Raw genomic sequence first — 55,788 nt, 5'->3', positions numbered from 1 at the left:
TCAAAATGGTGATTACAGCTGCAAATGAATATCATTATTTGATATGCATGTTAACCCATCCACATAGTCTCATATTCAGAAAGACTCTATTGCTTTTTCGTACTGTTATAGGTAGTCTATATATGGCTAAATTATACAGGAGAGAACTCTACTCCCAACAAAAGAAAATCAAGAGTAAACTGACAGGACAAGGGATATATGAGCAGCGCTCAGAAATTAACAGCTGTGTTTTGCAAATTAACTTTATATACACACAAATAGATGGTTAAGTTTCAAAAATGTAATTCACTGACTAGAGCACACCCTTGTCTGTTCTGTCACTGCCATCCCAGCTTACCAGGACCCTGTAAAAAACATTCTACTGTGTAAAGCCTTCAGAGTATGCTGAGTGAGCTACAGCAAGGCGCAGATGGGTTGTAAAATACCTGGGGGGGTCTTAAAAAGTCTTAACTGTTGTCACCAAATGTGAGCGCAGCAGGGAAAACTGCTTAATGAAATGGGGTAGCGTGAGAGAAGCTTGCATGGGCTGCTTATTGCAGATGGGATTAAACACATTCAAGTGTTAAACAAAACCAGGCATGGGAACAACTCGTGTTTTTCTTCCGAAACCTGGTGCTGAAGATCCAAAGTCACTTGTCTGTGTAATAAACCACCACCATCTACTTTTCCCTCTAGCATGACTTTAATAGTTAAAAACCAAATCTGTGCAGAGTGTACTTTATTTGTTCACATTACCTATTTGTGGTTAAAAACCACTTAATCCGACAGTTTAAAAGCATTCTTTTAAAACAAAAGAATTAAACATAGCTTCTGCTAAAAAATCTGCAAGTTACATGGATGCAATACACAGGAGTATAAAAAAATCAACAGTATTCTACAGAAAATATTCTCAAAAGAGCAAATAAAGATTAGGCATGTAGGCATGATCCCGAACTGAACAAATATGAATTAAAAAACAGCTAACAAAATTTAAAAACAAAATCCCAAATATCTGTATAAAAGAAGCAAGGATTCAAAGTGCAGGTGCTCCAGTTTTCATTTTAACATATTATTCAGTAAGTTGATACAGGATACTATTCATTTTATATAAAGTGACAGTGTTCTCAGTAAGACTTAAACATTCAGTTACATTATCTTGCAGATTTTTTTCATTACTGCTACTTTACACTGTTGTAAATGAAGACTTATGCAATACATGTTTTTATTTTCTTAATCTAACAAGGATATAATAGGTTGGTGGTAAAGGTTAGTTTTAAGAGCTAAGCTATATATGCCGTAGATCCAGACTTAGAAGTATATTTATATATATATTTAACTTTTAAAAAAGGCTTTCAATTTTTACAAAGAGACTCTACCAATCTGTTCTGGGACCTGTGGACCCTGTCTTTGGAGCATACCAGCAAAGCTTCCAAGTCCACTGGTTAGGAACACAGCTCCAGGCAGGGTCACGCTGGAGATCATTCCATGGTGGCCGTGGCTGGGAAAGGGTGTGGTGCAGCCGGAGGCCGCTGAACCCAGGGAAAGGCAAACGGCCTCTGCCTTCTGGTGGAGCAGATATCATCACATTTCACCCCGTTTGCCTGATGTACCAGCTAGGCTTGGGATGGACTTCTCGCTTTTATTCGAGCATACCAGTCTCAAGCAGAAGAAGTTAGAAGCCAGGCAGGGGTCACTGAAGTCATCTTTCATGTATTCAAATAAATAACATTGAAGCAGACGTTAAAATCCATGATTCTCTTTGGAAAAAAAAATACTAAAATTAAATCAAATTATCCTTCAGGGATGTTGCCTGGAACTTAATTTCACCTGAGGTCCTAATTCAGGTTGACAGTGCCCCTTTAAATTTTAGGTTACTTCTTGTTTTGTTCATTTTTTCCTCCCAAGAATCAGATCTCTATGTAATGCCTATTTTAAAAATGCACGTAAATATCGGCATTAAGTTTACATTTAGAAATTAAGAACTAATCTTTACCATTGTATATTGACAGCAAGGTTAATAATACACACACTTCACTGACAACTCTTAATTTTTTTTCTGCATTTTGAATAAAATTTGCATTTGTGTAACATTTCCCACAGAAAGAGTGATTATACTTCAAGATAGTTAAGTTCGCACCCCAACATTTTCACATTAGTGAAAACAATCATGTTTTGAAAATACCAGGGCCTGTGCCGGGTACTAATAAATACAGAATAAAAAAAATAAATAAAAAACCCGACTGCCTTTTATCCCGACATAGTCGAGATTTCATAGTCACTGGCCGAGGTTATTGGTTTACCCATCATCCTTACGTTTTTAGCATTGGTAATCCTAGCCATCATGGACACAGGCTTGTCAAAGTACCTAACCAGCGCTGGCTCAGTCAAAAGGGAGGCTAAAAATTGTTCAAAGGTAATGGCCCAGTCTCTGTCAATGCTCGTGCTTCTACGAAGAGAAGTGGCGTGGTTGCTCCGTACCAAAACGGTGTCTTCACCGATGTCCTCACAGTGCAGCTTTTCTTCTTCGTGCGAACCTGCACTCAGTACCGAGTAGGAGGACATGGAACTATCATCTTTTGTATCATCATCAGAAATGAGCATGGAAGAACAGGCTCCGTTGTCCCTGGGAGAAGAGTCTTCGAGCTTAATGTCTTCCATCTGCATGCCCAGGGTGCTGTCGGTGCAAACGGCCTCCTCGTCGTTGGCGACAAGGCTGCTTTGGAACGGCTTGTGCTGTTCGAGGGGGTACTGCTGGTGCTCTTTCTTCGGAAACAGCTCGCTCTGAATAGTTTTGCTGCAGTTGTTACTGCTGCTGTCTGTCTCTTTGGTGGGCTGCACGCTGAAGAGCTTACCCACCTCACCTATCTCCAAAAGCAAGCTTGTCACAGCAGCTGTGGCGTGGTACAGATCTTGTTCGTTGGGGTCCTCACTGAACATGTTGTACATTGTCTTGCACAGCTCAATGAACTGTCCCTAAACACAGAGGGAGGAAACACTAATGAGAGAGCCGGAAACAAATCAGATTAAGATCTACTAAATTGGTTAAAAAGTCTGGAATGGAGGTAGGACACATTCGTTTATGTGATTAAACTGAAGTTGGAAATAACCTAAGTGCAGTCTAGAAAGCATCTTCTATAACTGGGCACCCAGATGTGTTGCCTCTCTCAAAGCTATTTAGAATAAACTGTTGGATGTTTTTTCCAACATATGACAAATTTATTTCTCTGCAGCCACAGGAGGGCAACAGAGGGTGCGCACTGAGACACAGCATGCATTTTGCTGGATATTCTTTAGGAACCATGCTAAGTATAACTAGGGGTCTGATAAAACTAATGAGAACTAATGAAAAATGAAATAAGAGACCTGCAGCACTCTTGTCATTGACAGTGGTAACTTAGTTGGATGCGAGCCTTTTGGAATTCAAAACTCACGAATTAAATAGGAAGGATATTTGCTTTGGGCAACCTCAAGTAAGAAGCATTGTTCTACAGGGAATAAACCTTCCCTATATGCTCTGGAGTAAACAGCTGTCCCAGTGGGTCTCCTCCTCCTTAGCAGCTATGGATCTAAGGGGAATGAGATTGATACTGTATAAATTACAAAATATAAAATGCTACTTTCAGGTAATGTGTATTGGACATTATGAGCTAGCTGGTGATATCAGCGTCATATCACCATTTGTCTAGGGATCAAAATAATATGTTATCATTCCTATATGTGTGTATCTCATTTTTAGGATGTTTTGGGAGCTGAATGCCAGTTACAGTATGTTGAAAACAACTAACTTCTGTAATCAGGCGACTGCTGCTCTGGTAAAAAAGTATCTGCCTCAAAATAAAACCTTTATTCAGTGTTAATTTATTGAATATTTATAGGTATGTGAAGAACATTTAAAGTTAATGAAAAATAAAGAAGTGTCAGCAGAAGTACCTGATTCAGTTTGGGCAAGTCCTTTGTGTTTTTTGCTTTGGATTTATTCTCTTGGCTCCACATTCTCAGATAATTTCGATTCTCTTGTGAGCTCTTCTTGCCTATTGTCAACAAATTACCCAGAGATGCAAGAAAATCCATGAAGAAACCTTAATTAATACTTTTTTTTTTCCATTTTCAAAAGGAGCATCTTTACAAGAAATGAAAGATGTAATTCAAATGGAGACACCATGCATACCTTTGTCTGTTTTCAGACTCACTGTAACAAACCCATCATCTACTCCTTGTTTGTTCCTGCTGTCTAGGCCAACAACTAGGAAGTGGAGGGGCGGGGGAAGAGAGAGATCAGTGTGGTTTCAGATACATACATACTTTTCATGTGTACAGCGCAAAATAAAAATGTTTACACTGCAGAAAATGCAGAGGAAAAAGGATAGGACTAAATGATGATTTCTGCTTATTCTTAAGTCTGCTGACCAATTCCATATAATTAATAATATACATACTAAGACAGGGACCATCTTAGGTTTTGTTTGTGTAGTACAACGATTAGCCTGTGTTACCACAACACAAACAGCTTCTAGCATGATAGATGTTTGGTGATTGTATCAGTGCATCTTCTTTTGTCTATCAGGACTTCAAATTGCCATCTCTAGTCTATTAATTCTTATCGGTATTTTCAAACCTTCCTTCCCCCTGTAATCCTGAAGGATGGGCAATATTTCTCTTGAATCAGAGAGAAACTTAACATCAAATATCTCAAGAAAGGGAATGTCATTTAAGACAATGATGATGAGACCCAGGTTCTCATTAGGGCACAAAAAGATTTCAAACTGCTGAACTACATTTTGATGTATCTTTTGGCTTTAGTTTTTTAGAATATTTTAAATTATGATCCAAATAGATCTTGAAAGCCAATATATTTATTCTTATTCTCCATCAAGACATATATGCTGCGCTTATCAAAAAATCAATTCTACTGCAACACACTGATGACATTATTCTGAGAGTACTTCTGCAATGCACAATCCAGGGGAGTTCTTAGTGTACACCCGCCTGTACCTCTAATGATATCAAAATAAATACAAAGATTACATGCTTCATTTTACAGAGAATACTTCACTCACAGAATTTAATCCGATAAAAATGTAGCTTTCTAAAAAGACATGTTGTCTGAAATGTGTTACCTCATCTTTTCATGCCTGAGACAAAAGATGCCTACCGTGGGTACATTCTGGTGTGATGTCTTCAAAAAAGTACTGAGTGGCTTCAAAAGCAGAGTCTGGCTCTTCTTGTTCAGGAGATGGATCTAGGTAATATAATAGAATTCTTTCATTAAAAATTCCACCCTTTTATTAAAAACTAGAACACATTTCCATTGATACATTTAGAATGTCAGTTTCTAGAAGTAAAAGTGTGAGGATGCGATGGGTTAGGAATCATCTCTCTCCAGCTCACAGGAGATGAACAACTGGACCTGTACCCTAGCGTCTCCTCCCCGATACCCAATTCTGTCTGACTAACAAGTAGCTGTTTGCCTTGAGAGCCTGGCTTGTCCATCTTCCCATGTCTACGTCCATTAAGTTCTTTCATGCAGCTCAGCGTGTCCTAAGCAGAGTATGAACCCAGAGTATGAGCTGGCAACAGTCTGTCATGATTTGGTATCAGCTTACCAGTCCCCGAATAGCAGAAGCTGTATTCTTAAAAATGGATCTCTTTTGTTATAGTTCAATAAAATTGTAATTTTTTCCAGTTAAATTAGTGAATCACTCAAGCCTACCTCCAGCAAAGCCAGCTAGGAGCCATCAGGGACATATGGTCAAAGCACACGAAGGTCAATGTCCTCTCAAAGCTTTTAGATGTCTTTACCAGAGGATGTAAATGCGCACAAGAATTAAACTACCCAAACAGTTGCAACGTACATAAATCGCAGATTCAGTGAGGACAGCGATAGGTTCTTTATAGCACACGTGTGACAAGCCAGAGAGGACATAGTTCCAGGACATAATTTTCTTCAGGGGCAAAATGGTTTTGAGATGTTTCCATCCCCTCTCTGCCCTAAAGTGCCTTTCTCACTTAGCCGAGTCCAACAGTTTGTACAGCTCCCTGGAAAACACATCTATGAAACCATCTGGAGCTTCCCTCTGCAAACAGTTGTATCAGCCCAGAAGGGAAACCAAGAAGAAAGCCTGGGGACAGAAACAAGTAGCCAGGGCACGCAGGAACATCTTAAGCTAGTTTCACTGTTAAATAAAGTGCATTATGGTTACAAATGCTGAAGAATACTGTATTTTTTATGCCCAGGGGAAAGTCACCAATCCCAACTAAACAGGTGAGAGACACATATAAACGGCCTGTTTATGGCTGGAGCAATAGAGGGTTGCATCGGTGCTTTCAGACTTTCCAAATCTGTGTCTGGTTATGGTAGAAGCTCTCTCATTTTACTGCTGCATAAACAGCTACAATAATTCCCACAAATCAATTTTTAATTGGGAAAGCTAGTCATAAACAACTCTGCTCCAAATTTCTGTTCTCACCGAGACGACAGCTACTTTAACATCATTTACTTACCAGGCAAAACATGCATTTTATACAGTAGCTTCAACTTCTCTGTAAGATCTCCATGGCATGCTGCACCTAAACAGCATTACATACAGTATGTTAATACTCAGCATTCAACAACATTCTATTTATTATCGCTACAATATTTCATTTTAGAAGCTGCTGCATTCGCTCTGGGAAGCACTGTACTCCCTTTACAGCCCTAGATCATAAGGCAGTCACTTGACTTCTAAGATCATACGGTCTGCAGTAGAAATAGCAAGAGAACACAGATCACCTTATCTGAATTTTGTACTTCAGCCTTGGGTCCTTCATTAAAATGCTATTTTATGATGCTCAAAAATAATCTACGATCATCGCGTTACCACTCAGAAACGCCTCCAGCTGAAAGTTAAGAAGACTTTTTTGTATGGACTTTAAACTTTCTGATCTGAAGATCCAATAACAACATCACATGATTTGGAACAATAAGATATTTATCAAAAAAAGGGAGAGAAATTCAAGTAAGTAGCATTTATCACAACTTAGCCACAGGCTAAATTGATGTTCAGGCAATACTTTCTATTGATTTATCCACCTCGACCCCTATTCCTTTCTGGCCTACACTACAATTAGCTGTCTGAAATCTAAGCGGTCTATTGTAGCCCCTCCTTACAATTAATTAAATGGATATTATTTAATTTCAAAGTATGGAAATAATCAATAATCAGACTTCTTCATAAATCTTACTTGTTATGACATGTAATTTATAAACAAATTTATTTTACCTTACAGGCTACCGTGTCAACTTACCTCTGCTATGCAAACTACAAAGTGTGGCTTGGCAAATACTAACAGTCTACTGTAAAGCTTCAGACTACAATAAATAGAGGTGTTAGCCCAAACAATTGAGTACATCTACAGCAACCATTTTGCTTTCAACTTGGTCTTTTTTAGGCACAACACCTCCTCATGTTCTTATCTGGTGTACCACACCGTGCAGACAGTGCTTTCTTTTCTGGTGAAACTGTATCTTGGGTTATGCACCCAGGTACCACGTGAAGTACCCCACTGCTACAGGCGACGTGAAAAGACCAAAGCACAGAATGGGCTGCAGTTCTGTGCCCTCCAGCAACGGCTAGGGGTGCATTCCCCAAAATAGGATTCAGGGCACAGGACATCTGGTGACATATGCAGGATTGTTCCTCTCCCTGTCCCCAGACGTGAAGAGAACTGAAAAAACTCAACTGCTGTCTGCTTTTTGACTGAGATGAACCTGTGTGTGCTTCATAACACCAGGCCCTTTTTCCCCTCAAAATGTACAGGAATGAAGACGACACAATGTGAGACAAGTTTACCAAAGATGTTATCTGTACTCTCTTATGAGACAACCCTCTGGGTCTCCCTCAAGAGAGGTCAGAAAGTTTTACAAAGGGAAGAACAAGCTACTGGCAATTTGCAGGAACTGCCCAACAGTTAGCTGCAGCGGGCTACCCAAGATCTGAGGACTGATGCTGTATTAAACAATAAAATAAGCCAATCAGACTACATTCATAAAGACAACAGAAGAGGTAGATGTGCCCCTATTATGAAAGGTTAGGGGAGAGTTTTGTATGGGCAGATACCTCAGCTCAGGCTATGATTGTGACCTGCACGGTGCAGTACAAGGATAATTTCATAGGAGAGCCCAGAGGATTCAGTGGCATCCTGCACGGCCCCTGCATCTCCGAACAGCAAAGCAGATGGTCCTGCTGAGGGCCTGTGCCCAGCACTGGAGGGATTCTTAGTCCCAACCTGAAATACTTCTTTCCTGGCACTCTGGAGTCACAGGTCTTAAAACCTTCAACAACTTTCAACAAGTCTTGTCTTTTTGCAGTACAAGTCTCAGATGATGCATCGCCAGTTTTTGTCCAGAAGTTTTAAATTTATCTTGTGTTGAGAGAAGAAACTGTGTTTGGAAGAGAACATGACTACACCTTTTGAATCTTTCTACCTGAAACAGCAACAGTGACAGCTGTCACCTTCACACTGCAGCCAACGTCCTCCCTCACACAGACCTGCTCTTCCCTTTTAAGGCCTTGACCACCACACCCCTTTTCATGGCACAACAAGGAACAACCTTCCCTGAGCCCCCTTTCTGACTGTTTTTCTGTCAACATTATGCAGGTGTCAGGTCTTTTGTAGGCATAATGTCATATGTGTACAGTTTCCCCCCCCATCTTCTTTGAGTACGTTAACAAAATGATTAAACAGGTTAGAACATTATTCTGTTAATATAAAACTTAGTGCCAATATAAAAGTGTTGGCTTCAGTTCCCCCACTCTTGAACAGAGGTGGAGAGGTGCAGAGTGTTTGTACAGTATTTAGCGCCCTGAAAGGATCGGAGGAGTGGTGAGGTTAACACATTGCTTTCTGAACATCCTCCTGCAATCCATTCTTGGAGAAAAGCTGTTTTCAGAAGAAAAATAAATAATATACACTCAGGTATTTCTTGACACAGTTTTCATGGTGCTGACTTTTGCACAAGGCTGTGGTGAGTGCTGCAGTCACCAGCAGTCATTGGAGAGGTGGAAGAGCTGCACGCTTTGAGAAGGGAGTACTGCAAAAACATGGTGGGAGGCAGGGGGCCACTTTGAGTCTATATGGAAATCTCTGTAGTTTCTGGAATCTGGAGTCAAACACTGACATACTATAATCCAGTGTGATAGGGTGGTGCAGGTGAGCTTCTTCATGAGTGAATACCCCAAACAGCTCATAACCAGGGCTGACAACCCCGTCTGAGCAGCGCAACTCCTAAAGCAAACTAATCGAGATCACTCCTTTATTTGAACTTGCAGTAAGGACACAGAGTAAATGTGCAGAAGAATAGGCCAGGTTATTCCATCCTTGCTCAGCAGAGGCCCAAGAGACACCTGAAGTAGGAGGTTCTTGAGCTATTTGCTGCAGGGGCTATGAAAAGGAAATGGAGAATCACAATTGCAATTACAGTGCTCTCATATCCGAGGATTTCACGCTGATGCAGAAGAAAGGGCCGTGAGCCCATATTGGGACACACAGCAGTGCTTTTTACCTCCTCTTCACAGAGCTCCTAGAAGGAATCAGTGTCACCAAAGAGAGGCTTCAAGGGAACAAATCGTTATGGCCACATGGAATAAGGCTGTTGAAAGAGAATTGTGAAATGGAAATGCTTCAGGTGCTATGGTTGCTTCAGCTGTCAACAAGCACCCTCTGAAATGGGACATGCCTAGGACACTTCCTTTAGGAAAGACAGACTTGAGTAACCAGGGCCAGAGTCCAATACTGCTGTTTGGACACAGTAAGAAGAGAGAGGACAGTGCCCACAGGTCACCTCCAGAATGCCCATCCTCTGACCATGCTTTTTGAGACAGCCACAAGGAAAAGGCAACACACCATCCCCTGTTGAGCAGATGCGTCTTGCTACAACAGAAGATATTCCTCATTTAGGAAATTTTTTTCCTAGCCAAGGCATATTGGGTTGGTGAGGCAGATTGAAGCAGCTGATGTTTGTAGAATTTTTAAAAGTCCCGGGGCATGTTGAAATATGCTCAAAGAAATCCCATGTTGTTTTTGTTCACTGTGCTGTCCTTGCTACCATTCATGTGCTGCTTAAACAGAAGAGGGGTCATGGGGGTTGACTTTTTCTTCAAAAACAAAAGTTTTCAAACTATGCCACATTGGGCTTAGTTTCTGAAAAAAATGTGGTTTTGCAGAATGAGCAGTTTTGATTGTTTAGACCATTGAAGATTTTAGTTCAGTCATGTTGGCTTATAGCCACATTTGTGCATTTTACATTCATTTCTGTTCACAGTGCTCAACGCTGTTCCTTTTTCTTTTTACTCATTATTGGTTGTAAAAAATGCTGATTAAATCAATAACTGGTTGATTGTTTTTAACAGCATCCTGTAAGCAGGAAGAGTAGTCAATCCATGGGTCATGTCTCAAAAGGCCATTAAGTGTTAATGGGCAAACAGTCCCTCAAATACAATTCAGAACTGCATCATAAGCAGCACTGTTTTCTGGGGAGGTGTGCAGACAGTTTTACCGTCACATAGCTATTTTGCACCTGCAAGAGAACATTTCTGTACAGAGGTTTTAATGTAAGGCTGCATTTGGAGCCCTAATGCTTAAAAATACTGTTGCAAAGAGCTGCTGAAAGCCAGAGTGGGAAACCTTTTCTCTCTCATAAAGGATCAAAATGTAAAGCTGGAGGAAATGTCAGGCTGCCATAAAATAACACATGATAGATGGTGAGATGGTGGTCACTTACAGGGAGTAATTCCTGCTATATTCAAAAAAGGAGTGGCCATCTCGTGCCTCATCTTCCTGCCTCATCTTTGCTCCTTCATGTTAATCCTGGGGTTTCCACATTCCCTTTGTTGCAATATTGACTTTCACGTCATGAAATCTTGCTTTTTCAAGACTTGCATGGGCCATCATCTCCATTAACAACATTCATCCTCCCTATCTGACCTGCACCTCCACCTTCTCCTTTTCAGGTGACTTCCATCCTTCTCTCTCTCTTAGTCTGCACTCTTGGTTATAGATTTCAGAAGTACTACAAGTAGTACCTTTCACCGCACATACTGTGAGGTGTGATACCTTCCCCTCACACAGGGACACATGTATGTGAGGTGTCAGCAGACTTCTTAAGATAAGCACTTTTACTCAGGGGGGCAAACAACACTAACACCCTCACTCTATCCTTCCCCTGCCCCTTTTATGTGCACATAAATTTCTCAAAATTCTTCTTCCTGATCAACCAAGGGAGCAAATGCTGCCTCTCTCCCCTTTCCAGAGCTGGTAGCACTGACAAAAGGTATAAATTCCCAACTTTCTGGGAAAGCTTAAGGAGCGGATAACAAAATGCAGTGTCACTGAGAGAGGAACGCTACAGAAGAACATACAAACGACTTTCCCAAAGGAAATACTTTGATTAGAAGTAATCCCACCATTAAGCATACAAGTTGCAGGTCATTTTCACGTTAAGTTAGCAATCAGGGAAATCCTAATGGATGTGTAGTTCATGTGTGGTCCTTCTCCCAGTGTCATACACCACTGGCTAATGTAGATGCACCTACTGAGACCAGCCTAAACCCCAGTGTGAACCACTGTCACAGGCATGAGAAAATGAACTGAACAGTGGCATGAACTGCTCTTAAAAGAAAGGCGACTTATGCAAATTGGCATATGTCAAACTCAAACTCATTATCTGGTAGCTAACATAACATTTGTGTTTCTGAAGGACTAGGTCACCTTTAGAAACAAACCATTTCGGTCAGATTATTTTGAGTGCTGTGAATTCTCCTTACTTAGCCCAGAGACAAATTCACGGAAGTTGATGAGCAGATCTCCATTTTCATCAAGAAGCCTGAATAAGCGTGCAGCTAATACATCTGAATGAGTTCCACATGCCCAAGGAAAGAGGAGAGCGAACATCCCCTTGAACTGCTCAAAGTCAATACGGTACTGCTCCAGATAAGGCAGGCTGGGATCATGCCGGTCAATAGCATTGCTGTTTCCTCCCCAGTAGCAGCTGGTCAGATGTTCTGCCTGAACAGAAGGCAAACTCTGTGAGATTGTCATCACCTCTGTAAACAACTTGTCACTATCAATGATAAAAAAATAAATAAATCCAAACAACTTATACATACACATTCTTAAAACAACACAAAACTAGCAGATGCATTTCCATCTACCTAGCCCTTATACTTCTGCAAAAGGTTTCTTCTCTAACCAGCACAAAAAAACATCCCTCTACAAAAAAAGATGATAAAGCAAAACTTTTTCTGCTTGCCAGGCAGATGAAACATGAAATACCTGTTTTGAACAGAGCAGTAAGCAGCTGTGACTTGCATATATACACAGGCTTGCTGTGCTTAGTCACCCCCTTCAACCCCACCATATAGTCAAGTCAGAAAGGGGACTCTCATGAACTCTAATCTCAGAGCATATGAAAATAGCTGTTTATTTGGAATATTTTTTGTTGAACCACATAGTCTCAAAAATACTGCATTAAGTCCTATGCTTTCAGTCTTACTGAGGACAGTGGAAGTTCTGGAGCTGACTTTGGTAAAATCTAATTTTAAATGATTCAGAAGCTTTGAGAAAGAGATCCCAGCACTGCACAGTGATCAGCTGGGGTGGACTGTCTGACTTCATCTCACTGATTCCATGGAAGACTGAAAGAAGGCACTGCAGGATTTGGACAATTTTAAGACCTGACATTACACATGGGAAATTGAAAGGAAAGAAATTCTTCATGGTGTACCAAAAAATCTCTGTTATAACAAAAGAGAGGAAGAAAGTATCTTGTTTTATGGCACTGTGCATGAGAGTGAAGCTAAAGCACTTTAATTGCTCACCTTCAAATTTGTGGATCTAATGGTATTGCTGTACAATCAACTTGCAAAGACACATCACTTTGTGACACTAAATTTCAATGCAATACAGTATACATTAAAGCAATAACAATGGCAAAAATCAGCTATTATGATATGGAAGTATTAACTGTCTGAGATAATAGAATAAAGGTATTTCTGTGCTACATTCCAAAATTTGGGTCAGGTACAGAGACACATACATAAGTTTCTACAGACTGATAAAAAGCCTCTATCTATTCGCTTTTTCACTATAATAGTTTTCATCATTTTATTCATTTTTTCCCCATGGACAAATAATTTAGTGAATGACTTACTTCCTGAACTTTTAAAAACTGGTTGGTTTTTTTTTTTTGTATATTCAATAATACAGTAGCTAATTCAAGTTTGTATTAAGATACCTCATAGTAAGTAACTCACAGACTCAACCTGGTCTTTAGAAAAGACACACAGTCCCATATCAAAAATGAATGTTTGCACTCAGCTTTACCTTGAAAAGAGCATACAGTTCCTCCAGTTCATCGATAGTAAAAGAAGTCTCTGTCACAATAGTTCGTACCTTTTGAAACATAACATTAACAGTTACGGATTTGAAATCCATGTCTCATTGAAAAGCTAATTTAAATTTCAGAAACTGACTGACCTTAATCTTTGCAAAGAACATTATTTCAGTACTTACCACATTGCGCTTTGTAGTATCTTCAAGGGTTTGGATAACTTTCAGCCTTTGTTTGAATCTCATTTGTTCAATTAAGTCTGCTCGGATACTTCCAAATTTCTGAAAGAGAAAAAGAAGTACAGGATAGTCTGTGTATTAATATTTGGAATACTTAGCTTGCCTTTAATGTATTTGAGAAATTAATTTAATTATGTGATATACCACAAATAGTATATTTAAAAAACTGCTGTTAAGGCATTTTTCTAACACATGAAAAAGTTACAAAGACTTTAGGAATATATCACTAGACTTTATTTTTCCAAGAACTTGTTTTCATTTAATTTGAGAGGCCTTTATTAAGTTACATATCCTCAGATTTCAAACCATAATCTCAGTAGTTAGAAATTTCTTGCTTGGCAAATCTCTATGAATAGATTGTTTCGTAACTCCTTCCTTGGGGTTTTATTTCAGCTTGCCCTGGAGTATCTCTTAATTGCTACAGAGAGCGAAGATATTTAGACTAACTGGATCTCTAGCGGCTGAGATACTATAGCAGTCCTGACGTTCATCAGAACCTGAAACCAAGTATCAAGAATGCAACTTCCATTAGGAAGAAGATTCTCTAAAGTGCCCAAGTCTTATTTTCAGAAGTGTTTTTTTTCCCCACAATGCACATCACAGTCTCAGAGAGCTCCTCTATATACTCAGAAGCATCCTATGGGAAAACCTATTAGGAATAATATTTCATGTTTTCATATGTAGATGAATGCCTAATCCCTACGATTTATTTCTGTGAACTGTAAGTAGAAGTTTTTTCCCATTAAAAAACACTTGTAACATACTGAGAAATGCACAGATGACCAGCAGGAATGATAATGACAGACATGACGTATGCCACATATAAAACTAAAAAGGGGTGGCAAGATACACTTTCACACAGGATAGATTTATATTTCCAATGCAAGTGCATCTACATAAGCAGGTCATAATTTGCTAGCACATTCTTGTGTGATCAAATCAACACTAAAGCCGTGTTTATCTGTAAAGCTGTAAAGCAATCTGTAAAGCTCAGGAATAAAAAGATGTTTCATCTACTTGGAGCATTTTGCAAATAAAGAAGTCTTTGGAAAAAATGGAATCTACATAAATATCCATGAATATCAAGCACCACAGGGATAACAAAACCTGGAAAAGAGAGGTCTTTTGTGGCTCTGAGGCCACATCTATTCCAGTAATCTGGTCTTATTCTCTGGTCCAGAGGTCAAATGAGACGGTCTGTTTGCATCCATACAACTAAAACTCACGTAGCCTACAGAAAAGGAAGTTGCATGCAATTACCTTTTGGGAATGGTCCCTTGTCCATGTTAACCTTCAAATCATACAAGGAATTGTTGGAAGCGTGTCACTTCTATGTCAAAACTGTATCAGACCTTTGATTGTCAGTTGTTTAGTCAAGATCCAGATACTACTATTAGATGTAGCTTAAGTGTCTAAGGCCTTTTTTACCCACCCCCCCCATTAATGAACACACAAATCGAAGCAGTTAGGCACATAACGGCTCTGAACATCTGAGTCTACACTCCATGGACAGCTAGTCAGGCTTTTAAAGCTGTAGTGATTATGCATTATTTCAGTCATTTCTATTGTAATTATTATAATGCTAAGCTCTGTGGCTTCTTAATTGATCGCAAAATTGAATGAAAAGAGATTTCTCACTAAAAAGTATTTTCAGTAAATGCAAAAATTACTGGCAGGGTAAAATGTACTTGTTATGTATATTCTCTTATTTCAAGAATGTTTCTCTCTTAAAAAAGTAGAAAGTCAGTTCAATATCACCACAGAGAGGGGTGCTAATCACTTAATTACCAGCAAATTCCTCTGCATCACTTCAGCTATCACTAGAGACTTCTCATATATACATCTGACATGATTACCAAAGAGCTAGACAGGATCAGAGCCCGATGGAAAGCAGCGCTTCACAAAACAATCCAATATTGTGCTTTTGCCAGTGCTGCACCTTCACCAAGTTCTCAGACTTATCACGCTCCCATGACAAATATCATAGGACAGTCTGCAAGTGACAAGGTTTTCCCCCCCTTGGAGGTGGTGGTTGTGTGTTTCAGTGAGGGCAAAGGACTTCAAGAAAAAACATTTTTTTCAGCTGTAGGTCTTCCTATTTTTTTCATAAACAATAAATATCTAGAAGATTAAGGATAGATGGTTACCCAGTAAGTATCTTTAACAGCTTAAATTCTGAAAGTAGCAAAGATACACTCACTCACTTGGTATTTTGCTCTTTGTAGCTGCAACAAAGCTAACAGTGAGCTCTCAGCCCTAACTCCACATAACTAATTGAGGAACATAACAGTCACTGAATAACAGATGCCTTGAAGTTTTTTTTATCTTGATAGTTTACTATTGAATTGTTGTTTTTTTTTTAAAATAATCAAATCAATGAACAACAATGACTCTCCTGCAACTAATTCTCTCTTTGCAATCAACTCCTGTTTTCCTCACAGTTCTTCACTCTCCACGCTATTTGTTTTGCCTCATTATGCTGGAGTACAGCTGGTTATTTATCTAGAAGGAGCTATAAGGTTCTGCGCTGCATAAGCCCCAAAAAAGACAGACTGGCTCTGCATGGAGTCAGGTTATTCATCTAAAAACAGTTAAGCCAATGCAAGCTGTCTTTGTAATGAGGAAACCACAAAAATACAAGGGAAACAAGATTTCGTATAAACTTCCTTCTCCCTATTCTAATATTGTGTGAAGGAGAAGAACTATACATCTAACTTCAGTTTGCCCTTCAGTGTAGAATACGCTGAGCACTACATACTTCCTTGTTAAATAGATATCATGTTATTAAAGCAAGGAGGTTTTAGGGACATAGAAGCACCTCTGAGACAGCTGTCATATTGTTAAGTCTGAACTTGCATCTTGAACTAAAAATACTAATTTATCCTGCATGTCAATGGAAAGAGAAAAGGAAATTAAGGAGAATAACTCTATAAAGTTATTTAATTTTTATTAAAAAAAAATCAGTATGTCAGTGTAATCATCAGGGGTGTTTTAACTGATGGCTTATTTTTAAAATCTAAGGACAATGAGACTGGTTTGCAAATTTTAGATTTTTTGCAGGCTTTGTCCTGTGCTTTACAGATACTAGTTATTACCAGATCCTTTCACTTGAAATTTTTTTTTATCTTTGGTGATAATACTTGCTGGAAGAGAAAGGTAAAAGAAAAAAAATTCCACTGATAATAGAAAGTATTCTGAAATCACATAGATTTCACTAATGTTTCAGTTTGGAAAAGCATGAAAAAGCTTAGATGAGAATTATCCTTTTTTGAATTAGAAATTCAGCCTTTTTTGTTGCAGGCTGCTCTCCTTTGATGCAGCAGGCTTCTATAGAAAACAGCTCAAATTTAAAGTTTTGGTTAAAAGAAAAAGAAAAACTAACCCCTCTCCCCTGCGCCATTTCAGACTTCTGAGATGAGTCTCTATTTCTTTTATGTTCTTTCAGTTCCAAGCAAAGCCCAACTACAGAGTATCAAATTCCCCTGTAAAGCAGAACTAGTGTGGGTTGGCAAGTCCCTGTTAAAAAATCCTATCCTACCTCATAGGAAGACCTGATTAGTCTGAAGATATCCACCTCAGGATAAGGCTCGACATCATCGCTGAGCAGCGAGTGAAGATGAGGAATGGGTGGAAGAGTGCTGTCCTTATTAGTTACGCTGTCCAAATATCTGGTGGGGGAAAAAAAAAAAAGAAATGAGAAACCCAAGGTTAGGTTCATTTCCACCCCCTCCCTTCTGAAGCTTAATAGAATAAGGGTTACATATACAGTATTAAATATAAAAATGATCAAGCCAGTCTCTACTAATGAACTACATGATCTTTGACACCAAGGGTCAGCGTGCTTCAGTCTACATGCTCCCCTGCCCTAATACTGCCCAACCTTGCTGCAAGGGGCTTTAAGGGCTTGTTCCTCCCACAGTGCAGCTATCTTCTACCCTGCAGCTGCAGAACACTTAAATCCTCAGCAAGCACTGGGGCTTACTTCAGAGACAACACAACCAGTCGTCTTTAATCCCAATGAAATTTAAAACCAGACTTCAGTAAGGCTATACTAATGAAACTTATTAGGAAAAAAATTTCCAAAGTTTCATCACCATCTTGAAAACTAAACACTACTACCAAACACAAGGAAATCACACTCAGCAGTATTAGTTTGTATGAAATGACTCAATCCAGTCTATTTTTCAGCCTCTTGTTTCACTGAAATCCATTCATTCAAGAGCCTACCTAATTCTTCTGAGTTCTGTTCAGTCTGTTCCCAAAAGAATCGCTCTTGAGACCAAAGCTTTTCCTTAGCAGCATTTAAAAGGTAGCAGGCAAAAGATGAAGTAATAAAACCCATGTAATCAACTAAAATAATCAACCAAAATAAGTTTAAATTACCAGGTTTGGGAAGTTTATTTGAATGTCTTGAAAGAAGAATTTATATCTTTTTGGTCACTTAACATGATTTTAAGATAATATAAAGAGTACCTTATACGAGTGAAAGGGGACTGTAAGCGTGGAAAAGATTTACATATATGGTACTGGCTTAAATTGAGTATTGCAACATAGAAGAAAACAAATCAGAAAACTAAGCAAGCAAAAAGTAAAATAAAATGAAGATACTTTATTTTCTGTAATAAATACCTTCCCAAGACTGTCATGGCTTCTCCATCATCTTTACAGTTAAGCAGCTTGTCTACATTAGCATCGAGGACAGCGAGCGCTAATTGAAATATCACCTTTATTCCTTCACAGAAGAAACAATCCACAACCACCACTGCACTTTCAAATGGCATTACACTGAGGAAAAGAGTGAGGAACCAGGACAGGGAAATGGTGGATATTACACCCAAGTCCTGCATGCAGTCATAAAGCTGTGGAACATAGTCACGAGCCAACTCTTCAAAGACACCCTGATCCACCAATGCTCCTGTTGAAAATAAGTAAAGTTGGATGTCCGTTAATTCCAGAGCAAGTGACCACATCACCATTTAGAGGAGAAAAATATCTATACATATATTCTATGTATATGTAAATACAAAACCTAAGAATATTTTACATGATCCTTACATACATTTTCCCACTTTCAGATAAATAACAGATTCTATTCCACTACTGAGCTGTACATGCAAATTGAACCATAATAAGTTTTTTTTTTTTGTTTTAATTATACACTTCATAAGAACTAACGAAGGGTCAATTTGGTCTAGCACCTACAGAAGCTATATGATGGCTTAGTACTTACCATTACTAATTAGAATAAGACTTCTCAGCACCACCTGTCTGTGAGAGTTTGGATTTATTACAAAAGAACCCTGTGTGATACATATCTACGCCATGACATCAGTGTCTTAAGCAGGCCAGGAAGAATAATTTCTGAGGCTGAATGAGGACCTCAAGCATTTGTGAGCTACAGCAAAGACAAGAGTTTCCATGATAAACTGAAGAGCCATTCACTTCCACATCCACAAGGAAACTGTCATCTGACAACATCGGCTTTGATATACCCATACCCTTCTCTCAGGTCAGAGATAAACAGGCACAAAGACTTCTACCACAAATTGCCAAAGCTCCTCTTTTCCACCTTACCTTAATTAGATAATTTGATCACCTAAAACTCAAATTTTAGTCTCCCGTCTCTTTTTTATTTACTTTAAGCCCACTTTAGAACGCCATCCAATCCTAAGTAAGTGAAAAACTGCTATCACAGTATCTGTTTAGGGAGTTGCTTCTATGCTCCTGAGCAACCCGTCTTGCCACTAGCATTCACAGTTGTATCTATGCCACACATGCATCTACACATATACTTGTTTCAATACAAATAATATAAATGAATTTGGTTAATTTTTGCATTGTCATTTTACAGAATTTCCCCATAACGTACCAACAACTCTTGTGTTGTAGTAGTCAGGTAGCATACGTTCACAGAGAGCCACCAGCAGCCAGAAAGCTTCCTCCTCTTTTGCATAAAGTAGGAGTACTGATGTCACAATATTCATAGCCTAAAAGAATGAGAAATATAAATTGCTAGACCCATTTTTTCATTATCTAGCACAGTAAATGGCAGATAAGTGTTTACTACCGTTAGGAAATTAGCTACATCACCCCCTGCAGACCCCAAACTGTTCAAGTATTTTCCTTGAAACAGGCAGTGTTTGCCCAGTGCTCAAAGGAAGGCTTAAGAAAGCCTCAAATAAACAACAGAAAATTGTTTGGTTTGTTTGTTTTTTAGTTTGTTTTTTAAATGAAAAATAAATCAAGATTTCTTTTCATAATCAAGGACCTACTCAGGTCTGCAAGCATCCAGTTACACTGCTACTGATGCTCTGCCAATAGGTGCTCTGGGGGAACCTGGGTCTGATGCAGACAAAATGCCTCCTACAGCACTAATGCTGGCCGCTGCTGTACCACCCCTCACAGAGGCAGTCTGCACTCCCCATTCTTTTTGCTTCAATGAAAAGGTCAAGACACAGCATCTGTGAGCTGCGGCAAATGCCTGTAACGAACAGCCAGAGCGCAGTGAAACCGAAGTCTCTTGCTGTTGCTCACTCTCCATATTTGACTGTGTAGATGACAGATTTTTATGGCCTGTTTCACACCATTTCAAATATCACAGCATTGTACCATGACCTCTGAATTGTTTGCTTACAGCCTTACTAGACCTCTGCTCATCCGCAGAAATGAAATATTTCACTACCATTTTCTTCACGGTTTGCCTCCTGAGGAATTAGCTGCTCATTTCTTATCCTGTAACATTTTAAGCTGATCGTTACCTGTTTGAAACAGCAACTAGGGTTTCAACTGAAACTCAGAACAATGTTACAGCTCTGTCAAAGTCTATGTTATTCCTTTTTAACTTGTCGACCATATCTGAAATACTCAGTGCCTGCATTCTCACTTTAACTGTAAATCAGCATTCTGAATGCCATGGACCAAGTCCCAAGGCTATTAACAATTACTGTGACAATTTTAGGAACCAGAATCACAGTGTCTTTCTACTGTTCCTCTGTTAAACAACCTTTACAAAAAGTTATCGTAGCTATTACTTAGTATTATATTTGTTATTAAATAATTTATGATGGTATCTGTTAGAACTGCTTGCACTTTCACTTACTCATGTTGTATCTAGGAGTCTTATCAGTCAGACATTTATCAGGCTTCTTAATACTCATGACTTCAAGTTTCCTTTTTGCAAAAATAGGTAGGAAGGCAAAAAAAGGGCCCAGGTGATAAGTCAAAGTGGCAAAGCAAGAAAGAATGATTTGGGACCAGAAACTAAAGTGACCTGAATCACAGGCATAAGAACACCAAAACCATGCACTGGTCAGCATTAACTCTCCGATACATGGTTGTGATGCACAGTGATAAGATACCTTCCAGGGTGCTTTATTTCGGTTTGGTTTTTTGTTTTTTTTTTTTTTTTTTTTTTTTTAATTTTGTTCTGAATGATGGAATGGCATCATTGAAAAAAGTAAAGGATGTTCTGGAGGGTTATTACAACTAATACATTGAACAAGTAGACAAAAATTTAAGTCTGAACAATTAAAGGTTTTTGTTTTTTTTTAATCTGCTTAAAAGAAAAGAACCTTTCTTCAGGGTCCATTTGTCATTTTTTGTAGATGCACTTCAGGACAGCTCTGTTCTTATCCTCTGTCCAGCCTCTAGATTTATGGGCAGAAAATACGCTTACAGAAAGCTATGCACATCCCTCAGCATGCACTGCTAATACTGCTGTTAGAGTAGGTCCTTGTGTCAAGGACCTCAACACTCCTCTGACCTCAGCACTACTGTAATTCTGCAGCATTGAGGCTTTACCTCACAGCATTATACATGTATTGGTGTACTTTACATAGCCAAATACTCGTGTACATCACTGAAGAAATAGAAGTATAAGGAAAGAACTGGAATTCCAGAAACTGAAGGAGTGTCAAGGTATTTCAATTACCTGACAATATCCTATGTTTGGATTCCTAAAAGCATAAGCTGTCAAGACTCTCCTTAGAGCAGCAATACCCATCTCGTTCTGGAACGCAGGGTGTTCCGGAAGGGAGCGGTGCAGATCCCTCTCTATCTCTTCTGTAGCGAGATTATACTTCCCCATCGATTTCTCCACTAGGTCCTCATAATAACCAGGATGAGTGGCCATTTCATTAATGGCTCCTGGGAGTGGGAAAACAGTATTAAAACCAGAAGAAAAAGGCAAGAGTTAGCAGATACAGTAGCCCAACATGATGATCTTCTGCTACCCTTTCATCTTGAATGTCACCAACAAGCACTTTGAAAACGAATATGAATTGTTATTTTTGTAAAGGTGATTAAAAGGAAAAAAAAAAAAAAAAAAAAGATGTGCTCAGGTGATTGAGGTATCATCCCGTCTTGTCTTCTCCTCTAGAGGCATTTTATAATAAGGTTAGAAAAAAAAAAAAGGAAAGAAGACAAAGCCTCCCTCTCTTTCAGCCAGAAAGAAACAGGGGGTATGAAAAATAAACCAGCTGTGCAGTCACATGGTATCATGAGCTCTCTCTGCAGCTGGCTGTGAGTTTGATTATTCTAAATAACTCAAAACATGTGCCTTTGAGAAAGCTACTTGCCCTGAGGAGGGAGTAGATGAATGCTTCGTTGCAGAAAGTATGGTATCTCAGCCAAAAGCAGGAACTCCTGAGCTCTATTCCTGCTTCTGAAAATGACTCTGTCATCTTTGGCAAGGCACCTACCCTGTCTTAGGGATACTATAGCATGCTCACAGCATTGCTATGAGATTTCACTGTTGACTTTAAAACTTCCCTGGAAATTAAAATCTCAGCGGCAAAGGAAATCAAGTATCAGTAGCACAAAGTAATGCACGTGGAAAATACTAATCATACATACACCATGAAAATTGGTCCACAGTAGCTACTAATTAGACACAGGACAGATCTGTGCATTCCTGTACAGATCTTCTGAAAACATTCGTTTGATGCCCAGCAGCAAAGAGAAGATGTACGAGATTAAGCATTATTAGGGAAGAAATAGAAAACAAACCAGAGAGCATCATTAGGTCATCATACAAAGTCCCCGGTGTGCTCATATCCTAAACGGTGTGCATAACTGTGGTTACTATCTCGGGGAGGGGCAGAGGTAGAGAAGGCATACAGTAAGTAAAAAAAGGTTATGAAGAAAGCCTGAGGTATGGACTAATTTCCACATAATTAGTAATAAAATGAATAAAATTCTTCAACTTTGAAAAAAAAATATCTAAGGGGACACATATCTAGAGAATCCTTGATAGCACAGAAGATGGACAGAAATATTTTCTCACCACTTTTCAAATACTGAGAGCACCTAATAAAATGAGTAACTTTTTTTTTTATTATTTAGAAAAAAAAGGAAAAATAGTGGTTCCATGCAACATGCTTAAACTTTGGAATTCCTTGCAACAACTTGCTGCAAAGGCCAGAAGCTTAATTGGATTCAGAAATAACAAATGTGAAGTAGGCCTGCTGGTGGTTGTTAAATGTCTAGAAGGCTCTAGACTGCAGACTTCTGGTAACAGAGTGCGCATTCTGCTTTTTTATATTCTTCCCTAATTATTTGAGTCTGTTTGAGAAAGGGTATTTACTGGTCTAAACAGAACTCTTGTCTAAACCAGTCTGGCGCCTGCTAACAATCACAGCCTTACTTGCTCCAAATATTTTTAGATGCTTATTATCTGTGCCATTAAGCATCTCTGAAATCCTTTCCTCCCTCATGTTTTTGCTTACATCCCACAGTCACGTTCAAATTAATACCTACCTGAAAACAGCAGCCAGAGTTCCCCTCTCATGCTTTCCGGAATGCCCTTCAGCACAAGGTCTCTGGTTTTCTCTGTACGATACATGCAGACCCCTTGGCCATATTCAGCAAAGTGAATCTTCCAGGCCTGTTCCTTCAGGAACTCTTTAGCCTAAAAGCAAAGGAAGGCAGGCGTAAAGATGCAGCTTCTCTTTCTAACACTCTGCCCCACTGAAATGCTAAGTGTGAAAAAGCCTGCAACATCCTAACTTTCCAAGTGGGCAAGAAATAACTTGGCTACACTCCAGTTGTCTTCTTAATGGGCTGCCTCCTCCCTTCTCTTAGTTTCTATTCCAGTAGAACTTGCTGTTAAAAGAATATTGTGGGAGCAGTTGTACTTAAGAGCAGGCATACAACCTCCCCTTGATTTACATCCAACTTTGCTTTTTAATGCAGTGAAGTTGTTTCTATTGGTAAAACAACAGCATGTTCAACACTTTATTTCTGTAAAAAATGATGTCTCTTAACTGTCTGTGGCAAAATGAAAGTCCTCTGGGTCAGAAACATGGATTTTAAGGAAAACGGATTTTAAGGAAAACATAATTTAACAACTTTTTCAGTCAGGTACAGCACTCCGAGGTGCATTTTACCAGCTTGGGGTTGAACTCCTCAGGTGACCTCCGCCGATACATCGTCATTAAAGCTTGAGTTGCCGTTGGAATGCCATTGTCATTGAGGTTGAACTGTCGCTCTCCCTCCGACTCAGAGCTGAGGCTTTTATGAGGGCTGGCAGAAATTAAACTACTTGATCTTGTAAACACCTGTAGAAAGCAGTCACAAGCAATACAGTCATGGGGCTGAGCCAGGGTCTGGACTTTTCACTTCATGTTACTTCAAAATTTATATACGCTAACAGCTGACAAAAAATGAGCAAATTAAATCACCCAGGTACATTCACAGGCTGAGCATATGAGAGCAGAAATTAAATCAGGGTAGAATAATGAAATAATTTCCAGTTTCTCAACAGCTCGCCCTCCCCCTGCCCCAAGTAATCAAACCCTATAATTAGAATTGCTAAGGTAGTGTGAACTTCAAGTAGCCCTGGGCAATCAAACCAGCTCCGTTGGTCTCCCATCAACATCATAGTATTGTTGACCGGCCAGGTGGCTCCTTGACTGTCCAGAATGTAAGACTTATATATCACATATATTATATGTATGTGTGTACACATATACATGTATATCAGTATATATGCTTATACAGATAAACACAAAATAAATTATTTTATTCCCACCAATTAAAAAAAAAGTTCTACAGAAAATTCAACACTGTCAGGTTGTGAAATATTTTGAAGAAGAATTTTCTGACTTCTTAAACAGCTTTGAAAATTTATCACAGTAAGATCTCATGCAGCAGTTCACACCAAATGCCTGAAATCGAAATTAGCAGTCATGCATGTCTACATACGTAGTCATATTACTAAATGTAATTACAATGCTTGCAATTATTAATTTGTGTTTATAATTCAGTGGGTAGAATATGTAGATCCATTTAGGACAAAAGGCAAGACAAAGTTTCAGCATTGTACATATATGCATATGTGCTCTGGTATACAACTACAACAGCACACTAATTATACCTCACCATCAACCAAACAAGAAAAAAAACCTGACTTCTAAGATTTACATAGCAAACACGGTAGGACTACTCAGCACAATACTAAGGTATAGCTTAGTACAGACGTGGAAACTCTTGATTTAAAAGAGTTTCATATTAACTGATAATTTCTTCAAATTATTAAAGTTCCACAATTAGATTTTGACTTGGACAAGTCAGTAGATATTAAACAGTGTTATTTAATTAACCAGGTAGTTAACTGACACTTTCTAACAAGAATGTGTCAGCAGGAGTTAGAGTAGCTCTTCCCCAGCAATGGTGATTTCTCTTAGGTTTAACATGAAAAAAATAGATATCTTAATCATAACATTTTAACTGTGCAGCTTAAGGAAGCTAAAGGCATTAACACAAAAGAGGTAACGTTTCTCTGTACAAAGGTTTATCTTTACAAAAACTCAAAGGTTTTTCCCAGCTTTTTTCTCCCCACCCCAGTTAATATACCCTTCTAGTAAACGATTCATGTTCCTCCACATACCTCATCATCTGAGCTGATATAACTTCCAGAAATATTTCTTTCCAAGTATATTTTTGAAGTGGTTTGTTGCAGAAAGTCTGAGATTCTCTGTACAAGAAAGTCTCTGTCTTTCAAGTTGGCAAAGAGGAATGTCATTCTGTTTTTCGTGCTGATTGATAATGGGCTGGGCAACACACTGGAGCTGTCTGCCTTTTCCACTATTGTCACCTACGGAGAAACAGTAGCTACGGCTTAAGATCTTTAATAAATCAAGTTGCTTGGCCTAAGAAACCATCTTAATACAATAAATTCATGTCCCTTCCCCCCTTTCATCAAATCACTGTGGATATTCCCTCTGCGGGAAAACAGAATTTGAATACAAGGACTTACAAGTTTGAAAGGTGAAGACTGTCACCCCTTAAACAACCGGCTTCCATACAGTCTCCAGCAAAAATCCTTTGTACTGCTTAGTTTATTTTCCTCAGGCTTTATTTTAAGAGAATCAGTAAAACAATTTTTTTTTTTTCTGTGGGATGCAGATCTACAGGCTTTTTTGTAGGACCTCCGAATCCCTCTCCTGCCCCCCAACACCAGTACAAGCTGAATCAACAAAGACTTTTGTTTAGTTTTTATTGCCAATATATGCGAATAAGCCATTTTTGGGATAACACTCCTGTTCTACTATATTATAGTTGCATGTTGTGATAACTGTTATTGCAACTGTATTTTTGCAGTACACAAAAACCTGCAACAAAGGGAAACTAATCCCATGTCTTTCCTTACAAAGGAAAACCCTGTGAGGTGGAGGTTTCTGTTTGGCCTTCAACTGTTAGTGGAATGGTCACTAATCTAACTGAACTCCAACCTGCAAACAGTACTCACACCACAATCTACCGAGTACCAGGGCACTAGGTTCCCTGAGATTTTGGTAAGGCACGTTAACATAAAGAAATCCCAGGGATAAGTCATACACTGTGGTTGAATTATAGAACAGCGTGTGTTCTAAATATTACCAATTATTAGCTTTAAAAACAAATAAATCAATCAAGTTTGTGCAGTCCATACATTGAACAAAAGACAAATCACAATTGTAAGTACTTTAACCACTGCTTTTATGACTTTAAACCATTTCCTAGGTAATGAAAACTCTCTTACTGACTTCAGAATAGAAGAGGGCACATTTTAGTTTGCTAGGACCTTTTACTTTTGCTCTATTTTTTAAACCCTTTTTAAAACAGAGATCAATGGTAAGACATTAGTGCTATAATATTAATATCTCTCTAGCTAAAAGGATAGAATAACCATTTTTCACACATTTTCTTTGAAGAGGTATTTAAAGACTGCAATACACAGTGCTCAGGTGCTAAATCACTTCTCTATCCTTCCAACTTCCTTTTATTTTTCTGCTAACTACAAATCCATTTGTTTTTCATTAACTTAAAGGATCTTCACTAACAGCACACTGAAATTAGCTAAAATTGTTCCTACGTCATTTTTCTGTTCCACTTAAAAACTATTTGAGTATAATCAGCACAAAACACAGACAAGTTCTAGAGGCACAGGACAGACATTATAGCAAGTATGCTCTGCTATAATGAGAGAAAATATCCACTTATTTCCTACTAAAGTAGAGACATACACATATCTGAAGTGCTGATCTTGGAGACTGCACCTTCTGGGTGCAGTGAGCAGTGCAGTCAGCCACTGAAAACCATCTTTTCCAATCATCATTTCTGAATCAATGCTTCGTCATTGACTCATCTGTTAAAACATCTCCAGGATATTGCAGAATACTGGAATTAGGTTAGGGTCTGACCCAAAGCTTTAATTAAATAGAAAGCTTCCCTTTAATTATTAAGGGTACTGATCAGTTGGTGCTGGTGCTACCCGTGGTGTTACTGTTCTCCTTGCTGGTGCTGAGACTTAACCTGCTCATGCAAAAACACTTATTCCTTCAGCTATTTCTTTCTCTTAAAGCTTTAGAGCTGCTTTGAATCCTAGCTGTGGTTATCAAAAGCAGTCGCTGAATCTGCATCCAGGAGACGAGGTCCTGTTAAATGCAGACTTTGTTCTCCTCCTCCACCACTTTACCTGGAGGACTGTTGTTCCCCTGGAGTTCTAGACAAACAGTGCAATCGTAATCAAAGGTCTCTTCTAAAATAACCAAAGTCATTGCAACACACTGTGGAGAAGCTGCACTTCAAAGTTTCCAAACAAATACCTTTGTTTTTATTCTTAATGATTTGTGGGAGAAAACAGTGCCTTGAAATATTCCATGGACATCCAGTCAAGTCAAACTGTCCACGGCTACATCAGCTTTGCTATTATTTCCAAGACTTACACATTTTTCCATTAACCCACAAATCAAGTCAATCACCTAAAAGCTCCCCAACATAATTTTTTTTATTGCATCAAACTTAAATTCTTTTTACTGAACATCTGCTTTAAGCAGACAGCTTTAAAAAGGGAAGCACAATGATTTGTAAAATGCCGACAAATATTTTCCATATACAGGAATAAATAATTGCAAGTCTGTGTGAAGAGACAATTAAAATCTTTAAGATTATGAGTCTTTTTACATCTGACAAAAGCAAATATTATCTGACAGATTCCTTAATAGAAGATCCACTCGTCAATCTAGGAGGTTTTGTCGTCTGTCCCTCCCTATGAGGCACAGAAATGGGGCTGTAAATCAGAATATAAATTATGGGAGAGGAAGGACTCATGAGGGTTGTAAAAACTGACATAGAAAACTCCCTGTGAATTTCAGTAGTAGGAACTTTTAACTAAGATACACAGGCATTAAGTATTACTTAGAACACATCAGAATAGTATGCTCACAAGAGATTAAAGGGATGAAAATAGGCTTTTCTCCAATAATGAAAAAAACATCAAAGCTAGGTTGCAATTTCCAATAAGATATTGCTTTATTATTTGCCCTATAAATTTACAAATACAAGTATTTACCTCTCGAAGAGGGATAATAAGGCTGCACAAGTTCTCTTCTTTACTAGTAAAGCAAATGTAGTTTGTAGAAACAAACATCTGACCCAAAATATGCATTTTGTTGAACGGAGTCCAGAGAGTACAGTCTGTGTGTCCATCTAATTTCTCATCCTTGGGAAGTCGGAACAATGCACGGTATCTCTCACTCTTTGCTCTGGCATCAAGATCCCTAAAAAAAAAAACCACAGAAAGCTTTTCTTGTCTTAAGAAATACATAATAAAATTTAAGATCTATTTTATACAAATCATTGCAAGTTACCTGCAACATACAACTCAGTTAAGTGCTGAATGTACAGCAAAACAGTGTAAATAGTTTGCATATAGGGGATGTATAGTCTCTACTGCTGGAAGATTCTAAAACTGTATAAAAAAAAAGTTCTGCCATAAATGACTTAGATACATTGATTCTGACTTCTCAGAGGGGACAATCTGCGTGATCTTTTCACATTCATCCCTACTTTTTGAGAATATACACAGTGAATCCATTTATTATTAAGTAACACATAAGTAACTCCATGTAATATTACACCAAAAAGGCTTCTTTGAGGCTTATTTATTAACAAGATGGAGCCCTTAGAGCTAGAGTTTGCTAACAATTTCAAGGCTTAGTCTTGGTAATGCATTAAAAAGACAAACCTAAGTGACAGAATGCATGTCAGATGTCACTAAGTAATGAGAAAGATAAGCAATATGTTGTTTATATTTTTATATGGTTACAATTCTGTATGGTTCACTAACATTACCAACATATAAAATAATGAAAAAATAACAAGAAACTATCAAATTGCAGTATGATATCTATAAAAGAAGGAGAAATATCTTCCAGATAATTCTTTGTCCCTGACATTTTTTGTATGTCTGTTACCTAAAATAAGTTCTAGATAGAATTAATTATGTAGAATCATTTTTTTCAATTCCAGTTATAGGACCAAGTACGAATGATAGGCATATTTCTTAGTAACACTTAAATTGCTTTATTATCTTCCCCTGGTAGTATAAAAGGGCTTTACAACAGATACCAGTGGCAAGACATATGTTAAAGAGCTTCTGAACAAATGAGAATTTGGCTCAAATATGTTTATTTTTGCACCATGTTCATATTGAAATGTTTTCCCTTTCCTATTTCAACGGGAGACCAGGTAATTGTATTTAAAAATTATTCACATTTTGCAACTGCTGGAATCAATCATTCCTTTTGGAGTAACAGTAAATGGTGACAGCATTAGAAAACTTTTCAACAAAATGCTGCAAGCAAAAGGACTGAGTAGAAACAAATGACTAAGAGCCAGTGCTACCTACCGTTTTAGTGCAGATACTTTTTTTGGGGATTTCTTTTTCAGCTTGGGTAATGACCTGTCTTGTTCAAATCCTTCATTGTCCAAAAGCTGTCGCATAGCTATATTTGCAAGCTGTTCCATTAGTTTAAATGTCTCACTGATATTAAGGAATACTGAGAAGAAATGTTCACTTGACCTTGTGCTCACTTTGATCATATCAGGGAAGAGCAGTGTGGCGTTCTTCTCAAGTTGAGTGATATCGACCCAGCGGATAACTAACTTTGCTGAACAGAAGCAAACAAACCAAAAAAAAAGATTAAGTACAAAAATTAGCATATTCAAAAGCATTTATCTTCCTATAAAATATATTCAGCGGAAATTTTCTTGCATCTTGAAAAGTTGTGAGGACAGCACAAATAGACCCAGCTTGTACAAACAAACTATGATCACCTGACAAACAGCAGATAAAAGAGTTTAAATATCATTTACTTCTGTACAGAACACTACACAAAAGTATTACAAAGCTAGGTGGGCTAACAATTTATCACAGCACTTGCTCAGTCTCTGATGTCCTCTTTTCCTATGGAAGCAAAGAAATGTAGTCTAAACACATCAGACAGGCCTGCATTAAAAAGTTTCAAATATTACAGTAGTGACAGATCCTTGGCTTTACTTCCAACACCACTACAGGTTAGGATATTGTCCTTAAAAGAGGGACTAAATCTACATTTATTTTTTGCCAAAAAAAAAAAAAAAATCCAGTCATTCACTGAGGTATGTCTGCACAGCTCAACAGAAATGGGTAGGGAATGATCCATTGCACATAACCAAGTACTGCAGACTTGCTCACCTCTACACTGCTTAGAATTAACTCCCTCTAGAGCAGACTGGTTGCATCCACACTATGTAGTTCTTGATCCTAGGTCTCCTCTGAGCCCTTTGTGATGCTCTGGTGTTGTACAAGAGTAAATGTGGCATTTGAGGTTGCAAAGTCTGCCAGAGTAGTACTGGAGGATTCCATAAGAGTAGAAGGAGCCAAAGCTAGTGTGATCTCATCCCTACTCCCTTTTGGGCACAGTCCCTGAAGTGAGACAGGCCTCTAAAGGATGTCCAGGTACTATTTTACAGAGAACTGCTTTGAGAAATACAAAACAAACAAGGGAACAAGCACACGGTTGAGCAGCGTGACAACTGGGGAACGGCTCCTGGCTCCTCTTTTCCTCAGCAGTGTCTTTGCACCCCCAGCGGTTCAGCAGGTGAAGAGTAACAAAACTACAGAAGATTTCCTAACAATTCTTAGATGCGTAGACCACTATTCCACTGTAAAACCTACCTTCCCTGCCCATGAGGAAAGAGTAAAAGCAAAGGTGATTAATGCTGAGATACACCCAGCCCTGACGGGGAACCTTCCCCTTCCAGTAACTGCAGGAGTAGTAGTTCACTAATTTCTCTTCTTCCGGCATCCCAAATAGCTTGTGAAATTTCACTATGGCTTCCTTAAATTTTTCTGTATCATCATCCTCCTTGATGCCATTTATTTTGTTGTATTCAGCGATGATGCCCTAGTAGGGAGTGAAAGAAGTACACAGCATGTTAGTTGCCATGGGGTATCAAATATCCTTATTACCATTGCTGCCTGAGCCAGAGGCCACAACAGTTACTGCAATGTCAAGAGAGTCTTTTGCTTATCTGTTATTCTTCTGCTCATTCTTTTGCTTACATAGTTATTTGCTTTATTCAAGGCTGTCTTTCTGATGACCTTGCTCCCTTCCATACCTATGTCAAAAGCAACCAAATACCAGCCACTTGCCAGTACTGTGTTTTAAATTAACCAGCCTATCTCAAATACTCCTAACAACTCTGTAAAGCACCTACAATTTGTAGTGTTTTCCTCTTCCACATAAAAATGCTCCTTGAGCAGAGTGGAATAGGATTTCACCAGAAAATTTTCTTCTAAAAGGAAGGAAAAAAGTAAAAGGAAAAAAAGGATCTGCTATTCATTAGGGGAAATATCAAATGTCTTTTATGACCCCTCTTAACAGACCTTCAGCAGAAGTGAAGAGCAAAAGGAAAAATAAATAAATGTCCCCTATTAGATTAACTGGCAGGATGAAAAAATAATTCACACTTTCAGGTGCAGAAGACCTTCATCAAATTTGAAGTGGCACCAGTCTGGTCAAAAGCTGCTTTTTGATACCTCAAAGACTACTGTTCCTTCTGTTCTATACTGAAGTTCTGGTCTAAAGATTCTTAAGACAGTTGACTTACTACACAAAATGTTCGAAAAGGAATGAGACAAAGTCAATGCTTGCAATATACACCAAGTAAGTGCAGTAATTTTGCTTACAATCAATCTTTTACCAAAATATTTATTTTTAGATAATTCTTTGCTTGGATAAAATCCTTTTTAACAGTATAGCTACTATCTCTCCTATAAGGAAAAAAAAATCATGGTAAAACTGACAAAAAAACCACCAAAAAACCCCCAAACAAACAAAAAAAAACCCCAAAAAATCAATCAACCTTCAACCCCTAACATCTATATGAAGTGTAAATGCCAGATCTACAGGATTTAACTACACGGAAGAGGGTAAAGAGACGTTATACAATGAGTGCATGAAAGAAAATAAATTAAAGTTTTGCACTGGAAAAGCAGTTACATAGAAAACTGTCAAAGTTTAAGACAGAAGCAATAATGCAATTCATTTTAGAACACATAATTTTGGACGCCCTGCCTATACAGTTTTATATTTTATTTTTTTTTTTAATCATGCTCCTATAGTTATGTGTGTTAATTCCAGTTTCCCTAATTTTTACACACAGGTTGCTACTTAGAATCTGGTTTTCCTTCAAAAAGGTGGAGCAGCCTGGGGACTACTGTGTCAAATTTGTTTAAGATTCATGTCATTTTTCCTCCCACAGTCACATTTATCATTAACCATATTTATAATAATATATTTAACTACCTGTATTTTTCCTCTGACAAATGTATTTATGTCATTCTCATTTTCAAAGATTGAAAGAGTTTGCAACAAATTCTGTTCAAGCCATTCCCAGTGTTCAGTGATTTCCTTCCTTGAGCAACCTGTATATAAAAAAAACCAAACACAAAAAGTCACAAAATAATTAATTCACCAATTTCAATGTCCTCTTAATCATAAACAAAAGACTCTAATAAAACTCGCCAGTAACTGGAGATGCAATATTTCACCACATGCCATGTCCCTGGAAATTCCAGAATTTTCTCCCATAGTCTTTAGTTTCATAATAAATAGATAGCAATCTTCAAGATTATTCTGTGAGAAGCACAAGCTACTTATGTCCAGCATGAGCAAAACCCCCTACATTTAGAATTCTAACCGCAATAACGACACCGAGCTGCCCAACATCACATTAGTTAGCAAAGGTATTACCTGCATCTGTTAGGAACTGACAAAAAATCCCAAGAGTTGTATATTCTACCATCGGTTCCTAATTCTTCACCATTATATACATCTATAAATTACGTAACAATGATAAAATTTCAAGCATAAAAGCTGAAAAGGATCATTTTCCTGACAAGTCTGTTCCTCAAAGGAACAGTGCTGAAAGACCTCTAAGAAAGCTGTACCTTTTTAGGGGAAGAGGGTTGTCAGAGGTGATATACTTTTAATGATGAAAGAATAAACTCAAGTTCGATGACCCTAATTTCCTTAGGAAAAGGGGTCAAGTGAGATATCTTTGATACTGAGGAACCAGCATACATGTAGTCTGTAAAGTAGTACATAACAGGAATGAAAAAGCTTTCTGTATGAACTAGAGTTTACATAGGCAAATTTTAGCTTCTATTTTACTTATGATGGAATGTAACAAATATAACTTCCATTTTGACCCCATTCTCAACATCTTGCAATGTTGGTACTCTTCAGGATCTCGCTGTGCCCACCCTGAAGGAAGAATAAATTCAAGCACACAGAAAAAAATTGTTCCCCAAAAAAAGGATATTGAGGGAATTACGTCAAAACTAGGACTTTTAATTAAGTGTTTTCAGAAAACAAACATTACGTGTTCACACAGGAACATCTATACCTGAAGCTTGATTAAAAGTATCTTAATCCAGGCAGGAAATAGCATCAGTACTACATCATCTTTTTGTTCAAATCATAGATTTGACTCATTTTACTCAGAACTAGCAAGTAAATGTACGTACCTGCTAACTAATGCCTACGGAACCCAACAAAGTGAAGGGCTCATGTGAAGCAACCATCAGAAAGATGCTAAATTACAACAAGTGGTTGCTAATAACTTCTTCAGCTTCACTATAGGCACAAATTGTTACATGCCTCTGTCTAAGTGTTTCTATGGTTTGTAGAACTCAATGCAACCATCTTGAATACATACCAAACAATCGCTTTCCTTGTTGTTCAGGAACAAATGATGGGGAAAAAAATATTCTTTCTACAGTATACAATCAGAGCTTTACACAACTCCAATGAAAGCAATAGAATGCAACATTCTGTGCAACTCCCAGGGGAATTTCACAATTCTAATTGTAGTATGGATACATAAATCATGTTGTAGAATAGCCTGCATATGTAACTAATATTTCAGAACCACATGTGATCACCACTGCTGCTTCTCCTTAAAACTACTGAATGCAACCAGACCTTTCTAGAACTCAGCAGGTAGTCTGGAGACTAATTTATTTCTTCTTAGCTTTTACACTGCTGTAAAAAGCAATGATGAAATACGTGAGTTATGTATATAAAACTAGACTGTCATCGGAAAAATCACTCATCTCTTGAAAAGCAGTGACAAGCAGTGCAGACATGCTATCATGATGAACTATTTCTTAAAGATGTCTATTTCTTGTTTGCCATTTATCAATTATGTTTCATCACTTCTGATGAAACAGCTTCCATTGGTTATTCTCAACCTGTAACAATCCATCTCATTCTTTCCAGTATAGTTCAGTAAACAGAATTCTAACTTGTGACATGTTCAACACAACACTGCACTGGAGAAAGTGCTGTTAACAAGCCTCCTTTACAAAGCTATAAAGCCTCAGATCTACCAGTTAGAGTTCTCATACAGCATAGGTCAGTAGAGTTAATACCCAAGAAAATTCATACGCAAAATTAATTATAAAAAAATCTGGGGTCTAAACATAACCTAAATAGTCGTTTTAGAGCAAACAAAACCCCTTGGATTATTTCTTACCCTCCGAATAGTCTTGTACAGAACAAGACCAAACGTCAGGCAGCATGAATGAACCAGGAAATAATCACACTTCTTCTAGTCACTCTGTATAGCTACTTACTGAAGACAGAGACTATTGCTTTATGGAAGGCAGAGGAGAATATGACAAATTTATGTAAAAATAAGAGATTACAAGTACCAAACAACCAGCAGTCTACCCCTAAGCAACAGGGAGGGACAGCTGTACAATGCAGGACAAATCAGAGTTGCATACCTAAATGTAGCCAAATCCCTTAGTAACCTGTATAATGGTAACAGCCCTTGATCAGTTCAGAAGGAAATGTTTTAGTTGCAAATTCATAAAATAACCACAGCACAGAGCCTTAGGCAACACTGGACTGCTCAGCTTCAAGGTTGCATAGATAAATAATTTGGTCTCTGTAAAATTTTACCTCCCTGTAAGAGCCACGCTATTCCCCTCAGGTGACAAGACTAAGCTTGTGCAGTCTTATAATTTAACAGAAAGAACTAAGCCAATCAACCAGCTATATACTAGGGGGCTAAAAATTCAAGAAACACGCCACAAAATGGAAGCACAGATATATATGTTAACCACTTTAGCAATTTCAATTAAGCTTAAAATTCATAATTGAAGAGCATGCTTAAATATAAGCAGAGTACCATATTTCTACATATAACCTGCAATATCTGTCACAGAAGAGAAACAAAACCCTCACAGTTCAGCAACATACATACATTTCTACACACGTGGTACATTTGTTTATTGTGGGGCTGTAACTCATCTGCCTTTGATTTTGTGCCTCTGGTTATCTGAGGACACACACTGAAAGTATAAAATTATAGTAACTGTCTATAGGTGTCATGCAAAAATCCTGCAAATGCACTTACAGAAAAGTCACCTGGCCTATTTCCAAAGTCTTAAAAAAATAATTTCTGAATGTGTGCACAGTACAAGTATCTTTGAAGAAACACTATTTTGTTGAGAGCTTCGTGGTATGTTATTTTCTTTGGAAGGGAGTCTGCAAACAGCAGAAAATTTGTGCCCTCAGCTGGCCCCTTTCAAATTTATGGGACAGAGGTGGTTACAAATTGCTGCACACTGACATTTGGGTGAAGGGGAGAAGGGACTGTATGTGCACTTGCAACTACCTCTGTATGTGCACAAATAGTGTAACTAAACATACCGGCAACTGCTTTTACCCTTCTTTTTCGTGACTGAGGTCCATGGAAAGCTGACATGCAAGGTCTTGTTACTTCTGGTCACAGTAGAGCAGGTGACAGTACAAAGCCGGCAGTTAAATGAAGATTTGGAAATGACCTTCACAATATTGACAATTTCATTAATATCCGTTTTTACTATTACTATTAGCTGTCACTAAAGGCAAATTGTGTTATATGAATTTTAAAATCTTCAGTGAGTTGGTAGTAATAGGAGCAGAGGGAAAAACAGCAGTTTAAATCTATGCCCTTTTTTAGGTCTAATACCATCAAAAGTAGCAAGAAATACTTGTGCTAAGATGAGCTATTAAAAAACTTCCTATTGGATTCAGAACATGACAGAGCTTTGATACCACCTTTGCCAGACACACAAATCATATGCTCATAAGAATAGCGCCTGCTTTGAACTGCTAAAATTATTAGATCTATGGCAAACCTTCATCCATTCCTCCTCCCCTTCCCAAGAGAGAGGATTTGTCTAGAGGAAAAGTTACCTAAATAACCTAAATGTCAAATTTTATTTGGGAGAATGGGCACAGATGAGAGGGCACTGTTAGGCCAGAAGTCTACAGCTTCACTAACTAGCATTTTTGAATGTCAGGCAGCATTGGGTGTGCTGGAAGTTACCAGTCTATTAAAGACATGACAGGCATGTATGCACTTCTCATTTGTCCTCTTTTTCAATTTTCTTTCAAATGAACAGAGTTCTGGCTGCTGCCTAAAATGGTGTTTGAAACTTTAGAGCTAGAGGAGTTGCATTCAAAAATTTTCATTTGCTAAGACCAAAAAGCAATACTATCAAACTGAGGATCTGACCTTATAAACTTAGCGAATCAAAGCTAAATAACACTATTTTCAGAGCCAGCAAACAGAACCAGAGACTAACTACACACTGCTTTATGCTACTTGCAATAGGCACCTGACCACAGAAATAAACATTTGGTATTTACAGGATCTGATGGATGCAAAACTCCTATTTAATGTACCAAAATATCTACTTCATTGACCTCACCAACTACTATAGCGTCAGAAGAAAGTCTTACAGTTGGATCTGTCAAAGTTTGAGCCTTAAAGACCAAAACTCTTAAGAGTTGTTGCATCTATGTAAGAATATACACTTCTGTATTTAACTCTAACCTAGCTACCACCTTGCTGAATTTCTAAGCACTAAGAAGTGCTATAGGAGCGAGGCATGGGTATGGAGAAGATCATGCAAGGAGGAGGGACTGACACTAGACTGCTTGTCTGGGAACATTTTTGGGAGATGAAGGGCGGGAAGTAACAGAGGTTTCTGTCCCTGCTCCATGGCCATCTCTAGTTTTGCTCTGCTATTGTGCATAACACATACACATATGCTGGCGTTCAAGGTCTGAATATCAGAAGTTCTGGAGCTTCTCAATTTAACCACTAGAGCAGGTTTTCATCCTGACCCATTTATTTGTCCTGAAATGACTGTGCTCAGCAGGCAGGATGCTCTATTAGTTGTGTGACACAGCATCCAGGAAGAATAAAAATCCACATGTCAGTATGTTTGTCCTTACCACAGGCAATAGTCCAATAGACCAAGGAGTCTGGTGCTTGGTAGAGAATTCGATACGGTGCCACTCTGGCACTGGAGTCCAACACGACATCCAGAGTACCCACAAGGAGACCTATGGAACAGGAAATTCTGATGAATACGCAGTGATGGATCATCCAAGATCCCACAGGAGGGGGCTCAGCAACCTCCTCCCCCTCCCCCCCGCCCCGCCCCCCATTTCACCTTCCACAGCAAAATGCAGACCTATTCATCCCCACACTTGTTCCCCTCATGTTGTAAAGAGGGAAAGCAACTCAACAGGGAAAAATCTGTAGTTCAACAAGACTTCAACCCTTAACTATACATTGATCCTAGCATAAAGGCAGACAAATTGAAGCAAAGCAGAAGGTAGCTGTTTTATAAAACCATGTTTAAAAGTTATTTAATCCTTTCCTGTGTTTCATATACTGTTAAAGCTCTGGGGGGGAAAAAAACAAACCACAGAACACCAACAAAAAAAGCCCCACCACACCAACAACAAAACCCTCCGGACAATAAACCCCATAAGAGTTCAAAACTCAAATGTCAGATAGGAAAAACTAAGACTTTCAGCAAAAATAATTATGCTACTTAATGGTCTGATTCTTTAGGGTAGAAAGGATCAAAATACCTAACAATCAAGCTTTTTCTCAGCTGAAAGGATACAGAAAAAGACAAAGCCATACTGTTTTCCCGAAGTAGCTTTGAAAATTCTTTGCTATTGAGGGGGACATCAACAGTTGCATACCAAATGCTACCAATAATTCCTAACTATATTTCCACAAAGTCTAGATCCTATTACACACAAACCAAAACTCTATCCCCCCCAAACCATCTCCCACAAGAATCGCTATTTATTTTTAAAAGATGTAAAAGTTTTCCCCCTTTTCACCTTCACAGAGAATTTTTCTCTCCCCTCCAGAGATGTCAGATTTAAATTCTCATACTGAAGTTCTCAGCAAATTCACATACTGAAAACAGATGGATGAACTTTCAAAGATTTTTTTTTTCCTGCAAATATTTATTGAGGTGGAAATTATTTTTTTTTAAACAGCTGAAATAAACTGCACACACAAAAAAACCCCCAACATTCTAAACATTCCTGTTAAAATTCTGTTCTCGTGGCTATTTTCATCATTTACTGTCATAGTTTCAGTAGTTCCTCATTCTGCACTGTCATAACTGGTACAGAAGACTGCTTCCCTTGCTGTTCTTCTTTCAGATTTGCTTTATGCATCACAATGACATAAATGCACTACCTTTTTCCATCTTAACAGACCCCTTAAATCTGAACTGAAACTGCTATTTGGAACTACTCCAACTATCAGTGATTTTGTACTCCCCTATTCTACGTTTTCTATTTTTTTTTTTTTATACAGATCTTCACAGGCCAGATTAAATGTAACCTCTTCATGCCCAACGCATTAATACCCACCAGTTTTCAATCCAAGCATTCTGAAATACAGGAGAAACAAGTCTGAACACAACATCAGGTCACTAGTAATCAGTGTTAACTGGTTATAACTTATGACACAGAATGTTGATGTAAAATATCCCAATGTTCATTAGTCTAACTAGCTTTAGTTGTTCCCATTGCCATCTTAAACCTTCATCCCTCATGCATTTTGATTACTGGTGTACACTGACAAGCTGCCCCTGATCAAACTTCCATCAGCCCTCCTAGATACACCTTGACTCCTTTCAAGCACAAGAGACTGAAGAAGGTTATAATGTTCCTTTAAACTTTCTTTTTCTGTTAAATGTATTCCCCATTCTAGCTTCACAAAACCAGTATGGCCCTGGTCCAGAAAGCACATGTGTGCTTCAACCACGGGCAAAGAGCCTCAAAGGCTTAAAGCTACTATCGAGCTCAAGAGTATTGCTGAAATGGAGTGCAGACCAAGCCAGACACTACACTGCGTTAATCATCTGGGTTTGCTGCAAACATATAGCAGGGCTTATGCCAAAGATTCCTCATGCTTTCCAGCTTCACGTGTCTACTGACAGTACTAAATAAGCAATAAGCGTGATGTAATATCTAAATAAAATTGTATGTTAGCCAAATGTGATCTTCTCTGTGAGGTACAGATACACTGTTAAGTCCCTGTAATCTTTAAAAATATGGTTGTTTCTCTCCTCCTGCTGTATTTCCAAATCTGTTGGTGTGTGGGTGCTCCTGCCGACCAATTATGCCACTAGTTCCAGGAGGGCACTGCAGCTGTAAAAACTGGGATACACAGGTAGGGTCAGGGAACCAGAACAAACGTAGTGACTTGTATGGCAACAGCAAGCTATGAGGAGCTTCCCATCCTACCTCCTTCTCCCCAAGACACGGGAGATAGGAGAGGAACATCCCCCTGTCCCACCAAACAGAAAAAACATAAGATAGAGCAGTGTATTCAAGAAATGTGGAGAGCACTATAAAAAAAACCAAAACAAACAACACAAAACAACAAACCAACCAAAAGAGACCAGCCAGCACTGAAACAACAGATGGGAGGTAGGTAAGGAAAAGAAAAGAAAAGAATACTTTCCACTGGTCCAGTAAGTAGGAGTTGCCCAGTGCCCTTTCAGCAATGGAAACAGGTTGTAGAAATATCCATGCAGTGAGGTTAAAGGAAGAATATTCACAGAACTCCAGAAGACCCGAAGGAAATTCAAAGTCTAGCTTACAAAGGTAATTGCAACACACAGTAAAATTTACCTATACCACGAAATGGCTGTTTTGCTAGATGATACATGTGACATTTAAAAAATAATTTATGTGTTCTTATATACATTAAAGCCAATTAATTTTTACTCTTGCAATCACACAACTATCCCCCCATTTGCTGTCCTTCAGGAACTGTTCCATTTTGCATTGTAGGTCAGTGCTGGTTTTTTGCGTTTGTGTGGGTTTTTTGGGTGTTTTTTTTTGTTCAGTTTTTTGTTTCGTTTTTTTTGGGGGGTTTTTTTGGGTTTTTTTTTTGTTTTTTTTGTTTTTGTTTTTTGTAATGCAGACGTGATGTAACCAGAATGAAATCACAGCAGTTCAAACTGATAATCTCTCTGAGGAATTTCTACATGAAGTGATCACAATAAAATAAATAAAGAAATAAAAAACAAACCGAGAAAGAAACAAACCCAACAATTTCTTTTAATACTGTTCATTAATTCTTCATATAGCAAGTACCTTTTGAGACATGATTAAGAAATAAGTAACCAAAAGTTTCTATAGAAACAGAACAGGCAACAAAGAATCATACTCCTTAGATTAGACTGGTCCTTGGGCAAGAGCCAGTGAATTATCCAGGCATCAAATCATGTGACTACACCGATTGCAATTTTTTTCCCCATTATTTCATCAGGTTTATGACTACATAGTGAAACAAGGGAAGAAATTTCCAATGTAAGAATGCTAAACCTGCAAGACCTTGTTCAAGCGAGCAGTTTTCATGAGCAAAGGTTTAAAGTATGCGTTAAAGTCTGTGGGATTAGTGACTGGCTAACTGATGACAGCCCCAATCCTGAAGGCACTCAAGCACAAATAACTTTATATCGAGGAACAGTCCCATCAGACGCGCATGCCAAATGTCTAGAGCAACCATACCTACATATGTGGGGCAGGAAGGGAAAAGGGAAGGATAATGCCTGTTTGATACAACTTTTTGAATAAAGTCAGCTTCCTCTTTTGCAAACTTGAGTTCTAAAGCAAAGGTCCATAAATCTGTTCAATATTTTATTTCTTTTCTGTAAAACATAGGAGGAAAAGCAGTGAAGTGTAATATCTGAAACTAGGGAATACAAAGCCACAACTGGCTAGGGGGCCTGGGCAATTGCTCTTGCATCATGTTACTGGAAGGACACACAAGGCACTAGAGGGTATTACTGGAAAGGGGTTCAGTTACCTGATGCAATTTATGCTGAAGGAAGAAATCATACTGCATTTTACTTATCTGACCACTGTGCCTCACATTTAGTCGTACACTGGAGGGGGAGCCTACAACCACTGCACAAAGCATACAGATTAGTAGTCTGTTTTCATGCATTAACTTATGATTTACTGTACTTGTATCTACACTAGCAACCAATTTTCAATTTTTTTTTTGCTAGAAGGGATTATGACCACATGCAGCCTGATCTCCTGCATAACACAGACCCTCTTTGAGCCAAATGATTTCTACCTGCACAAAGGTTATTTTCCAGAAAGGCAGGTCATCTTGATTTGAAAACTAAGTCAATTGATTCAGCCAGTTAAGACTCTTCCAAGCACCACTGCACTCTCTGCTCTTCGGAGACCAGCTTTCCAGATAGTTTAACAGTCCTGACTGATTACAAATTGCTCACAAATGATAATGAAACCAAGGAATGACCTGCAGCAGAATCAACTTGGTACATTTTAAGTTATCACCATTGAAAATACACACACTTTAGAGTACATGGACTCAAATACCTGTAATAAGCCACAGTGCTTTCATCTGTTTGGATATCTGTAGCATCGATCTTTGCTGCAGGAATATTTCTCCCTCTTTCTTTTCTTTCTTTTAAAATATAACTAATGATTATTTTTTTGTCTTTCATAAGAACTTGCAAGTTTCTTTGCAAAACACCAATTACTGGTGTTTTTAAAGGAAAAATAAGTTTATGCACCTTACGCATAAACAATCTTTTTTATTACAAAAGGATTTTCTTGCTGACAAACAGTACCCTCTTTCACAAAATGTCACGCTTTGATTTAAATAAAACACATACAAAGATCAAGTGGTCTTTATCACCTTTCTACAGTATCCCTGACAGCAATCTTATGATTATGTTTGTAAGCCTGCAGTGTTTTACCTGCTAAAATACACAGGGTTCTTAAACTAAATTGGATTACCTGATCGGGAGTGAAGACCTGGATTATATATTAACTCTAGCGCCCCTTATTAAAACACCAAAGCCGATTTGTCTGCTGTTTGTGAATGAGAATAAATAATGACACCTGAGACCTTAAAAATTACCAGCAGCCATGGATTTGTTGCACAGCAAACACAATCAAAAGGCTTGTGAGAGTATTGGACAGTGACACTTCCCGTTCAGCATTAACCACACAGTCCTCAGACTCGAGGTGCTTTCAGCATACACCAGTGACCTGTGATACATCAATTTTTCAGTGTCACAGGCAACTTGCATCAAACCTTGCCTAGGGCTGGAAGGAGGTCACTCCACAGTTGGTGCCGCTTCCACCCAGGGACACTCTCCCCTCCTCCAGTTTGCCAGATGACAAGCATGTGTTAGTTATTCACCTGGCTCCTGAGAGCCAAGCCCTGCCGTGACACATCCTTCTCCCAGCTCTACACTAATATAATCTACCGCCTGACAGTCTCTCAAGACACCTTCTTTTAAGAGATTTTTATCTCAAAAATATCTAAACAAACAGCATGTGTCTTTTTAGCATGTAGAGCAAATATATATCCTCCAAAAGAGCTAATATTTAATAATACAGGTCAGACTGTGACTCTTGGAGTCATGCTCATGAGCTATCACTCAAATAGTCCCATGGATGTAAGCAGTCTGTTTGTGTATGAGCTCAACACCACAACTAGGAAGACTTGCAATGTCACATGTGTCATTAGTAAGAATTTCTCAAAACAGGCATTGTGACATTCCAACACTGACTGAAACACATACTGCTTAAACGGTTCCCGAACTTTAAAGCATGCCAATGACCCCTTCTCTTTCCACTAAAGTAAGATGGACACATAACAAGCTCTGGTCATAAACCTGAAACATCCAAGGGACCTATCTGGATTGTAGATGTCACCCGATTTCTGAGAAAGCCTTGATCAATAGGGTTGACTTAAGTCATATTTGCACCCTGAGCATTCCGTTTTATATTGAATTAATGGACAATGAATAAACTCTTCCTAACGTTTAAGTGTTACTTCCTGGACTATAAAAACAATAACTCATAACAACATACAGCTAAAATGTACAGCATAAGCTATTGTTTTTCCTAGTAACTATAATGAATCATCACTCTTCCATTCTTTCTGAAGGCAGTCCGTGTGTTTATGTGATTATCCCTCTCATTTGTTATTACAGGATGAGGTCATCCAATTACTTGTCAAAATTCAACGTAGAGCAACAATCTGAACTCCATGGGTAATACTATGGACAAATCCTTTTAAAGGTGAAGGTTGATTCTATTTGATTTTATTTCATGGGAGAGCCTAAATGAACAGTAAGTATTATACACCATTCAAAAAAAATTACAATGTTAAAATACCAATCCCGGTAATAGTATTCACAGAAGTATGAAAATAACCTCTTAGTTGTGAACACCACCCTTGGAACTTTATGAAGGGCTATACAGTTTTGTTTTATAGGTGTTCATTCATATAAATGAAAGCAAAATAACCTGTAAATACTTACTTGATAACTGTCTTCCCATGTGGGTTATATAGCATTGGCTTGTATGGACATGTACTGCAGTATCAAGAAAAACTAATTCTTCCTCTGAAATCAAGACCTAAGATTTGTTAAGTCTTCCCCAACACCTGCCTTTGTTGCTCTCTCTTTCTACCAAGGCAGTTTTATAGAGCACTGATTTGCCCAGCCACCTTTTAATTTGCACACCAGTTTTCAAACATGTTCAATGAAACTGACTTTGAGGAAGTACTGTCACTCTACTGACATTTAGCAAGACAAGCAGCAAAAACAGTACTCGCTTTTTCTGTCTTCAGGCTGATGAATGAGACAACTGAAAACTTAATCACTAATCTTTAAAAAAAAGCTCAGGAAGGGCTGATGCGATGAACTGGCTTTACTACTGCAGGATAAAGCAGTAGCAAGGGATAAAGCTTTCATCCTCCCTTCAAGTTTAACAATTCTGATGAAATTAGATTATCTTCCAAATATCCAAATATCTTAATTTGTCTACTACTGCACTTGTCAAGGTGTCTGAACAACTCATGACCATCCCTGTAAAAATCTATATCTTAACTCAAACCTAAAACTGACTGGCTTTAGACTTTCAGCTTTTAGAACTTTCCGTAACTTCAGTCTGCTAAGCTGAAGGGCCCTAATCTTTGTAAGATGTAATCACATTCATCAATATTACCAGAACGTGCATTGCAATCTGTATCTATCACTACATATTGACACATACACACAGAGCAATAGAATTGCCTTTATTTCCACCGAGGACCAGTTTGTAGATCATGAAGCATCCAGCTGCAGAAACTCCCACAATAATACATCCAAATAATAAGTTCCCAGAAACAAACCCACTAAACTTGACCTAAAACAAAAACCTAGCAGAAGTAGGAAAAGGCTGAGGGATGAGCACTGACAGGACATGACAGACAGCTACAGGTATGTGAACACTTACATCACAGAGGAAATTGATATTTGGACAAAAACCCAAACAAATAAGCTCACACACCTAAAGAAAATAAATTTTATACCACATGTCCATCGCACCAGACTACATGAAGCGATGGAGAAACAGTGAGAAGATTATAGATGGAGTTAACAAATGCCTTCAAGGTATGGTATTAACATTTACTCATAAATTTGTTAAAAAAACCCAACAAAGCAGTTACGAAAAGCATGATCGAGTACCATTGACCAAAACAGCAGGGAAGTTACTGAATTTCACTCATAGAATCATAGGGTTGGAAGGGACCTCTGGAGATCACCTAGTCCAACTCCCCTGCTAGAGCAGGGTCACCCAGAGCAGGTTACACAGGAACGTGTCCAGGTGGGTTTTGAATGTCTCCAGAGACGGAGACTCCACCACCTCTCTGGGCAGCCTGTGCCAGGGCTCTGCCACCCTCAAAGTAAAGAAGTTCCTCCTCATGTTTACGTGGAACTTCCTATGCTCGAGTTTGTGCCCATTACCTCTTGTCCTGTCCCCGGGCACCACTAAAAAGATCAGGAGGATGGGGCCAGGCTATCTACCCTGTAAGTATTTATAAGCGTTGGAAAGTGTTACTCAAAGTGTTACTCAAAACTAATTCTTTTTAAGTATCCCATATTCTCTCAGAGTAGCATAAGCAAATTAAACAGATGCTGGAATGTGTCCAGAGAAGGGCCGTGAGGATGACCAGAGGGCTGGAGCACCTCTCCTATGAGGACAGACTGAGAGAGTTGGGGTTGTTCAGTCTGGAGAAAAGGAGGCTCCAGGGAGACCTTATTGTGGCCTACCAGTATCTTAAGGGGGCCTACAAGAAAGCTGGTAAGGGACTTTTTAGGATGTCGGGTAATGGTAGGACCAGAGGGAATGGATTAAAACTAGAGACGGGTCGATTCAGACTGGACGTTAGGAAGAAGTTCTTCACCATGAGGGTGGTGAGACACTGGAACAAGTTGCCCAGAGAGATGGTGGAAGCACCATCCCTGGAAGTTTTTAAGGCCAGGCTGGATGGAGCTCTTAGCAACCTGATCTAGCGGGAGGGGGTTGGAACTAGGTGGTCTTTAAGGTCCAACCCTAACAATTCCAACCCTAACAACTCTATGATTAAGAGCAAAGTTTAAATCAACTACATCTGCATGAACGTAAGATTTGGATAAACTATAGAAGACTAAAGAAGAAATCAAGGAAGTATGAGCAAATGAAGAAAACAAAACAGGGACCAACAACCACCACCATTAAGCTAAGAAAAACAACTGTAAACTGAATCTAGCCAACAAAATCAATGGTAAAAATTGAGAACTAGTGTGGGCAGTAAATTCAGCTTGAACTAAAGAAGAGTCCTGAAGCACAGCATGGTCAAATACAAGCTAAATATGAAGAGAAGCAATATTTTCAGAAAAAAATATTCAAATTCTAACTGTGCTGACTGAATACCTGCAGATAGATCAAATTTCAATATGCTATCAGAGGAGGCACTTTACCAGGGAAAGGAATGATGCTGAACAGAAAATCCCAAGAATTTTGGCTAGTAAAATACTGGAAAACACTGAGGGGAAGCACAAGACAGGACTGTGAGGAAAGAACCAAAAGTACATTAAGCTGAAACTAAGACTGATGATGTAGTAGGAATTCATACATCCCTATCTGGAAACTTCAGGAAAAAAAAAAAAAAAGAACAATTGGAAACTGGGCCTAGAAAATGCTTACAACCTTTCTTTTGAAAAGAAAACAAATGGAAAGATTTTGAAGAAGTCCCTCAGAACCTAAGCCCACCTCAGCACCACCTTTAAAGGCAAAATGCAAGCATAGATTACTGAATATCAACATTGATCAAACATCAGAAGTATGATTAGTGATCAAAGAGCTAAAGAAAAGCAAGATTTCAGTCAAATGCTTACAGGCCTTTATACACCTTGTATTGTCATACTTTAGCAAAGCCAGTGGCAGCAACAACTCCTGTGTATTACAGGAAAAAGCTGTACTACTATGAAGGATTAAAAAAAGCAGAGGTTGCAGATCTCAGGAAAGAACAGAGAAAGCTGAATGGATTCTGCCTATACCAAATATTTACAAGAACAATCATATAAGAATACATATGTTTTAATTAACTTTCAAAAGCGTTTGAGAGTATATACCAGCATACCCCTCGTGGAACCTTTTTAATTCTATAGAACTCTGACTGAAACTGTCAAGGGCCCAAACCTCTGTGAAATATGATATATTCTTACAAGGACACATAATTGGACAGTGGAGTGATGGAAATATGGAAACTGATGTGAAGAAGTGCTATTTTCTCTGTACCTTTCAGCGTGGGACCAGAGAGTAACACCAAAAAACCTTTAAGCCAATACAAACTCTAGTATAACGCAGAAAATTACTGAGAGGCATAGACATTTATTGCTTACTATATTGTGATTCCACATGACATTTCCAACAGGGCTTCACACAAAGAGAGATCTCAGGAGAAACAGCAGGCCACCCTTGAATTCCATGTCTCAAGCAACAACATTATGTCAGAAGGCAAAAACGGCATATGACAGCTCAGCTCAGAGGCCTTGATGGGTCATACTACTCAAAGCATGAAAGACAAATTAACATCAAGGAAAGTCTTTGACCAAGAAGCATTACAGTACAGAAACCAGAGCTACACCAAGCAACATCTCAGGCACTGTATCTGTGCAAACAGTGCATTGCCTGTAAGAACCGGAGATCAAGAGAAGCACTGGGCAGGAAATGACACCTTCCAATTAAGCACCCGTGAAAGCATCTGGGAATTCAACAGAAAGACTCATGAGTCAATCCGGAGAATCAATCAGCTTTTCAACCCTAGACATCTGCATGTCCTCTTGAAGTGGAAATCTACTAGTGTGAAGAAGCAAACACACCCACAACAGATCCTAAGGAGAAGCTGGGCAGCATCAGAGCAGATTTGGTGTAACACCAAATGACAGAGCGGAGCTGAAGAGACTATTTTCCACCCCATGAGTCAAAATGAACATGGAAAGCTGATGGACAGACTGACCACTCATGTCAGTTATGCTAATTGCATGCATTTCAATAAACACTGTATTTCAAGTATCAGAAATCACATGCTTTCTACTCAAGTGTACCAAGTTTGACATGCAAAATTCTAACTGCTTGAGTCAACAAGGCTAGAAAGAGTCCAGTTTGTTAAAGTACGTACCATGCTTTCATCAGGCAGATGATATACTGGTCAAAAGCTTTTCTAAATCTTAAGTATAAAGAGGTTTTCAAGCAACCTCTTCCTCAACCCTCTGAATTGAGAGGTTGAGAGCAAGATGGAATTTTATCTCCAAATTTAAGCTACTAATTGAGCTGTCCAGCAAGGCTGCAGAAAAGTGTTCTGAATTAGAACACTGTCACAGTATTAAAAATTACGTTAGATTTGACATTGAAGGTTTGCATCAGCCAGCCGAGCTCAGAACCTCTCTTTTCTGCCTTTCCAACATGGAAAATACATGATAACCCCTTCTGCAAAAATATCTGGGGAGAAGGATAGTACTTCATCAATTTCTTTTATCACCAGAATAATTTCCATCTGCTCAAGCATTTGAATCATCTTTGGCAACATCTCATGGACTTACAAACTCATACTGAATCTCTCACACATGCACTGTCCCAGCTGTAAGCATAAATAACCTAGCTGTGAAATAATTCACTCCTAAAAACAGTTCTTGCAAACTAAGAACAATTTATTTGCCTCAGGATTCAAAGAGATCTTACAATAACATTTTAAACAAAATTACTTAGAATTTCCTCTCCACTTCACACACAAATGTACACACGCAAAAGGAGCACAGCAGTCACAAGCTAATCATACCACACCCTCGATCTCTCTTCCTGTAAGCTCTACGTGAATACATCACTGCCATCAACTATCAGTTGCACTAATTCCTTGCAATATTATTGCCAACAAAAGAGTTTGGCAAGCACTACCACAGTACAGCAGAAAGCAGTTAGAGACATTTTTAAAGCTATTTGTTGCATCAGAATGCAAGATATAGTTAGTAACACAAAATCATGAGTCTTCTAGTTATCTATAAACTTTATGACATGTTCAAGATCCTTACATCCATGAAAGTAATATGGTCACACGGGGCACAGTGCCCAAATGATGCGAGAGATCTGGGTTCATGTTCTCTACATGATGCAGGCTGCCGCGTAACACACTGGATCCCTCTGGAAAGGGAAGTATTTCATACAGGCCAAACTACCAGGCTGCCCAGGGAAGGGAGCTGACAAGCAGGAAGCAGAACAGGTATGAAGAAGAGAGGGTTAGAAACATCCAGCACCTTTGAGAAAACTAATAAGAGGAAAGAAAAGACTTTTTCCCCTGTTGGTGAACAAAAGGAAGATGAAACTCTTGAGTGAGGATCACACAGAAGCAAAATACAGGCATGGCATTATGTGCAAGGCATGAAACAATTTCATTATAGAGAAAGCTCACCAACCATCAAATACTTTTAAAGCAGAAAAGTACATTTTTTGGCCTTGTCCTGGAATATTAATGCAGTGATGCAAGATAATGCAAGTTTGCGGAACAGCTATGAAAATCCAATTTAAAATCCAATTTATGAGTCTTTCAAGTTTTTCTTTTGTTAAAAAGGAAAACAAAACCCAAGCAACCCTTCAACTAAGGCATGCTTACAAAGGAAAGTCACATTAATGTGACTGGTACTGACATAGACACAATCATTTAAAAGAGTCCAGGCCTTAACTCAGTATAAAAATGGATCCATACTGCTTAGTAGAAAAAGCTGTATCTCTTAAGTAAACTATTAATCGGACACATTTTGTTAGCAGAGATGGCTTCTAGGGACTCACTAATTAGGCACTATCCTAACACATAACAAGACGACCATCATGCTTCTAAACAGTTACAATCCAGTATTAAAATTCAAGTGCAGAAAATGTCTCTAATGTCCAAACTAGTATTTAAATGAGGGCTTTCTCTGTTCAACAAAGTTACATAAATCAAGGCCAAGAGGAGAGAATCAGTGCAGAAAGAGATGATTTTTCAGCCCTTCCCCCAAAGTGACTGATGCTCCTTTTCCTGCAAAGGGTTGCTGCACTCAGAGTGGATGCAGGAGAACAGGTAACACAAGTACTGCTCTTTTGCTTCAACATAAAGCCACCAAGAATTACTTTCATCAACACCCAAGGCTATATAAACTACTTGGTTTTTAGAATAAGACATGTCAAAAGACCTAAAAGATCCGGTCTTCTGGACTTTGTTCTGGTGATGGTAACCTCCGTCCACAGAATGATAGTAAGTGATGGAGGACAGGTAACATGGAGAATCTGGCAGCCACTTTGAGGGTGATCATCAGCCTTCAGCCACATTTTCACAGCCACAGCATCCAGCCACAATGCTGTCTGAAGAGGTCTGTCCCCAGCCTTCCCCCTTCATTCCTGTTCACCCATGGCAAAGTATTCTACCTCTTCCTTCAACCAGACCAACACAATTGCATTACAGTGTGGCCCTAGCTGAAGTTCTTAGAAGTTCGACATGTTCACAGATGGAGAGAAGGGCATTGCACTTAACCCTGATCAGTTTACTGACTGGTTAGTTTCACAGCAAACCTAGATCTGAGGGCAATGCCAGAGAATCAATGCTTCTCATTGTCACTGCTTAACTTACACAGTGAAGCCATCTCGTGTCATCAAGCCCATAGTCTCATCAATGTGAAAGTCAATTGTCGTTTTACAATTTAAGACAAATGACTTCAAGAGTCAATAATGAGGGAGTACAAGTCAGCAAAAGTTAGATCACAAAAGATCAGCCCTCCAGAGGAGGGCCACAAAGATGATCAGAGGGCTGGAGCACCTCTGCTATGAGGACAGGCTGAGAGAGTTGGGGTTGTTCAGCCTGGGGAAGAGAAGGCTCTGCGGAGACCTTATAGCCCCTTCCAGTACCTAAAAGGGGCAAAAGAAAAGATAGGGAGGGACTCCTTGTCAGGAAGTGGAGTGATAGGACAAGGGGTAACGGTTTTAAACTGAACAAGGGGAGATTTAGACGAGATATTAGGAAGAAAATCTTTCCTGTGAGGGTGGTGAGGCACTGGAACAGGTTGCCCAGAGAGGTTGTGGATGCCCCATCCCTGCAATTGTTCAAGGCCAGGCTGGATGGGGCTTTGACCAGCCTGGTCTAGTGGGAGGTGTCCCTGCCCAGGACCGGGGGTTGGAACCAGAAGATCTTTAAGGTCCCTTCTAATCTGAACTATTCTATGAAAAAAGAGTCACAGCTGTATTTACATCCTCTCTTGCATATATAAATTCAGACCACTGCCACCACAAGAATCTTGTATACAATATTTCTAGTCAACTTCAAGGACAAATAATTTGCTTTCCCACAGAGCAACCCGGCCAAATTTTATACCACATTCATGGGTGGATAACTTTTTAGATTATATCTGAGGAAATTTCAGCATTATGTCACTACAGAAAGGGCAATTAAGAAAACAAAACAAGTCAAAAATCCACAAAAGGTTCTTTTTTTCTGTTTCTTTACTTTTGATCAGATAACCTCTACCTCTGTCATGGGAGCTGAATCATTATCGTCTATAGAACATCCATAGGGTCATCAAAAATGCTATCATTATTGCAAACAATGTACCCTGTTGACTGTTTCAGCAGATTTATTTATTCTGATCCCTTAATACCAGTTTTACCTACCACGAACAATCCATTGACTTCCTTCACCTGCCTTGTCCCTCAATAGGCAGATCACAGCTGTTACAACAACCAGCGTAAAATTCCAGTATTTCCACGAAAAACAAATAATGATAAGTTCCACTTATTACTGTGCCTACCTAGCTGCGAGTGGCCTGGACACTCTACATCCCTTTCTTCCTTCCTCTCACACCTTTTGTTGACCACTGTGTCAAAATCCCACATGATAAAATGGCAAGGTCTGACAAGTTCCCGTACAGCCCTTTAAATACTTCCAAGCACTAATAACTTTCTGCGTGCCAGTAATGGGTGTTTGCTTAGTTACGGTTCTGGCACCATACTGAAAAAAGCTACAACTTTTTTCCAACCCTTCCCCATACAAACAAACAAACCCCCAGAAATTGTTTAGCTACTTGTTGCTATTACCTCAACGCCACAGCAGCTGCAATTGCAGGTAAAGCACAGACACTAATAAAAGCTACATGGAAAGCAGCTTTCAAAATACACAGAACTCTTGCATTCTAAATCATATTCACTATACAGACTTGCATTCACATACTAAAATAATGGGACAGTGCAAAAAACCCTTAAATTCCAAGGGGGTGAAAAAAATGCAGAAACAAAGTCAGAACTATTTCTGTATTCTGAACTCCTACCAAATGCTGCCTGATTACCTGACCTTCACAAAGAAAAGAGTGCACATTGGTGAATCCTACTCCCACCCAAGGACTAAATCTTCAGAAGTGATCTCTCCATATATACAGTGGTATCATCAATCAGACTATTACACATACAACTGCAAGAAGGCTTACATATATATGCACTGTGGAAATAGGCTGAAGAGAAAAGCACAAATTCTCAAAATGTTCCCTCAATAACTGAGAAATGTTTGGAAAATTGACTGGGCATCTCAAACAATCTATTTCAAAGATAAAAAAGTCAGAAATGTACAAGAAATCCTCATCAGATCACATACAGTAAGAAAGAGGAAGAAATCCTTAGGAGGCCAGGGGGTAATCCATGAAAGGAGAGTCTGCAAAGAATTTCTCAGTAAATACAGCAGGGGTGAACTTCTGAGGCAAGACATACTTTATATGGATTTGCCAACACTGTCCATAATTCAAAAGAATAAAAAAAAATTTTTTTAAAATCTACAGCCAATGTGTAGTGGCTGCTGGTCACTTTCCATGAAAGAATGAGGTGGTTTATCAACATACAGCACTGAAGAAGACTGAAGATCTCAAGAACCTACATGAAAACACACTTTACGGTGGTGCATTAGTTTAGATTATAAATTGTTTACAAGTCCATAAAGCATTCGAAGGCTGAAGAAACACTTAATCTCCTGGTAAATATGCACAGGACCTTGAACCAAACATCGATGTAGCCCATATGTTTATTTTGATTAGCTTGAAGAACTAGTTGCAACACAAGTGGATAAGGAAGAAACCACAGCTTTTCAAAGAATTAGTTTGATTATTTTATGTCAACTGATGAAGGACCAGTGGTAACACCATTGGGTTCTGTATCGCCGATCTCATAGAAATGCATACGCGTTGCCTAAAAATGATGAAAGGTCTCAACAAATACATACGCACAGTATTACAGAGACCAAGATGCATATGACCCAAACATCTACAAAAGCATCTCCAGTTGTCAGCAATCGAAAACGAAGCATTCAGGGAACATACTTCACAAGGACATCCCGAAGAACACGGAGAAGCAAATCTGTTCTCATAGTGTGCGTTTGTGAATTACGGTTTGGTCTCATTGGAAACAACATGTGGTAGGGGTTCAAAAATAAAGTCCTCCGAGGACCCGGGCAAGTCACCCCCTGACGCGCGATGCCATCGGGCACCGGATCATGTAAATCCCCAGGGAAACCTCGGCGTAATTCCACACAGCCCAGCAGCACCCGAACGCCAACGAGGCGCCCGAGGCCCCCGCCGCCCTGCAGCGCCATCCGCCGCCGGCATCGGCCGCCGCCTCACGGGGGGATCCGTCGCCTCAGGGCGCCCGTCGCCTCGGGGGCGGGGGGGTGCGTCGCCTCAGGGCGGCCCTCGCCTCGGGGGGGATCCGTCGCCTCGGTGGTGGGAGGCCCGTCGCCTCGGGGCGGTGGGTCCCCTGCAGCCCCCCGCGCCCCACAGCGGCTGTCCCCCCCCCGAGGGCCGTTACACCGCGGGGACGCACCGCCACCCCGGGGGAGCAGCTGAGGGAGAGGAGGCGAAACGCGGCCCCGCCCCGCCTTCCCCGGGACACCGGCCGCTGCCGCTCTTACCTGCCAGTCCCCCGCCGCCGCCATCGCCTCCGTGCCCCTTCCTCCTCTGGAGGATGAAGTAGGGGTTGGCCCGCTCCGTCACCCACAGGGCGTTCGCCAGCAGCACCTCCTCGGGGTTCACCCACATGCTCCCGGCACAGACAAAGGCCGGCCCCACGGGCCGGCCGCCTGCGGGGCGCGGTGACTCACGCACGCACCGTCCGCATGAGACGCCGCCGCCACCACCACCACCATACCCGGCCGCCGCGGCGGCGGACGGCGCAGCCCCGCGGGCACCGGCGGGCGCAGGGAAGGAGGGAGGGACGGCAGCCGCATGCCCCCGCGGCCCCCGCCGCCGCTACCTACCCGCCCACCGCCGGGCGCAGAGGGGCGGCCGCAGCGGCCAAGGGCGGCGGCGGCGGCCCCGGCAGCACCGGCCGCAGCGCCGAGAGCAGCAGCGGCATCAGCGGCGGCCGCCCCGCAGCCCGCCCGCCCCGCGCGCAGCCGCCGGGCACCCGCACCCCGCGCGCCGCCGCTCGCGCTGCCGGGCGGGGCGGGGCGGGGCGGGGACGCGCTCCGCGCTGCCCGCACCTGCGCGCGCGGTGGGGCGGGGCCGCCGCGCGCCGGGCACGGGGGGCGGGGCTGCGGAGTGCGCCCGGCGGCGGACGTCGCCTCAGAGGGGGTGTCGTCGCCTCAGGGCGGCCGTCGTCGCAAGGGTGGCTATCGCCTCAAGGCGGGCCGTCGCCTCAGCTTGGCCGTCGCTTCAAGGGGGGCCGTCACCTCAGGGCGGGGACCGTTGCCTCAAGGGGGTCCGTCGCCTCAGCTTGGCCGTCGCCACGGACGGCCCTACCTGCGGGTGGCGGCGGCACGGCGGCCCCGCGTCGCAGTTGTCGGTATCGAAAGGAAGAGAGGGCTACGGCCTCGGCTGTGGAGGAGGCCATCCACACACAGCAGGCAAGGGGGCTGGCCTCTTGCCACAACCCCTTCTGATGTTACCCCTTCTCTGCCGTGGCCAACACCGCTTTTGACACTCACCTCTGCCTCTGGAGGCCACATCGTGCCTGCTGCCTAAGGCTGGGGGAAGTTTCTGAGGGTCAGAAAAGCCCTAAAATAAACCGGTACATTTGGCAGGTATGCCAAGCACACTTGGAGGGTATATAGTATGTACAGATAACATGTTTTATAGAATCATAGAATGGTTTGGCTTGTAAGGGACCTTAAAGATCAGTTCATTCCAACACCCCTGCCATGGGCAGGGAATTTTTTTTTTTTATTTTTTTTTTTATTTTTTTCCCAAGTTTGTCTTCCTGGCCTCCCTTTAGTCAGAAAACTGTTACTCTGATCAAATACTTATCTTTGGTTTACTATAGGTGTTGAGAAGAGTAAATTAAACCCCAAAGAAAATATTAAAACTGCATTCCAAGCACAAACATTTCATACACAGGCTGTAGCTTTACAGTAGAGTTTAGCCTTTCATTGCCTGGTGCTGGCGTGGAGCTGGTTACCCAGTGCTCATGTGGAGATGGACACACAGTCATGGGAGAAGTGACTTCATCTGAGGTCATGCGGCTGCTACCGTGTAGGTAAAAAGTTCAGGAGAGGGAAGTGACTGTCTCTGATGAACGTTTAATTCATAGTGCTGTCGGTCATGCTGCACCATGGGGAATATTTGTCATTGTCACTAAGGGTTAGACTGCAATCGAAATGGCAATGCAGAAGAGCTTCTTCACCCTTTTGAATTTATCGCAGATT

The 55,788-nt window shown here is 39.8% G+C and overlaps 1 protein-coding gene across 2 annotated transcripts; it reads right to left on the bottom strand.

Annotated features, from left to right (window-relative positions):
- Positions 1–701: 701 nt before the first annotated feature.
- TBC1D9 (TBC1 domain family member 9) lies at positions 702–54,555 on the bottom strand. 2 transcript variants are annotated; one of them, XM_074588916.1, is made up of 21 exons: positions 54,058–54,555; positions 37,692–37,802; positions 32,700–32,818; positions 31,067–31,295; positions 29,756–30,017; positions 28,418–28,625; positions 25,472–25,678; positions 23,970–24,140; positions 23,341–23,491; positions 21,515–21,729; positions 19,454–19,571; positions 18,214–18,499; positions 17,123–17,252; positions 13,528–13,626; positions 13,339–13,407; positions 11,781–12,021; positions 6,481–6,546; positions 5,132–5,218; positions 4,148–4,222; positions 3,910–4,010; positions 702–2,952 (listed from the first exon to the last, which is right to left on the bottom strand). In XM_074588916.1, exons 1-21 carry the CDS (start codon positions 54,182–54,184, stop codon positions 2,227–2,229), a joined length of 3,798 nt encoding a protein of 1,265 aa, XP_074445017.1. In that variant the 5' UTR covers positions 54,185–54,555; the 3' UTR covers positions 702–2,226. The 2 variants fall into 2 exon arrangements, with proteins under 2 accessions (XP_074445017.1, XP_074445018.1); XM_074588917.1 differs by lacking the exon at positions 4,148–4,222.
- Positions 54,556–55,788: the final 1,233 nt, after the last annotated feature.

Source organism: Larus michahellis, chromosome 5 (assembly GCF_964199755.1).
Source record: "Larus michahellis chromosome 5, bLarMic1.1, whole genome shotgun sequence".
In the NCBI taxonomy this organism is placed as follows: Eukaryota; Metazoa; Chordata; class Aves; order Charadriiformes; family Laridae; genus Larus; species Larus michahellis.
The sequence above is the reverse complement of the archived record's forward strand: the minus strand, read 5'-3'. Positions and strand labels throughout refer to the sequence as shown.

Excerpts from the sequence above, each read along its gene's own strand:
- TBC1D9 (XM_074588916.1), bottom strand. The coding sequence starts at position 54,184 with ATGTGGGTGAACCCCGAGGAGGTGCTGCTGGCGAACGCCCTGTGGGTG. Across the intron at positions 31,296-32,699 it reads TTGTCAGAGGAAAAATACAG|GGCATCATCGCTGAATACAA; the intron begins GTAGTTAAATAT and ends ACTCCCTACTAG. Across the intron at positions 2,953-3,909 it reads ACTTGCCCAAACTGAATCAG|GGACAGTTCATTGAGCTGTG; the intron begins GTACTTCTGCTG and ends CTCTGTGTTTAG.